We start from the raw sequence: 72089 nt of genomic DNA on the forward strand, positions 1-72089 counted from the left end.
CCTTGGGTATATCCTCAATCATAAACCAGACTGTAACACTCTACCTTACTGGGAAAACTACTGGAATGGTATTGAGCCCACTTTTTTACTTCCCCAAATGGATCTGCTATGTTACATTTTCAGTCAGCCCAGCTAAACTTCTAAGTGTTTAGGACAAGCAGTGAGAATTCATCATCCTCTGTTAGCATTCCCCACTCCACATACCATTTAAAATCTTACCATTACAAGATTGAACGTTCAAACCTGTTTTAACTGCTGGTCTGAATAGCTCAGCCAGGAAGAGGACCTTGTGTAAGACAGATATCCATACTTCACTATTTGCTGTTCTGAAGCAGATGAGTACGGTTACAAGTCAGGCTGCGTTTTAGTCAATAGTGTATTATTTTGTTAAATAGAGCACTAAATAATGTTCTTTGGGAAAACTGAAGGATTGGAAGTGTTTTGACTTCTTTTTTTCCCTCGAAAGCCATCAATTTAGTCAAATAGATCAACTTTGCCAAATAAGCCCTTCCCTCTTCTCGCTAGCTATTTCACTGCAAGAAAACTCCAAACCAGATAAATCCTTGAAAGAAGCAGAGAACAGCACGAACTCCTTACTAACCCAATGTTAAGAGTTACATGGCAAAAAATCACCAATGTAGCAAAACTGAATGTTTGACGTTACACTCCTGGGACACACGAGAAGATGCTAGCAAACAGGCTTCATCTCACACAGTCCTCTTCCCTGGGAGATGCAAAGTAATGCTTTTCATCAGGTACAGATGTATTTAAGCTCACACATTTCTTTTTTCCCACGCAGGCCATTTTGAACTATTTCTGTAAGGGAACAAGAATAAATATCAAATCATACTGAACCGTATCAAATTACTTCTCCCCACACTCCAGATTTCATCTCTACAGTTGTCCCTCCAGCCTGTCTTAGTCTCAAAGGCTGGTGATGTATTCCTTAGTGAGTTACTCTCATCAAAACTGATGAGACAGCTCCAGGATTAGGAAAATGGAGGGTACCAAATTCCAGCTTTAAAGGAAAGATGACTTATCATAAGCTTCTTCTTCTGTTAGCAAAACAGTAATATATCTGAAATCCATGCAGAATTGCAATTGCTTGGCATCCTGCTTCAAGGATGACATACAAAATAAAAAAACCCATAGCATAATAAAACAGCATGATGAAAAAAAAAGTTAAGTAATGCTAGTCAGTTGAGGAATGGCTGTCAATCTTTTCCCTGTTTCTCTGAAGCAAGCAGAGAGTTGAGACAGCAGATATTCTAAATCTTCACAGCCTCCTCCCTCATGAGCTTGTGTTGCACTGCCAAACTTGTTTGCCTAATTTCATGGCTGTGAGTAGTTGATAATAAACACTTTTCAGCTTTCTTTTAAACTCTATCCAAGCAGGAGTAAAAGATTAAACAGGAAAGCCAAGTCACACTTTTCAGCTGTCAAGTTAGAACAGAGAAGCACCCCTGTTCTCATGCCTCCTGCTCTCAGGAAAGGAAAAGCTAAGTTATTTTAGAACAGGCTTTTTTAGATCTTAATACTGAACAGAATTCCCCCCAAATGACTGATCACTTCAGCAAACAGATCAACACAAGAAGCCCAAGCATTTGCTAGCAGCCAATAGTAACACAGACAATTCAATTATTGAGTTTTTAGTAAGGCATTATTTTTGTAAAAAAAACCCCAAACAATTAAAAAACCTAAAACAAATTCCCAGTTATCCAGACTTAAGGAAAAGCAGCTTCTTGGCCAAATCATAAACAAAGACCTACGGATTAAACACAGTCTTTAAGTATACAGCTTCCTATAGCTGTAGACATCAGTTCCCACTGCCAGCTATGGTGCTAGAGACAGACGAGACAAGCTGTACAGTTTTGCCAGAAGAGGGACTAGTTTGCCCCTCTGCATGAGGGCAGACACATGAAAAGGGTATGTTGGGAGGGAAGGACATCTCTGACCAGAAAGCAACACTCACCGCCAGGGAAACAGTTTCTGTCTAAAATGTCTGGACTTGGACTCCACCATACCAAGAGTTTTAAATCACAGAGCAAAAGGCCAGTTTCTGCCTGTCACCACTTAAAAGGTTAACTGGCTTCAGGTGTGGAAAGATAATAATTGTGGGTTTGTAGGATTCTGTAATACACAAGGACATAAAAGCTTTGTCCTCTAAATTTCTCTACTTTATTACAGATTACCACAAATATCACAAAAATTGCCATTAGGAAACATACCTATGATTAATAAAATGAATATGAATGAATACATATCGAGCTATTACAAATTACTATCAGCGATCAATGGTATCAAGCAATAGTATGGTATCAATCAATAATAGCATCAGTCAGTACTATAGTACAACCAATGACAGCAGCAGCCAAGTACCTACATACTATTTCAGATTGCTACAGCTTATCATGAATGAAGCAAACTTATCAATGATATAACAGCAGATATATTTATGAGTACTTATATGAATATTAATGCTATTGATATTGAAGTGAATTAGGCAGATGTCAGAAGGAGCCAAAGGATCCCAAAAGGGGGGAACAACTTGATGCCAGAGAGGAATGAACCCACTCCAAAAGAGGTGAGGACAGGTCAAGCCTATAAGACAGCTGACAGAGTCCCATTTCCAAAATGATCCACATCACAGAATCCTTTTATAGCCAGGTGTCCCTGGGGAGAGTTCAAGAGCTTTTAGAAAGTTTGCGTGGGATTCAACCAAGAACTTCTCAGACAGAGGCTCATTTTTGGATAAACATTAGGTCCTTTTTATATCACAGACTCATAAGAGGGAGTAGGACATGGAGCAGCCAATAGATCCTGTTTACATTTAATTACATTTAATTAAACATTAATCTACATTTAATAAATTTATGTTTTTCACCTGTACCAGCCAATTGGGGCTGGTCTTTTCTGTTTCTTCAGAGCAATTTTATTTTTTTGGACTGTTTTCCACCTTCAGATGACAAACTGACATTACAGTCTCCTTGTTTGGTGTTTATCGGTGGTATCTGTGGACGTTTCTGGTTTCTAGGTACCTCAGCTGCACTTCAAAGAGACCAGCTGCACTTCTCAAGGATGTTTTTCAATAGTTCACAGGGCTAGTCCCCAGGCTCACATTTCCAGGCTGGCAGCCCTTTCTCTGTCAGTTTTTTTGAGTAGACAATATCTTTTGTTCAGTAATTTTCTTTCCTAGCCAGGCTGTCTTTATGGCTCCTCACATCACTGCCTAAATAGGCTATTTTTAATGAACAGTAACGGCATGTTTAATGAACAGATCAACAGCATATTCAGTAGGGAAGTGGCTAAAAGGCTAAAATCTGAGATTAAAATATCCACGTAAGAAAGATGAAATCAAGAAGATGATATGGAGAAACATCTGATAAGCAGGAGTAGGCAAAAATATTTTCTTTCAGAAATGCCAGAGTTCCACAAAATTACTCTGAAATGTTCTGACCAATTCCACCACTAAGCACTGTGCAGTGGCTACAATTTTCCATCCTGCAGTAATTAAGCATGTGCAGAGTCTCCAAGAACTTGGTGATGCCTGTACTTTATTTGATATTTTAAAGCTAAACTTATGTATTAATTACTGCAAAATCAAGACCACATGTGCAAATGAAGGTAATCAGGAGCAGGGAATCTGAGTTAATGAACATTCTTATGTTGAGATCCCACTTAACCCACAGAGCATTCAGGACAGCAGCTGTAGTGAAGTGCACAGTGCTGTTTCATGACCCAGTCTGTTGAGCAAAAAAATGTAGATTCCCCCAGTGTCATCCTCAGTGTTTGATACTCAGTGATGTCTCAGTTTCCGTTAAATGTTATTTTGTTTGCCACAGTTTAAAAAACAGCACTGTTGATAACACAGCAAGGGGAAAAGTCACTGACACTGGAAAAAAAAGGAGCAATTCATATTGGTTAAAATTACAAAAGAAGAAGATGTTGAAATGTATGACTTGCATCAAATACGCACCCAGAGCTCTCAGAAAATGAACAACTTACATTTGTTACTATCCTTTTCACAACAGTGCCCCCAGTGTGTCTTACCCAGCAGAGCTGCCTGGCGCAGGTAAGCTCTCTGTAGAAGCCTCCAAAATTGATGACACTTTCTCCTGTGTCTCTATTGACCACATGAATAAAAAAATAAAAAGCCTTGACAGCACATACGACTGCCATATCGCCAAATTTACTGCCTCATTACATGTAAATGCCTATAACAGAAGGAGTGCAGGCCCTTTCCTCAGCTGCTACTTCAAGAAGTAACCATTTTACACAGCATGTGAATTTGAATTTACATGGAACCATTCACTTTGCACCCAGATCTGGGTTTCCACTGTCAGTTTAGTTGCGTGGCCATGTTTCATCTTATACTTACCTGTTTCCAGATGCTGATTCCTTCCTCAAAAAACTTAATAATCGCAATGGGCTTTCAAGATGAAAATTGCTTTGTATCACCTCCCACTCCACAGAGGAAGAAAACAGCCACCCTAGTCTAAAACGCTGCTAAAGAAATAGAGGCCATCAAATCCCACTGTCCTCTGAGGAAAACAGCATTTCTCTAAATAAGAGAGCCTTTATATATCATCCCTTTCAAGCAACTGCTGCATCTCCCTGAGTTGTTTTGGTACTTGCAGTCACGTTCAACTTCTCATTTCCTCATAAGGCATTCTGTTTCTGGCAGTGAGATAAAGGCAGTTGTGCTCCAGCTGTCTCAAGTCCCCAAGACCCAGGGCTGAAGGTGAATTCTGTTTCTTTTCCAGTTCCATTCAATGTCAACATATATTCCCAGCAAAAGTTTTTGTTAGGATAAACCACATGCAAATCCTGTTTAGCAAACTCAAGAGCATCAGAAAAAGGACAAACACAGCGTAAGACTTGTGTTAACCATCATTTTCTTCAGCAGCGTGGAATAAAGAATGTCTTGACAGTGATGAGATGGTGATTCCAATTCTATGAGATCATCCATGATCAGGGTATTTGCTTGAAATATGAGAAACCAGTGTCTGAAACTCAGTTTTGTAAGAACTCTTTTGCATGATTCTAGCTAAGACACTTCACTTGCCTGTGTCTCAGTTCCTCTACTGTTCCCACCTGCACTGTAGGAGGAACATCCCATCTCACTTTCCTCAGGTGTGATGAATCGTACTACAGCAGCTGAGGTCATATATGTATCTAGGCAGGTTGTACCAAGCATATTTCACTCATGACGACAGAAAGGATGTTCAGCATCTTGTAACTAATAACCAGGTGATGCACAGGCTCCAATCTTAGGCTGACTAAAGATAATGGTTTATTCTTAAAGAAGCTTAAAATAACTGAGCATGTGCTTGCTAGATTGCTAAGTGATTAAAAAAAAAAAAAGTAGATGTTTCTGTGAGGAACGATTGTGAAGGCAGATTAAAGGAGGAAAAGGCATGATATCATTAAGTCACAGGTTTTGTGGGTGTTCTAAGCTGAGTGCTTAGAGGGTTTTGACATATTCACAGTGTCAGTGAAACACTAGACTTGAATAGCGAAAAAGGAATTGCTCGTTCTATGGTCTAGGGCACTGACTGCCTGAAACAGCACCAGCAGACCTTCTAAAGCACTGCTGCAAAACAGTGGTGTATGGAAGTTACATCCGGTACAAGAAGGGAGCAACAAGAACAGAGGGTGACCCCTTGCATGTGCTTACTTGGCAGTACTTGTAGAATAGCATCCCAGGACACAGCACTTACCTTGGTGTGTCTGCAGCAGTGTAATGTAGTAGGCTTTACCCATAGAGGCTTTACCCTCTTAGCCTGCTTGATTGCAGTGCATGTCTCACAATTGTGGATAACCTGGGAGATAATGTCCATGGTTATATCCATCCCTCCCTCATCCGTAGGTGGCATCTCTGCTCTGATGACCTGAAGCATTGAGGTAGAACAACTCTCCCTCGTGCTGCCAGTCTAGATCTACGTGTGACAGCTTGACTTGGGCAGCTCAGTCTGCCTGTCCGTTGTTACGATGTTCCTTGTTAGCTCAACTCTTAGGCACGTGTGTGTCTACACAGCAGACTCTCACTATCAGCTTCTTTACCCGGGTGGTCATGTCTTCCCACATTTTGGAAGCCCAGATGGGTTTTCCTTTGTGTTGCCACTTTGCCTTCTTTCACCTGTCTAGCCATCCCCACAGAGCATTGGCTACCATCCATGAGTCAGTGTAGAGGTAGAACCTTGCCCTCCTGCCCCCCCATGGTGTCTGAGACAGGGCAGCCCAGTGAGCTGGGAAGGCAAATACCGCTGACAGTCACTGGCTCTCAGTACCCCTTTTTTTAAATTATTATTATTTCCTAAGAGCTGATCAAGATTCACTCTTAGAAATGAGAGCAAAACAATGCTTGGGACTCCTCAGCTAATATGAAGGGGCTCTGTTAGAAACCAGTCAGGGTGAGCTGCCCAGAACCACCAAAGAGTAGAAGCAGCACTTGGCATTAGCCTTGCTCCATTTCCACTGTGCACAAGGGAACAGATGCTCCTCGGTTCCGCTGCATTTCTACCTTCTTTTCAAAATATGACAGAGAGGAGATCATATGATATTGCTATGCCACACCCCTCACCCTCCTTCCCTCTGCCCAGGGATGAAGCGCAGCACCTCAGCTGCTTGCCTCCATCCTTCTGTCTCTCTCTCCCCCTTTTTCTCCCCTACGCTAAGGGAAAGGCAGGGAAGCTGTTGATGTTTCTCCAGCTAACACTGTCAGTAGGAAAAACTGCGGAGAGAAAATAATCTGGTCCTTGAGCAAATGCTAAAGCCTACAGCTGTGGGTGAAGTTCTGCAGCAGGTTCTGCTCCCAACTCTCAACAATTTCCTAACAGTCTCTCACAGCTGACAACTAGTTAGCCAGGATTCTTGATCAGAACCCAGGTTTTACACTCAAGGCTGTTACATCAAAAATAGATACAACCATCCTATTCCCATATACAGACTCTTCCCACCCTGTCTTGGAAGGGAGTCTGCCAGAGATGCGCATTGGGGTGGGGTGGGCTCCGAGCCCCACAATGACTGCCAGCCTCCTGCAGTGCCTGGAAGGTCAGTGGCTGGTTTGTTTCTGCACTGTGATCAGACTGAAGCAGGAGCAAGATGTGGGGCTATGAAGGGACCTGCACTTCTTGGCATTTGAATACAGTCCACATATCTACTGCCCAAGACAATAGCTACTGGATGTATCACAATTTGGACTTCAGCAGATATCCACCCAGACCTGCTTATGGTGCCTAAATCCATTATTCAAATCTAGTCCTAAATTCCTTATCCAGGTGCGAGAATTTGCGTCTCCTATTTGCAGTCTACTGCTTAGTTTATGTGAGCGCTGATGTGGTTTCAACTGAACGTGACTGTGTAGCTCTAAGTGAAGTCTTGCTTGTTGGGGGTAAGCTGGCACAAATACAAACATCCACAGCATCTTCAGGGAAAACTTAAAAACTGAGAAGTTTATTGGATTGAATAGATGAAAATAAATAACCAAAGTGGGGGCTCATTAAGTTCAGTTGTTTATATTCATTTATACTCATTCCAGCTGTGGATAAAGTGTTTTAGAATAAACAGTATTGTAGATGACTACGTGGGTAAGATAGCATTCTGCCTTTTGTCTGCCCATCAGCAAACTCTAGGAGACTATCTTTAAGCAAAAAAACCCAACCAACCAAAAAACCCAAAACAAACACCAGCCAAAAAAACCCCAAACAACAAAATCCCCACACCAAGAAAAAACTCTCCAAACCTTTCCAAGGCTACTTTACCTTCCATAAGGTTCTTTTCATAATGCTTTACGCTCCAGCAGGAATGTACTTTATCTAAACAGTAGGATCCTACACGTGTTTATGTTTGGCAGCTTACTCAAAAACAGAATGAAAATATTCTTAAAATACTACAGCTTGAAACAATGCATGACAGAAACAGTCTGTGGGCCTAGCATGCAGAATGGGAATCACAAGGTTCTGATGGACAATAGGGAAGACTACAGATTGCCAGATACTACATGATTGTTCTCATTAAAAATAGTAAAACATTAATTACATTACAGGAAATACTAAAAATAACGGCAAACTTTGCAGTTTGTAGGTGCTGTAAGAAGAATGATTTTAGTGCTGTATTGGTTATTATTGAAACTCACACAGTACCAGCCCCTTAAACTACAGTGGCACTGTATGTACACGCCAGGATCTGCAGTTTGAATAGTACCGGTCATGGAGACAGGTAACATTCAATGAGGATGAGACAAGGCGTGAGCTGTCACAAGAATAAATGTATAACATTCCCTGAAAAATTGTACAGAAGTGAACAGCAACTGCTAATACCAGATAAAGCAAGAGAGAGGATATGTGCTTGCCTTACAGCATGGCAGTGACCACCAGCTGAGAAGTCTACGTTGAACTTGCTCTCACAAGAATCCCAAGTCTGTCTGTCTGTCCATCACAGGGGTTAGTTTTAAGCCCAGACAGAATTGTTCTACCCAATTCCTGCCAAGGACCTCTGAAACAGGCTAGAAAATGTCTCCCTTTTAACATCAAAAATGCACTATGAACTCAGAATCTTGTATGAAAGTACATTAAAACAATTTACAGAGGATAAAAAAGACCTCATGAAGGTTTTACTCCCCTCCCTTTCCCCTCAATATGAAGGCTACTCTGCTTTTGTCCCCCTCCCACCTTCTCCCCTCCCCACCCTAAATAAGCAGATGCAATCAAGGAGAAGTTTATTTTGAACCAATTCTGCAAAACAGTTCAACAATGCCATACTTTATAAAAATACTTAGTTACATAATTAAACTTATTACTATTTATATAAAAAGTGTGAATGTGAATTTTAAACTCTGTTAGGGTAAGAACCACATCAAGGTCTTCAGGTGAAACAAATAAATTTTCATAAACATACAAACTCTTTTGGAGAAGTTTTATAATACACAACCATTTACAAGAACACGTTCATTAAGTTAGTGTTTTATTCCTTTACTATACAAGTGTTATTACAATGAACTGTTCCATTCAGTAATCAAAAATCCATACAATGCCAGTGTCATTTTTGGCATTTCTTGTTATGACTGTAGTAATACATAAACTCATGATTGTGTTATTAATTTTAAAATATTTAGAAAAATTAAAATTTCATCATATTTTTGGGGTTTTTTGATTTTTTTTGTGTGTGTTTTTTTTATTTTTGTTTTTCTTACATAAAGCCCTTTTAAAATTTGATAACCACAGATGTACAGTTGATGAGCGATGATGAGGGAAAATGAAAAATGATGGCACTGTTCTTACACAGATCTGTTTGGTAGCTGGATTCAATGTAGTGTAAACCCATGAAGAATGCTTAGTACCAGAACTGTATTACCAGCTTTTCTGAAATTCATTTGTTGGATAGCTTTACAATGATAATATGAATTCCAACCTGGTAGCTAAGTAAGAGTTTAGCATTTCAAAATTAAGCTTGATCAGAAATTCAAGAACCTCATGCAACTTGCTGAGTAAAAGACATGACGTTATTGCTTGATATGTCAGTAGCCAAGGAAAGTAAATCTAGATGTAGTGTCAGCTGGGCTGAATGCCAGCAAATTTCATTATTTGGATAGTATTAAATATATTTTATACCTTTAGTTTTTAAACTTTCACATTTTCTTTTGCTTTTTTTTAGTTAAATAATTCTGTAGGAAGGGCAGAAGTAGGAAGAGCAACTGTGTGTGTCTTAATAGTCAAGAAAAGCAAAAGTGCAATCAAATCCCTGAACTAGTGACAGATAACATTTGTGGCACCCACCCTTGTTAACACAAAAAAGCCACATACAACAGTACCAAACTTGTCTCTCAAAAAGGACTAAAGAGTGGTCATTTACCAGCTTCAGTCTTGCTTTCCTGGTGAGCTTTGTTCAGGTAGTCTTCCCATACAAAAGCTTGCTGTTGGATTGGAGCTTAGAAGATTAAAGGCCTTCCCCCCCTGATTGTATTACATAGCTTCAAGTTCAAATATCATCATACTTTATCAACACAGTTTTATAAAATATTACCTCATTTTCTAGTTACCTTCATTATTCTTAATTAGTTATGCAGAAAGAAAAAAGAAAAACCTCTCATGCTACTTTCCAGTTATATTAATACAGGTATTAACACAGTGCATTATGCTCTCTAATTTCACTATTGAGGCCTACCTTTTAGATCACATTTCTCATTCACTGTTCCAATTTCTCTTTTAACCTGCCTACCCTAATTAAGTCCATGCAAGAGGAAGCTTAAATATCAAGACTATATATCAAATACAGTTGTACCATCTCTTTTTTGAGGTGGGGGTGGGGGGCACACACATGTATTTTTAAACACAGGGAGTTTTACAGAACTGGAATAGAATTGCTTGGTCCCACAAAGTTCTTCTGCTTTAAAAATGCCTTATCCCAAGGTGACTAATTCCAGACAATTCCCTCTTTAGTAGAATGATTAGCAAATGTTGGGAAAATAAAGGATTTGAAACATTGGTTTTTCTGCTATTGTTCACACCAACACTCATTTTTCTGCCCCTTGTTTTCATTAAGCTTCCTTTGGACCCTGAAAATAAGTTGGGAAAGAGGAAAAAATAAAAACATGTCATTGGTAAATTAGAGTATAACACTTCAAAAGTGGTTTTGTGCAACTGCATTATGAAATTCCAGTTTGCCATAAAGAGCATGCAAAGTAGCGAAGATTTTCTTTCCTGTGATTCCTTAGAGACTTCAGGAATCCTTTGCAAGTCTTTTACATTTGGCAGATTTGTGCATGTTATATAGACTGTTGGCTTATAAATTGTCTCCAGGCTGGTACTGTGGTTCTGTAGCAGTAAAGTAGTCCTCCAAGAAAGACTGTATATATTCAAATGTTGGTCTCTCATCAGGGTCTTTCTTCCAACACAGTTTCATTAACTCATGGAGAGACTCTGGGCAGCCTTGTGGACAAGGCATCCTATATCCACGTTCCACTTGTTCCAGAACCTCTCGATTCACCATCCCTAAAAGGAAAGCATTTTAACTCTGAATGACACTATGCAAAGAACAGTTTCCCAAAGTTTTAAAAGTGTCTCTCCAGCTGCCATACATGTGGATCTACCAGAACAGAACTTTTAATGAACACACTTTATAATGAATGAATTTTTTACATTGTGCATTAAATACATTTTCTGAAAATTATTTCAGTACACTGTTAATTCCTCAACACCTGATCCTTCTTCCATATGTATGCTTTCTCACTTTCCTACTGCCTTGAACCTATCCTTTCAAAAAGGAGACTCAAGCACAAATACCTTCTGTCTGTCTTAGGTTCCATTCAAAGACCACTTAATTTGAAATCAGGCTATATACCTAACAGAACTGCCTTACAAATTGCAGTCACAGCAAAATATCTATTGAAATATATTTAGTTTCAAAAACTGGTTTAGTGGGTTCAGTTTACTGATGCTCACTGTAGCCTGGGAAAATGTCAAAAGTAGAAATATCATGAACACACAGATAGGAAAACATAAGGATATACCCACTAATTTGAAACAAACTATCAGTCACATATACAAATGCTATTATCTTAAAGCACTTTAAAAGATATGTGATAGTTAATCTGCATGTAAAACAAAGTAGCTTTGTGAACAAAGGAACCAGTGAGGTGTGACTAAGTTTTTGTGTCTGCTTCTGAACTGTGGACTCTGAATGAAGGCAAAAAGGTAACTTCGGAAGCATACAATACAACAAAGGAAAGAAAAATCTATTAAACTTTTCCTTTTACCTGGATATGGCACTCTCCCCTTTGTCACCAGCTCTGTCAGTAAAATTCCAAATGACCACACATCCGACTTGATTGTAAACCGACCATACAATGCTGCTTCTGGAGCAGTCCATTTAATTGGAAATTTAGCTCCTACAAACATTGGAAAGACAGATACTCAATTTTTCCCTTGCTAATGGGTAATTTGCTTACACTGCAAAATATTTAAAAAAGAACACTGAACTCAAAACATTTTTACATTTGCTTTATTGAGAAAAACTGAGGTGGTTTAGTATTTTAGTATTTCTCAAACTAGGGCAGCAACTACTGGCTACAATTTCTGGAAACACTGAAGACATCTGAGATTCTTAATTAAATAGGTTTCAAAAAGTGAACCTGATGAGCAATCTCTCTGGAATCTCATCTCTCTTCTGTAGCATGTTTTATCCCCCCAAAATAATTAAAAACACTTTTTGAGAACATAAACAAATTGCCAAGTAATTTTGAATAATAAAAAGTTTACTAGGATTGTACTTAGGTGAGGGGGTCACCTAAACACAGCTGTGAAAATCCACTTAAATGCAGAATCTTTATTCATGAAGACAGAATATACAGACATGTTCTGCTAAATGTAATAGTTCTCTGCCATTTGAAGGTAACAGGTCTTATTTATTCAGTAAATAAATCGGCCTTACCTTGTCTTGCAGTGTACTCATTGTCCTCTATTAACCTTGCTAAACCAAAGTCTGCTATTTTACACACAAGATTGTCTCCTACAAGAATGTTAGCTGCCCGGAGATCCCTGTGGATGTAGTTCATCCTTTCAATGTAAGCCATGCCATCAGCAATCTTAAAAGGAAAGTGTTATTAAAGGTTATTTTTCATGATGTTATGCATTTCTCCCAAGAATTAAGCTGTACCCCCTTATTTTAGCTTCATTCTCACTGTATAAGCATAGGAAATATAGCTTAGTAAGAGCTTGTGCCAGCACTGATTAGAGTGTGTCCAGCTATACAGTATCTGCTAATTGTGAACTAGACTGTTTCTTTTTTGACACATTACAAACCTACAACAGAAGGTGTAAGACAGAGCAGCATAAAATAGCCAGAGCATTCAATATTTATGTTTAGTTGATATCTCTTCTCTAAGCACAACATAGAGTTTTCTTAGTACCTGAGCAGCCATGTCGACCAGCTGTGGGAGTTTTAAGTATTTCCCTTCCCCTTCTTTAAGGAAGTCTAGCAAGCTGCCTGTAACAGATGACACATGGGGGGGGGAAGGAAAAAACCAAAAAATTAACTTGACCTGAAAACACAAATGAGATTTATTTCCTAGACATTATGATTGACACATTCATCTCATGAAATCTGTATTTGAAAATCCATCATTTACCAGAATACATAACTCAACGACCGTGCCTGAAGTTACCTTTGCGCTGATAACTAGTTAGAGCAGTTTTATCCAAGTATTTTGGAATCCACTTCAATAATTCAGCTAACTAATAAAACAGGCTGCTGCTTGATGATTATACAGAAATACATTAGAATTTTTCCAGTGTTGCTGGTATCAATGCTCTTCCTAGCTGGACTTCCTTCCACAGTGAGATTTACAATTACAGAACAAAAAACCTCTATCCCTTAAATTTTTCTGCCAGTCCCAATTATATACTAGAGAAACTATCCTGAAATTGTTGCTTTTATTCTGTTGCTTTTCTTCCTTACGGAGGAAAACAAAACTATCTTTAATTCTTTATAGTATATTATTTTCTCCCATTTATATAATGCAATTGTACCCAGAACATTACAACATAAGCAGTATCTGAAATCAGTTCCAAGGACCTGTGCTTCTTTGTAGACAGCAATCTTTATGTGTGCAGTATAGCTCTGTCTCTGACACAACAGCTTTCTCTACAGGTGCTATTATGCCATAAGATATAGGAACATGACCTTTTTCTAAGAAACTGGTGAAGACTGATAACCAATCAGTCTTGTCACAGTCAAAATTACAACAACAAAATTACAAGTGTGGTGATGGTGGGGAAAGAAACCACTCAATTGTGTATCCTGCAGTGGATTCATAGCAGTAACCATGAATTAAGATTCCTCCAACATGACTTTAGTGATTTGCTGTATTTTTGTATTGAAAGCAAAAATGTGGCAGGGCAGACCCACACTGCTGCTGCTGTTTGCTGTGTGTGTTTTTATTGGTTAATGAGCTCAAAGGACCAAAAAGGGACAAAGATTTCACACTGATCTCTAGTAACCTGTCCACACTGAAAAAAAAAATAGGGTACTCTGCAGTCCTTATCCACCTCTTTTCCTTGTAAAAGGATAAATATAAATATAAAAAAATTGTTCTACTAGCTTTCAAGTATGAACCACCAAAAAAGCTTTATGGGTTTTTTGTAAAATGTGAGAAGTTTGTCAAATGAAAACAGTGAACAGAAACTTCCAATGGCATTTTGAATCCATAATTTAGACAAATGTACAAGTATTTTTCCAATTCATTAATAAATACTGCTTTTGCAAGGTAACCAGTTCTGGTATTAAACCTTGCTTTTCCTTAGACAGACAGTTATAAATATTTGTTTTCCTGATTGCCTTTTTAAAACCTGATTTTTGAACAATGAAAGCAGATTTTGCATGGCAGCTTTAGATCTGACAGAGATACTGTCTAGTGTTATTTGGGAATAACAACAATGCAGAAGGAATTTTTTAGATTTTCTATTCCCATCTACCTTTTCAAACGTACAGCCCTTTAAAAACCCCATCAAAACAGGAAAAAACGAAAAACACATATGTATGGCACAGTACTGAACACAACTAGCCACTCTCTTGGACTTAAACATCGCTTTTGTATCTTACGAGGATAGCAAAATTTCTCCGTGAGTTGAACAGAAGTCTGCATTTTATAAAAAATGGAAAAATTGACTTGAAAATCTGCTGCTTCTTAACACTAATATCCTTATGATGTTTATTTCTACATTTGGCCTAAATCTCTAAATCTGTGTTTCAGCTGCAGGGGGAGGGGGAAATGATATAGAGCAAGGGAAGAAGGATGAAAGACTGAACACAAGGAGATAAAGGAGGGAGTCTGGGAAAAAAACCCTCAACCTTTTTAAAATTTACTATTACACTGCTGGAAAAGAAACACTAAAAAAATCCGAAAGCCCAGTGTACTCTGTTGTGAGCATAACTTGTCTGCAGGCATAATGATATGATGATATAATTACATTCCCAGCTATACCATCCAATTTAAATGTGACAGGCAGTATACACAAAAATGAGGAGAAAAAACCCCCCAATCTTGTACTTGGAAGATTACCAAGGGTGACACAGATGTGCAGAAAAAATCATGCAACCACCCACGATCTAAATCAGAACTGCTTCAAGTAGGTCAAGCGTTACTCATTTTAATTTAATCAAAATTAACACTTATACTCCAGTCAGCTTAAACCTAACATTAATTAAACATTTAATTTACTGCTGAGGTCTTAAATAATCTTTTAAACATGGTACCTCTAACTATTCTGTCACACACCTTTTGTCATGAATTCAGTGACGATGTAGATTGGTTCCTCAGAAACAACTGCATACAGTGGAACAAGTTTGTCGTGTCGTAATTTCTTCATGATCTGAGCCTCCTGCAGGAAAGCTTCTGGCATCATTGTACCAGGTTTTAGTGTCTTGATTGCTACTTTTGTGGTTCCATTCCATGTTCCTAAAGTAACAAATCAGGTTTTATTCTCCACTATAACACTGAACAGATTTTCTGCTTCTGTTTTCTTAGCTAACAGAATAATTATAAATGAAACTATACTGAATATTAATTTTAGTGTTATATGCCTGATCATAACTGGTACTTTTTCCCTTCATTTCATTATGATATTACCTTTTCAGATCTTGATACTGATTTACCTAAAATACTATTAAAACATTCACAGGAAAAACTGAAAGGTGTCACATTAAGCTCTTACCCATCCATACTTCACCAAAACATCCTTGGCCCAACTTAACTTCCAGCCTCAAGGATTCTCTAGGAATCTCCCAGGCATCTTTTGCTAGTCCCTGTGTTTGTGGTTTCACAGTGGGACACACAGTCGTTAGCTTATGACACAGCCCATCGGCATGTTCTGGAAAACAGAAAAAATAAGCTTCATAGTTAAGCAGGGGGTAAGACTGTAACGGAAGAAACATCTTAATGTTGATAAAAAGAACCAGTCCATTTACTGTTTGTTGAAATCAAAAAGAAAATTTTATAGTTTTGGTTTTAAATATAAGCTACATATGCAGTCCTTCTTCCTCACAATAGGCACAAGGCAGCATCGGAACACTGTAACTTGGGCTTACCTCTGTAGTGTTTCACCAACTTCTGTAGAGATTCAAATTGTGCTCTGGTTGTGATATAGTATCCACCATTGTCAAGTTTTCTGATTTTGTAGTGTTTCACATTATCACCTCTGACCTCATCCCAGTCACGTATGGAAAGGGAATAAGCACCTAGGAAACAAGTTACACCTGGTTCTTCACCAAAATTTAAAAACATATTTAACTTATCCACACAAGTGTCATTATACACACACATGTCCACAAACATACATGACATGTGACAGGCATAAAAATGTTCATTATGCCCACCTTGGTGGGGGGGAGGAGGGAATGGGAGAGAGAAATGATACACAGACATATACATACCTTTAGTGGTTTCACTCTCTCTGACTAAGAAAATACCACGCTGGTTCCCAGGATTTAAAAGTAGCCTTTCTGCATCCTTCCTGCCCATCTTACCAAAATACCACCTAGAAAATTTTAAAGGAAACTTATAAGTAAAAGCTTCCTATTCTTTGGTACTCATATAACAAAAGGTTTGGAAATCTCAAGCATTGACTGGACCACTAATACCCCAAAGCAGATACAGATCAACAGAAGTAACGACATCCATATGATCACAAGATTAAGATGACCTATTTCTATATGACTCTCATTTCTGTTGTTTGCAAAATACATGTAAAGAGGACTGTATCTGCAAATACTATGGTTTTCTGGTGGTTTGACAATGGACATCAACTGTACTTACATTGAAAGTAACACCCTCTTCTGGCTAAGTTTATAGGTCAGGCTGAATCAGACGACCCTCTTTGGCAGAACTCTCAAAACACTGCAACAGCTGAAACCACCTTCTCTAAGAACATAAAGCCTCTTCTCCCTAAGAGGCTTAATGTTAGAAAACAGTATTTAATGCAAAGTGGGTGTGCGTAAATATCACTGGATCACAGGTGCATTCTGGTTGGAAGGGGCTCTTGGGAGGTCTCTGGTCCAGTCTCTTGCTGCAAGCAGGGTCAGCAGTGAAATCAGAGCTGGTTGCTCAGGATGTTATCCACTTCAGGTTTGAAAACCTCGAAGGACGAACTGCCAACCTGGGCAACCTGTACTCCTTCCTGGCTGTTCTCAGGATTAAAAGGTTTCTTATATCCAATTGGAAACACTTCTGTTTCAATTTCTGTTGCCTCCTGTCCTTCATTACCTCAGTATATGATTCTACTGATCATTTAGAAACACACCTATTATAGGTATCATTTACTTCTCTATGAGTAACACTCCATTTTGCTGAATCATCCTGATACTAAAAATTATGTAGATATCTTAAAAGACCTGCATTTTTTCTTGCCTTAAGTTCTTTCACAAAAGGAATTTCTTATATGCTCCCACAGTGTGCTCATCATGATGAATACATCGTGATGCACTGTCCTCAACCAGTGATAATTTTAAGGTCCGTCTTCATATGAACACCCAGACATTGAAAAAACACTTATTTCTAACTACATTTTATTTTGATTATGTGCCTCAGAAGACACAAAGTGATGCAAAGTGTAAATTTCAGACATTTCTATTTGTCCCCATCTTAGCATCAAGCAAATCTGGCTTCACGAGTGATGGGAAATAGTATTGGAGACTGCTGAAAAACAATGACTTTGTGGGTGAAATATCACTTTGCTGGCCTGTGAACAGAATGGCCTGTGCAATCTCTGGGGAATTTGAAACTTATTCTTACATTTTGTTGTATTTGCAGTTTGACTGTTTAAGCAGATGTGCAAAGCTAGAAATGGATAGGAGGGTGTGCATGCTTGAGACAATTTGGATGTAACCTATAATCTTACTGAGCCCTAGTTAGTGATTTCACATGAAAATGCCTCTTCCCCAGGCTACTACAACAATTTATAAACTATATTGTGAAGTGCTTTTTATTTTTAATTACCTATGAAATAATGGCAGGGTTTCATTGTTGTTTTTATTGCCATTAAACATTTCTATTATGGTGTAATTCAAAAGACACATGAATAAGATGGATCCTGTCACAAGTAGGATTTCTGATATAAATGGAATATATATCCTTCGGTCTTAGAAAGGGCTGCTTAAAGAAAATCCTAGCATCTTGGGGCTCTATATTACTTTTGCACTTGTAACTCCAATTGCAGTCACAAGATAAAACCTGTAAACACGATCAAAGCACAGGGCTAACCAACTCTAAAGCAAATGAACAGTATTCCAAATGCTGTGGTGATCTTTATTAAAATTAACACTGGTTCTTTAAAACAGTCAGTTTTAAAAAGCTTCCTTCCTTATTAATCACCCTTCACTCTCACCTCTAGTCATCACAAACCTATGACAAATCTCACCACTCTGTTCTGCCAATCTTTAGGAGCCACGGTTTCTTTGCAAAAGGCTATAATTTCCATTTTACCACCACCACTGTTGTGATGACACTATACTTTTATTGCATAATTAAAAAAAACCCCTCAACGTCTAAAAAAAAAAAAATTAAGAAAAAGATAGTAATTTTAAACCCAGATGAAACTCAAGAGTGTAGAATAACACTGCAGCTTTGATGCAATCACTTTTTAATAGCAAAGAGCCAAGTGACAGCAGCAGCAACATGCTAAAATCTCAGCTTGAGATTCAGGAAACATCTTGAAAATCAGGCACTTTTCCCAGAAGTGCAGTAGCAAGCAGAGAAGTGCACAGATCACGTATCAGGGAACTGCTTATTGGCAGTACCATGCCTGTATATTGAAGCAAGAGCTGCAGAACTTTATATTTCTAGTACAACAAATACAATCCCTTGGAACAAGCATAACCTGAAACGGTACTCCAACTCACAGTTCCCACAGTCACTTTATGTGATTCTGTAAGCTCTCTGGGATCTTTGTTTGCAAATAAATGTAGAAAGTACTGGCACACAAAGCAATATAATCTTCCAAATTCATCTTAGGGTACCAAACAATTTTGTCACCAAAAAGTTATTATAGATTAATAGATTAGGAATAACTGTGAAACAAATGTTATTTTAGAATGTAAGATTAGGTGATACCAAGGATATAGGTGATGTTGAATCAGGGTTTGGCAAGCAAAAATAAGGATAAAAATGTAGAGTTGATGGTGTGTGAACTGTTCAACTAAATCCCATTCATTTTTGCTTTATGTGGTATGCAATGCATGTACTCCAATTCTTACCTCTGCTGCATTCTCCTATCATTTTTCCTTTAGCCCCAAGTACAGCAAACAGGCATAAAACATCTGCATGAGTGTCCACCTCACACTTACTAATAATTATACCTTTGACATAATCCAAGTAGCATTGCTATTCTTTAATTAGTAGTATTCTCCTACTTTATCCTAAAATGTTACATATACTGAATTAAAGGAATAGTATCACAGGGTACAAAGTGCAGAATGAATAATAAGAACGGATTGACAGGATACAAGTCTTACTCTTCTGCTTGAATGGAGTCTGCAGGAGCTACATAATTGCTTGGGATGTAGCCTGTTTTTCCTGTAGCAATGGATCTTGCTTCCCACCAGTCTCCTTCCCTGTAATAAAACATCAGTTACCTCTTCCACATATAAACAATGCATAATTCCCTGGCACCTGTAGTCACATACAAAAGGCAGGTAAATTTAGGTAACATGTTATTTTAATTATGAAGGCATCTAAACCATTTTGTACTGCAGTTACGTGCATGCTCTTATGTTCTAAGCAACATTAGTGCCTCTTAGCAGAATTTCATATTTTAAAGATTTGGGGCTTTTTTTTTGGTTAGGTTGTTTTGGTTTTTTTTAAATGTAAAACCAAAATGTTTTATGGCAGAGATGTGTAAATGAACTTCCCAGTTCTCTAGTCTTCATCTGCCTCTCCAGGTCGTTCTGCCTGTATGCTGACAGCAGTAAAGGACAGGAAGCCAGCTAATAAAATTAAGAGAACTGAACAAATGAAAACTGCTACATGTATGAATTAGAATTATTACAGCACCAAAAAGTTGTGTGTAAGGAAACCTCCAAAGCAGACAAATTACTTTCTCTTCACTAGACTTCTAGAAATCAGACTGTAATGCAGTAATCCTGTTGCAACTGAACATCAATCTACTCATAAACTATCTGCACATGAGTTTACTGTGGAGGCCAGCTAGATGCAATTCCATGTTGAGATGTCCCTGGTACAGGACACTCGCCTCTGGAATTTGCAGTGCGGAGGTGCCAACTGTGCCCACCTCCCATGAAATCTGGAATCCTGTCAGAGGGTATCTGCATGGTGCAGAGTCTGGGATGGAACAGTGCACATCTCCACCTTTTCTGCCCTGAAGGGGGTGGCTGTGCCTTCCTGGGGCAGAGAGTGGGAGGGAGTCACCCAATCACCAGAGGACAGGCCTGGGGCTGCGCCAGTCGCTACAGTTCTACATCTGCACCCAAATCTTGATCTCAGCGCAATTATTGTCTTAGCTGTATAAATATTTTAACCCCATGCAAGTTGAATATTGCATGCCTTCAAGAAAAGAAGAACAAAATCAATCTACTCTTCACTGAAATAGGATACATAGATTTCAAGAAGAGTTGAGGATCTAATTATTCCCAACAACCATGTGAAGAGTGTGAATGAGAACACTTACGTGTTATTTATTATTTGGAACCGTTCACCTTTCTTAAATGAAAGGTCATCTGTAGTTCTAGCTTCATAGTCATATAAGGCCACAAATACAGTAACACCACCTTAGGAAAAATAAAAAAAATACCATATGATATAGCATTAATGTTGCAACACTTGATTTAAGGACTTAAGAAACAACTCATCAATTTAGATTTGAAAGCAACTAAACACTCTGGGTTGTATCTCATCTTGGAAGACGGATTAATAATCTGCTAATTTTTTAAAATGGAGCAATGCCTATAAACAGACATCCTAAAAACATGCTTCCACACCAAAAAAGGCCACTAGATACATCGCTGAAACTACACTAATAATTACAGCACTTATATACAGAAACCTGCATGACATATCAGCGGTAAAAAAATCCCCTAGTTTCTTTATTAGGCTTGTTTCTTGTTAAGAAATGCAATTTCCACGACACCACAATGGTGAACCATCGGCCAATAATTTTTACAGAAGTAGTTTCCTGATGAACTTAGCTATAAATAACTGATGTGTTCCCAACTTTCTGAGGTTACACATTAAAATCTACTCAAGGAACTGAACCAGAAAAAAAATTATTCTTGTAGGGTACAAAGACATTTCTCTGCTTTAGGACTAACTATTTTTTTAATTCCCCAGCCGTGAAACAGACTCTTGCTGAGGACGATACATCAGTGCATTACTCTAGAGAACAAGGACCAAGACAGGTCACAGGAGGAACAGCTGTGCTCCACCAACCCTGTGGGATTTGCTTCCCCATCCCACTTCTGGTATAGGGCACGTTGTTGAACGTGTCCCACAAACCGGACAGATGTGAGAGAGATGGATGGTAGGAAGAATCCTACATTGACTGGTAGGAAAATTTTTTCTACACTTCAAAGAACTAATCTACAAAACTGGGCTAAAAGAAGAAGAGGGAAAGGAGACCAGGCTACTTGAGATGCACAAGCTACTGTAACTAGGAGAAAGTTAAATAGAAAACTGCAAATGGACAATTCAAAAAGACTTTTTAAGCTCCTGAAATGCTATTTAACAGTCTAATGGACATTTAAGAAGCCTGATGATAGTCCAAGCAATAACTTATTTTTAAATGTATAATACTATATCTCTAATATGCACCAGGACATATACGGAAGTCCACCAACAGAAACATGTTGCACCTAATTTTAGATCTTACAATTAACATGATCTGAAAGGAAGAATACATAATGCAACAGGGATAGTCTATATCTAATATTCTTTTGCAATGTAGACTTTTTGATGCAAGAGCTCCTAATCCCTTAAATATTTTCATTTGATTTGGAGTCTTCCTGTGATTACAGTCTCTCAGCAGGCCTCAGCTGGAAATGAATTTACAGTTCCTCTAGGAGAAACAGAACAAAATCCCCACAGGAGGTTAGAGTAATTGAGGTGTTTTTTTTTAAGTGTGATTTATGAACTGAGAATGAATGAAAATATTCCCTAGAAGTTAACAGCTCCTAACTTAGGTTAAAAATCAACATAGCTCTACCAATTTTCACCTGTATTACTACATTATTACATTATTTTGATGACACAAACTTCTACCTGGAGCAAGAAAATTGTGGGGACACATACCACATTCAAACAAACAGAAAGCAAACGTTATGGAAATAAACCATCCCCAGGGACATCTTCAGCAGATGAAAAAAAAATCAATACCCTCAAGCCACAATATCACAAAAGTTTTTAACTGCATATAAAGAAATTGGGAGACTCCATGAACCTCAAAACACTTCAGCTACCTTAAAACCTCTTTTTGTTCTTACTCGCAAGTGTTATTTATTTCATGACAACGAATAATAAAATACTTAAGGAGAGCAGCGTCAGCACAGAATGTTTTAAGCAAAGATACTGTCAAATTATTTTAAGTCTCCTGCAGCTGTTTTCTTTGTGAATCACTGTGAGGTGATCTAGTTTAGCTGTTTAAGTTATCTGTGACCACAAGACTTCCCTTAAAGGTTTTCCTTTCTTTAGGTCAGTATTCCCACCCTCTAAACTATGACTGGTTTTGGGGAGAAGACTTTACCTTCTTGTTTAGCATGAGGATTTCAGAGCACTAGTACTTACATAGCTTCATGGAAGGCAAGAACAGCAGTCCATTTTTCTGTTTTGATTTTCAGTAATATTGTATAAATTCAAAGTATCTGATGACTGAGAATGTGTAATACAGAAGCAGTGTGACTAACTCAGATTTCTTCTCCTTTTCTGCTCTAGAGGAATAAAAGATGGCTCAACTCTTTTAAGCCTCACTACAGTCCACGATGACAACCATATCATCCTATTGTCACACATCACTGATCAACTGGATAAGTACTACTGACACTTACATCCTGTTTGACAAGCCCATCTATTCTCCTCTCTTGCGAAGCGAAGGGCAACAGAATGTTGCCAGTGTTTTATTCATCACAAATACAAAAAGCTTACAGCCAGATGAAGGTTGTCATCTCATTCAACTCACAAAACCACCCAATTTTGGTGTTCGGTACATTCAGTATTGAAAATCAGTACTGAATGTACCAAATAATTGTTACTACAATTTTATTTATTTAAAAAGTGTGTTTGTTTGAGGATAGGCTAGTTTTACAGAACAAGGAGGAATAATTTCATATGCAATATCATTTTACCTAATTGAAAAACAGTGGGAGCGTTCACACAAATCAGCCTGCCTGCTGATATTGAATTTCACACTGATGAGATGTTAGACTCTCTTTTCATGAGAAATTTCTCTTGTTGAGTCTGCTTAAAGATATAACATGCTTAACTACCAGCAGGAACAGGAACAGGCAAGGGAACACCCCTTCTGGTCTGTGCAGCAAAGGCTTTGTGCTACGTGGGAGGGGCTTTTATATACCTGATGTCTGGTAAAGCCCAAAAGTGCCTACACACACTGCTGGAGGTTCCCACATGAACTAAGAACCAGATCTAGTAAAAAAGAATACACTTAGGTTCTTGGAGGAGATGAGTACAATAAACTTCCCTCAGTAGAGCTAATAAATATAAAGAAGTGCTGCCCTTATTTAATTTCTTTATATGTTCATCCAAAATGGAGATTCAGAGCTGACTCATAAATTTTGAGACAGGCTAGATGCTCATTTTAATTATTTGGTTTTTAATGAATTCCAAAGAAAAGGAATATGAGGTCACCATTACCTGACAATTCATATTTGGTTTCTGAATTGCTTAATGTCAAGGTCAGAGTGGGTTTTCATGGATCTCAAATTTCTTGTGTTTAAAAGACTTTAAATGCCACCGTAACAAAGGAAACATTTAAGCACTGTAATTGTGCCAACATTAGAGGTTTGTGGGAAAACTAGAAATAGTCTAATAAGAAATTATTTACTCTGTTTTGTGAAGTCTGTTCAAAGCTTCTAGAATAAATTAGTGTTTCTTTCTTGTCTCTCTCTCAAAAAAAGAATAAATCACAGCTTCCTCTCAAAAATATCCATCAAAACTATGAAATTAGCCATGTGCACAAAATCAATATTTTTTGTAATAAAGTTTTAAGATTTTGATGTAAAGGTGGGTTTATAACATCAAGATGTGCATGCTGCTTTAAAATGTTGTATCTTCTATATCTCAGTCAAGAAGGTCTCTGTGCCTTGCAAATTCTATTTTTACATTTTCAATTTTGGTTTTCATATGACCACCAACAATGAGATTTCTGCTCTTTTGTTTCACACATGTTGTTTATATAGTAGAATATACTGCATATCCTGCTTAGCTTTATAAATAAACAGATTCAATGTTGTATTAATATAACTCACAGCTAATCAAGCCTGAAACCCAGTTTAAAATATCAATTTCCTGAATCTGAAGTGTTTTTTATTTTGTACCTCTCTCCAAGTTTAAAGCCATTATCCCATCTCCTACATTCAACAGCTTAGAACTTCTAACACAATTTCATCAATTCCCATTATTGTCTTTAATAAGTCTCAAATTTCTCTGTGCTGCCATCCTAATTACCACCACAAAAAATAAAAAGCCTAAATACCAAAGCCTCAAGCCCCAGGCACCCAGACTGAATTATTATCTAGCAATAAAGATATTGAAAATCAGAAATCTGTAAAAGGTAATTTATTGCAATTTATCTCCATGTGTCATAGTATTTTTTGACTATGACTCTCAAGCTGCTATAATAACAAATAATAATGATAGCATTATTTTATGTAACACTCACCTGTTAAAGTACTAGGATATGGACTTGGCACAGCTGAAAATGAAGATGATGCTCCTCCAAAGGGTGTCATTCCTGAAGGCCCTCCAAAAGGAGTCATGGAATGACTATTAAAATTAACTGCTGATCCCTTTATTGACGGTGACTGTGTTGCTTGGCTGGAGTCTGATCCATAATGACTGACATGGGAAATGACAGGTTCTGGAGCATTTTCAGTTCTATATTTCATGGCTGGACCTTTACCTTCTTTGCTTTTAATGCACCCCATGGTTGCTTCTGTGAGAAGAAGACATAAAAAAAAAAAAAAAGAGTTCATGTTGTGTCTTTTGATAGCTAACACAGGAGATCCCAAAAAGTTACCCTGAATGCTAGTTTATTCCTGTTAAACTACATGCAGAGTGTAAACTCTGATGAAAAGTGTTCTGGAATAAAATCTAAGCCATTACCAGACTAGAGAAGCCCTAATTATTTTCCCTTACAACGTCACATATTAACAGCACATTTGAATCATTCTTCATTCCAGTTTCTTGGTGGACTGCAAATGGTAACAAATTAAAAAAAGGGGGAAAAACAAAAATGAGGGAATCAGGGAACAGACGAGGAAAAGACACGGAAGGCTTCTCTTGCATGGTGGAGGGTGAAACAGATATGACAAATCCAGTTATACAAAGCAAATCCAAAGCAATCATACAAAGAAAACAAGTGAGGCATTCCTGCTTTCTTTTTTAAGTACAAATAACATCTTTAAAGATAGAGAGAACCTTTCATCCATTGCCAGCCCCCCAAATACAGCTCACAAACAAATCTGGAATATCCACTGCCAAAGGACAGGGTTAAGCTTTAGAGTGTAACTAGAAGTATAAAACAAATTAGAAGAGTAATTACAACATCCACAAGGGTTTAGAAATAGAACTGTGCCCAGACAGGTGACAATTTATCGCCCCGTTTGCCCAGGATTGCCACCAGCTCCCACTACAGGCAGACTGTGCCAGAGCTGTTTACTATGGGGACACCTATAACCTGCTGATGGAGAGAATCAGAGAGGAGACCTGTCGCCAGCAATTAACATGACTCAGCCTTAAGAAGTCACCACCTGCCATTTATCAGGTGGTGAAAACTGGTAGCAGGCATTTTCCGGCTTACCCCAGCTGGGAAACAAATCAGCAAGAAAACAGGAGTGTCTATTAGATGCAGAACTAGTGTGGCATTAGAATTCCTGTATTCTTCATGGTGGGAGTTAAAAATCTCCTTTAACTTCAAAAGTAGAAACCTCCACAAAGAGGAAATCAACTGCTCCACATTCTCTAATGAATCAATTAAAAAAAATAAACAGTAGGAGTTCAAAACCACGAAATCCACATCTTTTGATAACTACAATAACAATTTCATGGATTCTAACTAACAATTAAGGAAACACAATGTTTCTCGTTGTATGTCTAATTATTCTTTTCCTTTTCAATTTCTCTTACCTTGTTAACTATTAGACACAGAAATACGGAACAAAGTAAATCTTACTTAAACAAATACTGCCTTAATATAGTCAAACTGAGAGAAATCAATAGCCTCCATATAACTAACCATTACAATATTAAAGATACTGTAATTTCTGCAAGAACCATGAATCAGTGTTCCTGGAAAGAACAAGGTCCATAGCCAGTGAAACACCATATGAAATTTACTGCTCAAAAAGATTAAGTATTTCATTTAGGGGCTGTCATTTCAGCCCCTAACACTGCAACATAACTGATGCAGAAACAAGCAGCAATTTTACAACTTGTATTTGAGAGTTTTCCACAGAATACTGAATCATCACAAAAGCACACCTTTTCAATTTTTTCTTTACTTATACTATTATTGCCAACTTATTAACTGTGAACAAACATCAGTAGAGCACGGCTCAAATACATGTATAAGAAATATAATGCGTCTAAATACCCTACAAAAAATGCCTTACCATCTGCAGTAGAAAAGCTAGTTATTAATTCACAATAGAAGTCAAACACCCAGAATCATATCCGTTTAACATCCCTACCACTGCAAAAGACATCGTAATCCAAACCACTTTCTTTTGGCCGTGTAGCTGCCTATTGTGAATTTTTGCCTTCCTCTGAGGCCTATTTCTTTGATTCTTTATAAAAAACTGCAGTCAATGTTTTCTGCTAGCATTGAATAAAAACCCACTCACCTTTGCAAAAATGTCTTTGCTAATAGCACTGATTCCTTGCTTTCGGGTGGAAGTTAAGCACACAATTTAAAAGTGCAGCACACTACTTACGTTAATCAAGTAGATTAAAAGGGAAATATATACACATTTGTACGACAAACTGTCCACCACAAATATTTTTCCTCCCTTAATTCTGGCATTTGGTTAACTTGCAACAGGCGGATAAGACCTCAAGTTTAAAAAAACAAAACAAACAAACAAAGAAAAAAAGATAGTAATTTACCAAGTCCGGTAAAATTGTTGGATGTTGCCCAAGGAATTGCTGATTTGAGCAAATGGCTGGCGACAAGACTAGGCTGTACTGCAGTTATAACTATTATCACCCACATGTGCTCACCCACTTAAGCCGTGGTTAGCAGCAAGAAGTTACTACTGGAATACTTGAGTGTCACAGAGAAAAGCCCTTAAGTTGAAGACCTGAATTCATTCTAGAAAAACAGCATCTCCTCTGCCTCTCCCCTCCCCAGCCACTTCACTGTTAAGGTAATCTTCTTTAAGGGGTTAAAGAGATTAACAACAGAGATTCACAACAGAGATTCAATCAGCACTTCAAAGAGAAAGACTTTCAGAAATAAGCAGACAAAAATGTAAATGTTCTACTTTTATAACTGCATACCTATGAAACAAAATTAAGCAAGCAAACTCCTCAGCTTCTGAAAGTGATAAACATAGACACGAACTGCTGTAAAATACTGTGCATGCATTTGTGAGGAGGAATTAAAGGCATGAGGGGAGAGAAGAAGGCATAAACCAAGAGTGAGTAGTAAAGAAAAAATGATTGCCCACTCTATGGGGGGAAAAACCCAACGACTTAGTACTGTTTAGTCTTGTAATAAATTACTGGATAAAGAACAAAAAATCCCTAAGCAGCTGGTGTGCAACATTGGATTTGATTATTCTGGTACTTCATTTGTTATCAACAATGCATACAACTGAAATAACTTCACTAGTATATTTATCAATCTTTGCCTGACCAGTAACAAAATATTAAGGAATACAATTCTATCATAAAATTCATGGCTCTCTTTCTGAAGCATTGAACTCTGTTTAGAAATAGATTCAGATCAGAATGTTTGCTCTGTAGAGGTACATATATTCAAAGAAACACTGGCCCAAGGTATGTTATTCACAAGCCACCAATTTCCCGTTAGTTAAATCATTATTTTAGAGGAGACTGGTGTCTGAAGCAATCTACTTGAGTAACTTCAGTAGCTTGTTTTTTCTTTGGAAGAAATATTCACCTATTGGCCTGATCACTATACCCACACGTTTTGGGCGAGGGAAGGGTGGAGGTCTATCAGGAAACTATGTTCAAAAAGGCATGAACTACAAGCCCAGCTGTCTTATCTGCTCTCTAGATGAAAACAAACCTATGCTAGAATGTTTGCAAGAAATAAGAGAAGCTAAAACGATTATTGTAGGGACAGTGAAGGTGTGGTAGTTTGGTCTGGGCCTTCCTTGGTGACCGGTTTGTAACCAAGGAAAGGCCCAGATTTACCCAGTATTCCCTACAATTTTTACATAAGCCAGACTATAAGAAGAAAGGAGGGAAGGCCTTCGTTCTCTTTCCTTCCGGCGGCTTGGAGGTGCAGGTTCCCTGCTGTTGAGTCTGCCGTGTTGGGGAGCGAGGCCTGGTGAGGCCTTGTCGACCTTGGGAGGCGGAGGTTGCCAGCGATCGTTCCAGAGCAACTCTCGGTTGTCCCAAGGAGAGTAGTGAGATATTTCTTTGCTAAATCTTTTAGTGGATAGATATTGGGCTACTAATTGGGATATATATATATATATATTTTATTTTGGTTTTGTTCCTTTTCCCTTCCCCCTTCCCTTTCCCTTGTGAAATTGTATATATTTAAATTGTATATAACTGTAACATAAGTGTAAATATATTTATATATATCACTTTAGCTGTCTCTCTCTCGTTTTGGGTTTTTCTTAGTTGTTTTTCTCCCTCTTCTCCCTGGGGTTTGGGGGGGGGGGAGCGGGGACTTCTTATGGTAAGGTTTGGAGACTTGGCAGGGAGCCAGCTTCAAACCATATCAGAAGGTTAGCGGGATGCCCACAAAAATCAACAGAAGAATAAGAGTACTCCAGGAAGCAATCATCAAATGAGATTTTACTAACATTTTCGGACTTGCACTTTTTGGAGAAGTCATATAAAAGGCATAAGTTCATTGTCGTTCAGTACTCTACAAACGCTTCAGACAATGACACAGGACCCTTAATAAACCCCCTGCCAAACAAGAAAGCTGCAAAAAAGTCAATGCTGCCCTCTTATCTTCCCAGCTCCTTTTTATAGCAGTGTGCCAGATCACGAAGAAAGCTTTGTTCAACAACTCAAAGTGTGGCCAGTAAAGTCTTTGTGTTGTTGGGGTTTTTTTCTGCTTTCATTTAAGTATGAGCTACCAGCCTAAGAAAAACAAGTTTTTTACAAGAGCCATCATATTCTAGGATACTGACAAATTCTCAGAGGGTGTCTGCAGCCTTGTCCATCCAGCCCAGAGAGTGTTACAAGGAAACCACTTGTTCATCCAGTGTGTCTGCTCTTTCCACTTGGTACTTACAGAAGTTACTCCTTGGTTCCTTGGTACTTACAGAAGTTACTCCTTGGTTCCTTGGGACACAAGATTGTCAGGAGTGCTTCAAGAAAGGTCTTCTACAGTGGTGAAGGAAGATGACAGACTTTTCTTTGAAAGAGGTGCCTTTAACTCGGGTGGATAAACTGAGTCTATTACAGCCAGGTGCCTCAGAGCAATGCAGTCTGCAAATGCCTCTAAACAGCATATTCACCTTCCCCCCCATACTCCACCCATCAGCATGAAGATTTTGAAGGCTAGGTGTTAGCCTCTGAAACCCTAAAGACCAAGGGCTGGGGGAGCCTCAAGTTTGTTTCATTTGCTGTAGTGGATTTGATAACAAAACCCATTCACTAGAAAAAAACCCCGAAGAAAAATGGGGAGTTTCTTCTTAGGGCCAACTGGAAGTACTCTTCTGATCTTGCACTTCTGTTACAATGCAGCGTTTCCCCAGATGCCTTCTGGAGACCTCATCACAAGTTGAGGCCAGCAATGTCAGTCACATGTAGCTGTTTCAACGTGCCACAAAGGGAAAGATGCTCTAGGGAGTTGCTCCCTCTTCAACCTCTGGTGTAAACTGGGTACTAAAACTGTACAACAACTAAATGCAAGAGGTAGGGCAAAGAAAAATCACTAAGGGAAGGGCAGGTTAGGTTGCAACATATCGTTTTCATTCCTTTTGATTACTAAAATTGGTCATACAGCTAAAAAAGAGCACTTGAGTAATTTTTCACTATGAAGAAAAAGTCAAAAGAACAAGCAAGTCAAATCTCCCTCCAGAAGGATGAAGCAAGACTGCAAATATAGTCCCACTTAAAAACCACCAAAAAAATTTTCCAACTAAAAAATAACTACTCATGCTATATAACATAGAAAAATAATTTCATTTGAGGTTCACAAATTGCTAATAGAAAGATGAAAAAAACATTGAAGATTTCTACTGCTACTTTACCTTCACTTCTTAGTGTTAGCATAAAAAAATAAATTGTTTCTGTCAAGAAAAGATGTGCTCTCACTTCTGTGAAACAAATGTCTTACAAAAAGGTCTTCTTAACTTTCAACTAAAATAATGATTTAAAGTTATTAAAATTTCATGCAGTGATAAAGACAGGATATTCTGTGGGAAGTTTGCTAATGGATCCATTAGCTGGCAGCTGTCTATTTGCTTAAACAAGTGTAGAGCTGATTCCATATGTTGCCAGAGACACAAAACCTATACTGGCTTTTTGTACACTGGGCAAACAATGTAGAGCATCTGCCAAACAGCTGGTTTCAGCTGGTGGCATCGAAAAATCATTTATTTGATGTGACATAGACTGAAAAAAATGAAGACCGCCAAAAAGAGCCTAAAAACCTCTTTGGCTAGTACCATCCAGCTAATTCAGTCCATCTTTAACAGATCACTGCTTTGGTATGAAAGCAGGAGTGGACCTTCTTGTCTACCAAACAATCTGCTATGTTTGTAAAGGGAAGTAAACTAAAGAGAATTGCTCTGTGTTCTTCACAGAATACAGGCAATTTTTTTAAAATTATGCAGTTTTTATCATGAGATATAATTTATGTTTTATGAGCTGTCATAAATTGCAAGGTTTGCTTATTTTACCATGAACAATCCATGGCATTTCAAAGAATGATATTCTACTGGATTCAGTTTTATAATTAGCAGTAACATTAGTGTAATGAGACCTTAGAGTCTGTATCATTATGCATTTAAAGTGTAACTGACACGACCTTGTAATTAATGATCTAATAACGAGCACAAAGGAAGATAAAGGAAGAAACATTAAAAACCCCCAATGAAGCAAGGATTTAGGTTACTTGAATTTCAAAGTTTACTACACATCCTTGTGCAATTTTACCCACCAAAATAACCATAAACCAGCACTATTAGCCCTCAGCTTGCCCAAACACTAAAATGTATATTTTAAACCATCCTCTTTATCACTGACTAATGCAAGCTGAACTTTTGAATCCTAATGGTTCTACAGACCAAGTCCTCTTCAATCACGACTATACAAACATATTAAAGGAAAAATTCTGGGGCTGCTGTGGTCACTCTTGATTTCACAGCAGCAGAATAAACTCCGAGTTGTGTGCTAATAAAGCTACAGCTAGCAAACTCAGCATAGCAAATGGAGGATTCTGTACAAAGAGAGAAAAAACAATGAGTATAAAAATGCTTTTTTAGGTGGACATTTTGTATTTCAGAGTTAAAAGCTGTTGAAAATATATAATATTTCTGTTCTAGTTCATGTTTTTTACAGGACTTAGAATATTAAATTTGCTTTAAATTAATGATTAAGACTGATCCTTCTACTAGAGCTAGTTACTTAGCTTATAAGATCACAACTGTGCTCTGATAGAATACCAGATCTCAAAACACTACCTGAAAAATTAGGATTAGCAGGAATTCCATAAAAAAGAATAAGGTCCTTCAATCCTTCATGTCCTCCCATTTCTTGACTTTTTTTGGAATTGAAGACAAGAAGTTTGACAGAAGTATACTTCCTCTGAGCTTTGAATGGCTTAGACATGGGACATTTTCTCAGATGTATCAGACTTTAAACATCGTATTTATGAAGGAGTCTGAGGACTTACAGTCCTCCAGTTTGCATCGTCCCAGACAAAGGCTTCTCTCCTGAAGAAACACCTACTGTCCTTGTTGGAACTAATAGGTAGGCAGTATAACTGACCCAGCAGGCAGTACAAGCCTTGTACCAATGCACAGCAAGCCCTACTATCCAACTGTAAGGTCCCACTGGATGTCAGGTTACAGAGTTGGAGGAAAAATTAACCATGACAACAAAAAGTTCTAACAACAAAATTGGAATTAAGGATTATCAGTGAGGTAAAGCAAGGAGAGATGCGAACACACTCTTAGTTTTCCCTCTCAATTACATTCTTTCTTTTATCTGGGCCAAACAGGTAGCATTTCCTCCCACTCACTCTGTACTTGGACAGGTGAATCTGTAGAGGTGGTCTTTCATTTTTAAGACAGGCAAAGGCTGCAGCAGCATACTGGAGACAATGATCATGTCATGGATGATATGTGGCTGCACACTCAGAAATTTGTGTTTATTTATAATCAGAGTTTCACCCACACTATTTGAGATTGTGTAGGTGTCCTTTGACCAGATGTTGTATGCAAGCATAGCAAGAAAAGGTGTCTTTTACAATCAAACTAGTAAATGGTCAGACTAGAGGTAGAAGCAAGCAAGCCTACTGCAATTTTAAAGGCTTTTCTAATCAAAGACCACTTAGTTCAGTACCCTGTCTTCAACAGCAGCCTTTGCCTCTAACCAAGAGTTCTACCTTCACCATGGGCCTAGACTCTGAAAATGAATAAGGTTGTCTCTTTGTATGAGGCAGGAGATGCCTTGGAAGATGAGAAAAGCAGGATGAGTGCAGACTGCTCCAGCCTCCACCTATCTGCAGCTCAGAAAGTCCACAGATGAAGGTTAAGGACTCAGTTATATGAAAAAAAGTCCAACAGTATGGCCTGGCTTATGAATTTAAACTAATGTACTTATGTTGATGCAACATCTGCACAGGATTTCAACCCTCATATGTCTTTACTGGAATTGTTTTATGCTTACTGGTTCAAGTCAGAATAATCTTATCCAAGAAAATAAAAGTAGTTATGACTATAATGATATAGATTTAAACATCACAAACATTCTGTTCTAGACAAGGCTTAGGAAAACCCACAGGGGATGAATGTCACAGCCGAGACCTGGACTAAGATCTTCCAAGTGCAACTGTAGCAGCCTGACACACCTAAGCAAGGCTTCCTCATCCAAACTGTTCAAGCATCTGAAAAAGTACACTCCCATCATCAACCTCATCTTCCATTTGCTCACATAAGCAATTTTCACTTCAGCTGGAAGCTGCCTACCTTGTGTGCAAGACAATGGAAAGCACAAAAGAAAGATGTTTGGTGGAAAAAAACCCAACCAAACGTAAAAATAGCTAACACCCCAAACTCAGCTGCTGTAGGCACAGAGCCTAGCTGGGGGTACCTGACTGAGAGCCTGAGGGAGCTGCTTCTAACTTCCAAAGCAGAGCAGAGAAAATATGTCAAATTAAAATAATTAAACTTAATTTTTAAAACCTCTACCAATTGCTAAATAGAGCTTCTATATTAAGAAAGTTTGTTTTCAGGATGTATTCTGAATTTTGAGTGAAGTCAACATATTGTTCACATCCAGAAAGAGTGAAAAATAATTTGTGCTTCTGTACAAACAACAAAAAAATCTGCTGACAAACCTAAGTGTTGTGCAAAATACACAACACCGATGGACACAGAACAGTGATGGGTTTTCTTTTCCAGCAGTCAAGATCACAAAGGAGAAACTAAAATATCAGAATTGCAAAAGCAATTTTATGTGATGAGATATATAATACATATACACGAGACCATTTTTCAAATTTAAAGTTACAATACAATTTCAAGCCCTTACAACACAAAACCATTTTCTCTGACAACAAATGATACCACAGACAAAACAACCAACATATTGTCTAGACAGTATTACTGCTGCTCCATTGTCTTGAACATTTAAGTACACAGTCAATACATAAATGCAGAGAAGGACAATTCTGTTTTTTTGTTTTTTTGGTTTTTTTTTAGTGTAACAGCTACTTTTATTAATTTGTAAATAATTACTATTATCCTAAAAACTTAAAGTCTGATATATTTAAGAAGTCTGGCCAAAAGACTGTTTCAGATTCTAAGGCATGTCATATACCTTGTCAAAGCTATCTAGTATATTTCAGATTTAGGAACCAATTTATAAATAGAAATATTTTGTTTTCATTGAATCCTACTTGGAAAAAAACCAAAAATATGCCTGCTATTGTAGACCATTTTCACCCATTCAGTTTTCAACCATTCTATTCAAGTATATTATTTTTTAAAAAGTATCTAAAAGTTATTTAAAAAGTGACTTTTAAGTTCCCTTTACTACAATAAACTAACATTCTGTTTTCCTGGTCTCACAGCAGGAAGCATGCAAAACACCTTCCCAAGGGACATCTGCCTTGTAGAAAAAACAAAACTTCCAAGGTAGAAGAACAAAATGCAGCATTTTTGTTCCGAAAGAAATAATTTAAGAAGCAATTTCTTTCAATGCTCAACTATGAAGTACATATGAAAAATGGACTACGACATCTGCAAGCTCTCAGAAACTCGGTGATACTGAAATTCATATGAATAATTTTCATTTTCTCAGCTGGAGTGGCAATTATACAAGAATCCACTTGCAACTTCATTAGTCAACTTAGAAATATAAAGGAAAGGAACAGTTAAAGGAACTTAAAGAGATGAATCAACAAAAGATCCTATAATAAATGACTGTTATACCCTCCCAAATTATAGCACAGGATCACTGCTAGGGAATCTTATGGAATTTGAGAAGTTATTTATTTGGTGTGTTTGATACACTGTTACTTGACATTTGAACATTCCTGCTTTGCAGACAACAATTTTGCCAAATGTCACCCTAAGTTGAAAGTAAATTCTCTTTTATTCTCAATGCTATTTTATTCTAATATAATTGACATGATTACCATGTTAAGAAAAATCAGTCATTAAAGTAAATAAATCCAATGACTGACAAAACATTGCAGCTCATTTATTCACAGGCCATATACCCAGACCTCCTTCAACAATTAGCTCTTTGCTGAACAACAGGAATTTCAAGAAGCCAGCTTGAAAATACCAACCTTTTGACTAAAACAAAAAATGAAACTATCTATAAACAATTACAAACACACGTGTACATTCTTCTTCATGAATCAATAGCTTGTGTTTTTCCTTTGCACATAAAAAAAAAGTGAAAAGTACAATTGTAAATAAATTCAAAATTAAACAAAAGAAAGATGACACTTGCTAAATAACAACTTTACTAAAAAGGAAGAGCTGGGTGATGGTTTAACTAAACAAGAATTACTATCCTAATAGCTATCATTACTGCTGTTCTACTGTTTATATATTTATATCTACTATTATATCTACAGATAGAATAGTGTTCATAGGCAAGAAGACCAGGAGAAATTATCTTAATTAGCTTGTCAGGCATCTTGCACAACAGAGGCCATAGGGCTGCCCTGAATTAATTTTTCCTTTTACGGTCTTGAATGTACACACACACACTCAAATTCATTCTAAGTGACTGTTATGGAAAGCTCACCTACACTCTGGACAAGTCCTAAATTTTGAATACAGTAACTGCTAACAGTACACATCTCATATCCCATCTGAATTTAATGCCAACATCCAGAAAACACCTTTGCCTTGGAGACCTACCACTATCTCGTTTCTGTTTCCTGTGTAAGTAAAAAGATCATGCCTCTCTTAAACCTTCCCCTTGACAAGAATGATGCAGTCCCACTACACTCCAGTCTACCAAGTGACTTTCTAGTCACTCAACCATCTCATTTTCTCCAAGATCCCTCAGTTTTTTCAGCACCTCCCACTAACAGTGATCACTAGGAACATGGGATTCAAGGTAAGAGATATTCCTTAGTCCTTCTTTCATATAATCACAGAATGTTTTGTATTGGAAAGGACCTTTAAAGATCATCTAGAGTTCCAGCCCCCATAACCATAAGCAGGGACATCTTTCACTGATCAAGTTGGTCAGGGCCTCATGCAATCAGGCCTTGAACACTTTCAGGGATGGGGCATCCACAATATCTCTGGGCAACCTCTTCAAGGGTCTCATTACCCTCACTGTAAAATATTTCTTACTTATACCTAGTGTAAAGCTACCATCTTTCAGCTTAAAACTGCTACCCCCTTGACCTGTCATTGCAGGCCCTGGTAAAAAGTCCCTTTCCATGTTTCTTATAAGCTCCATTTATATACTGAAAGGCTACACTAACTCTTCCTGGAGCCATTTCTTCTCCAGGCTGAACAACCCCAATTCTCTCAGCCTGCCCTCACAGGAGAAGTATCCCAGCCCCCTGATCATCTTTGCGGCCTCCTCTGGACACATTCCAATAGTTCCACATTGTTCTTATGTTTGGGGCATCAGAGCTGGATGCAGAACTCGAGGTGGGGTCTCACCGGAGTGGAACAGAAGGGCAGAATCACCCCCCTCGGCCTCCTCGTCACACTTCTTCCGATGCTCCCCAGGATATGATTTCTGGGCTGCAAGCAGACATGGTCGGCTTATGTCCAATTTTTCATCCACCAATATCTTTATGTTCTTCCTTGAAGGGCTGCTCTCAATTCATTCCTCCTGGGGATTTTCCTCACCCAGGTGCCAGACCTTGCACTTGACCTTTTGAAATTCATGATGTTCCCTGGGCCCGTCTGAGATCTCTAGTATTTATTTTGACAGCAGCCACTGTCCCTTATGATTCTCACATCTTTTTCAGTACTGCTCTGGAACAGAAATTTCCACATCCTGAAAGCATGGCCCATATCCTTCTTGCTAAAAGTATAATAATTTTTCTGTATTAAACAGGCATGACTCTCAGTTAACCCAGACTAACTGTGGAGCTGTGAGACAAATTTGGGAAAAAAAAATTAAAGTCTATCACTCATCTGAAAATGGAAACAACAGGACATAAGAGTCTCACCATTGTCCTGCCCAGGGTTTCTTATGATTATCTCCAATATTTCATTGCCCTGTTCATCATTCTGTGATCTGCCCTGAAAGCACTCAGCACTATGTTTTGCAATGTGCGTGGATCTCAGCCAGGCAGTAGCTCTACCTTCCAAGTTTATCTACTTCTGCAGGACAAAGACATTTCTGCTGCCCCTCAGCAAGTACACTGCAGAAGGAAAGCACTCACATCCTTGTCTTGGGAAGCAGAACTACCTTATTTGTAGGTTATAGCCACTTGTTCTAGAACAGGGTTGACTCCTGCAAAGTAGGTATATCCTCTGTCTTCAACTGAAAAGTTTTGTTCCAAATGTGGGCATTTCAGCAGCAATTTCATGAACTTGCTACTGAAAAATCTTAATTCTTTGCTTTCAAAAACAAGGATACTACTTTACCTCACATTCATGTTGTTTCATTTGCTTAGGGAATCAAAACACTCAGTCCTTTCCAGCTCCACACCAGCAATTAGAGTGACTTGTAGCGGGTGTACCAAGCCTGCAATGATGGCATGTAACATAAAACCACAAAGCATTTGCTTCCCATTCCTTGTTCGCTTTCGTTTAGACTCATCTGCTGATTTTTTTCTACCACTTAAAATCATTGAAAGGGCTTTAAACACAATTCATAAAAGCATTTGCAAAAACGACGTCAAAGACAAATTTTTCCTGAGGGTGGTCTTATTTGATGGAGTGAAACAAAGGAAAACCATCTTAGTATTTCATGTGACGGGGAGCTTTATCAAAATACAGCTCAAAAAAATTGTTGAAGTCTTCAGACATCTTCTAAGGACATGTTAAATATTACATCAGTTTTCTGTTTCTCTTTTTAAAAGGCTTTCCACAGTTGTCAATAGGCCTTCCCTCTAATTCAGCATTTTCCAAACATGAACTAGCCAGCAACCTGTAAAACACATCATTGGTCACTACCCCCGCAGATGTGCAAAGTGAACACAACTGATAACTTTCCTAAGTTTTAGCCACGGTACAGAATACCAAATAAAACAGAAATAGATGAGAGGAGGGTGTGAAAAGGTACCTTATTTACAAGAGTACAGGGTATATGTTTAAAGATTCTCTGTAGGCTAAATAACTACTGTTTAGTAACAAATTTGCTGTAACAAATATCGCTTTCAGCAATATTCTTTGACTCCAAAAGTACTGCCAGAAGGAAGGACATTTCCATTTCAATTAAATGTTAAATTGAAGGGTGGAGGGAAAGTATTAGGGATCCAGCAGAAGCATGTACATCAAACAACTTACTCCTCAGAAACCTCCACAAGTTATTTAAACTTTGGTCATAGGTCAGAAGGATTTCAGTCATGAGTAATAATGAAGGAAACAACAAACTAACAACATTCAAAAAGAACTAATGTTGCATAATAGAAATCTTTCAATAACAGAATTGCTTATCTTAAAAAATAAGCAGCATGGTTAAAAGACCTTAAATATATACACCTTGCTGCAGATTTGACAAACCGACTGAAACTTTCGAAAACAAATCAAAAAATACAAACATTTAAAATAATTCTATTTTATCATGTCTCCATAAAACAACAGAAAGAAAAGAGAATCTCATTCCGTATCTCCCCTGGAAGGTGGGGAAGAGGTATTTTAAGTCCTTTTATGTGGTTTTCTTACTCATTTCAGTGTTCTGGTTCTTCTTAACTGACAGTTTACAGATACGTAAGAACTTGTATTTCTCACTTGTCATGGGTTCAAATAGGAAGCTGTATCGGAGAGAAAGTTACATGTCATCCCTCACCAGCAGAAATGGGATTTCTCTGCTAAGCCCAAATCTTCTAAACTACCAAAATTCCTTAAGTCTCATCAGTTTTATAAACTTAATACTTCTAAATGTCATCTTTCAAGCAGGAAGCAATGCAATACTATCATCCCACAGGTTAGCCTAAAGAATCAATTTTGCATATTTTTTAACAGTCTTCCAGACTAAACACAAAATGAATCTGCTGAAAAACAGGTTCTGCTGTTCGGAGCAATTTGTGAACTGCTTGCTGCTCGAATCCACTGCTATTCATGAAGAGTAATACTAGGAGTGATAATTTTGAGACTGAGCAAAATTAGATGTAAATACCCGTACCTGCAGCCAACAGAAGAGTGGCATAGTTCACTGGTGACTGGTTGAAAGGCAGGTAAGATCTGCACAATACAGCACTAAACTCCAAATACACAGTAAAAAGAAAGGAGAAATATACAGAAGGGAGTGTAACAACTTTGGAACAGTCTACAGGAAAGCAGTAGGTAGCACTTCGTATTTCTACTAAATGGTTGTAACTCAACACAAAGAAGGGATATTGTCCCCAAGCAAAGTCCTACTCGATATCAAGTGGAGAGCTCAGCAATTGCTCCTTATCACACAAACTGAAAGGTTTGCATTTTATGTTCCTACAACACCCAGCATTAAACTGCCAGACTAGGAACGGGGAAAATTATCCAGCCCCTCCCAACTGACAGAGACTAATGGGGTTTTTTACCTCCCCTCTCACAGGGAAGGTGTTTTTTCCTAAGAGAGCCTAGCAATTTCTATTTGACAAATTTTTTGCTAGTGCTAAGGGGCTGGCGACGTGTTTTATCAGTCCTCACATCTTTCCTCAGCATGTCATAGCTATTACTTCTAACTTCTGCTATTTTTGTTAGAGAGCTGAGAACTGCTTTACATCCTTGTCGGTACGAGTAAGGAGCCCACACAATATCTGAACAACATGCAGTTCTCCCAGTTAGGAACCCCAATAATCCTTTAGTTCCAAGTTTCCAACCAGTGATTTACCCTAAGCTCCTCGTGAGGAACTCCTCTTCCCACTATGCTTGTATCTGGTGAAGTAAAATGTTAAAAGGATACAGTTTTCTATAATATACATAACCTGAAATGTTTTGAGTTATTTTGTAATCCAAACCCACTTTTCTAGCATGTTCAGGCTGATGTAGGAACTAAAAAAAATACTCATTTCAGTGTAAAAAGACCCCAACAAACTTGACAGAACTTCACCAGCCTTGATACATAACTGAACATAAGTATAATAAATAGTAGAAAAACAGAACTGGTACAACAGCAATAGGATTGTAATAGTTTCTTACTTTTGACTGGGGTATAAGGATAGAGTCTGACGGCAGGACTTGATAAGTGTGATCAAGAGGAAAAGTTTTCCACAAGTCATGACATAAAAAAGCAGAGTTTCAAGAAGGAAAGACAGAAAAAAAGAAGATTTCCACTGACAAGAATCAAGATCTATAAACAGGAAAAAAGAAGGGGTGAGGGCTTTTATGTGTGAGCATGGCATAGCATAAAAAATATTTTAAAAGGATACCAGCCATTCCAAGTGCCTGCTCCAGACAAACAGAAACAAAAATTAAGGAACATATCTGCACTGCCTACCTTTTGGACCTCAAAATTTGAAGGCTGGATCACCTCAAACAGACTTGCTGAAAAACCAGTGGAGAGACACAGGCTCCAGTAGAGAAGCAATGATTTTAAGGACACCTAATTTTATTTTTTTTTAATTCCTAAAATTTAACAGATAGTTTAGAGCAGAAAGACAATTGTGTTATATGCCCTGCTCTTCTCATTATGCTAGTCCCTGTTGTCATCCTCTCACCCCAAAAATCAAACCAGTTGGCAAGACAGCTAGTCAGATAGCCTTAGATAGTACTTAGAAATTAGGCAATGTGAATATATCCTACTTGTTAAGTTTCAAACCTGCTGTAAAAGCAGAGCAGTTTCAAACAACACAAAATGTGAAACAGGCTACATACTGCTGATTTTAAACCTCTGAAACCCAATTCATGGAAAAAACCAGAAGACTTCCACTCGGTGTGCCAGTCAAGCCAGTGTCCTTTTAAAATAATTCTCTAGTTTAAACTAATGACAGTTATATTCGGTAATGGACTTCAGGTGGAATTCATCTTCCAAATTTAGACATCCATCTGGGGGTGAGATGAATCATGCAGTGAAAGTGCTTATTTCTCTCCACTGACTATAAAGGGAGCCTACAGAACTAGCTCACTACAGAACTAGTTGCCTCACGTATAGGCAACCAAAGCTGGCATTCACCAATCTGTCTCCTGACAGCTAATTGCACAGGTTTAAGTGGGATAGCATGTCTAATGGTCATCTTCCACTACCAAATCAAAAAATCAGGCTAGACAAGTTGTCTAGCAGGGTGAGAAGCAGCACTGACTCAAATTAACAACTGGAATTATCTTAAGAGGTATGTAAACATTAGCACTCACTATTTTCCCGTTGCACAACAGATAGAGGTCTGTTTACAGAAAAATAAGCACACCTTTCAAATAAAACCTCACATGCTTCTGATATCTTTGTACAAATCTTAGCACCCACTGAATATCAAAGAACTATTTTAAAATAATGCAACCACATAAAGAAAGCTATTGAGAAGCCTATATCTTCACAAAATGATGTGTAACATGATGAAAATACATTATAAAGCCTACTAATTCTTAAACTCAGCCTAAACTTAAAGAATGTTTCTACAGAAAGCAGTGACTAAGGATTCAAGAATCATTGGCACAACAAAGTACACTACTAAATCACAATAATCTATTAAGATTGAACCAAAGAGTTAAACTCTCTGATTTGCAAAGCTGTCACCTTCACAAAAGGATCAGGGCTGCTATATTAAATAGCAGCCTCTTGTTTCAAATAATGTAAATCTTCTGAAACGAAATATTTCTGTCCAGCACAATATTACTTCTTGATTTACAAGTAGAGAGGTCCCTTGATTATTCCAATAGTCATTAGAGACACAAAGTAGTACATTTTTATCAATAAGCATGTCTGGGGGAGGGAAGTGAAATACAAAATCACCGCAAAGGAGTCTGAAGGGAGAGCAGAAATAATCTGCCTACAGTCAGCCCAGGCTGTGCATTTGTTCGACCTATGCAAACTCAAAACCACCTCTTCCTTAGAACAGCCATTACATGACCAAAATGTACTATGCATCCATAAGAGGATAAAGTCTTATGAAATTAAGCCACTGACTGACACGTACTTGCAATCCTATCCCTGCTCTGAACACAATCAGATTTTACATTTTGAAGATTTTATATTTTGGTGGCACGCACAAGGTCTCACAAAAAAAAAAAACCATAACCAGTGGCCCTAAAACACCCCTTAAATATCTTAGCACCCCAGTGTGGGCCAAAGTTTTAGTGCTACAACTAGAAAGGAGTCTGGAAAACGAGTAACAGAAATAAAAATTATAAAGGGGCAGGCTTTACAACAAAGTAATGGCTGTAATAAGCAAGATCCAAAGGTCCATATCCATTCAAATATCCTCTCCCTAACAGCAGCCAATAATAGATACTGAGTGAAGCATGTAAGAATACAATAAGTACATAGCAATGCTTCCCCAGAAAGTTCCCTGATCCCCCAACAGTTTGCAGAAGCAGGATTTCCTGAACAAGAATAGGTAGGTATTTGATGATTCTTCCACGGCAGTTTCCCTCTACACTGATGTAATGTTTAGACTCCTTAAATTCCTGAGGCAAGAAATTCTATAGCTTAATTACACGTTCTGTTGAGAACCACCTCCTTTTGTCTGTTTTCAATTCATCAGCTGCTATTTTCATTAGATACCTCTTAGTGTGTGTGCACTAAAAAAAGACAGTGAATAAACACTCCCTATTTTGGTCCTGTTGGCTGCTGAACATTTTACAGGATTCTGTCACACCACTTTTTGGTCACCTTCTCTACTGTAACAAATTCATGCTGTTCCTCTTACAGATATTGTTCCATGTTTCCGATTTTGTCTTCCTTAAAACTTCAACTACATTCTTTTTGAGGTGATGACAGGGATAGGGGTAAACAGGGCAGAACTGTGTAAGATGATGAAGTTTTTTCAAATTCCTTTTTTAAAACAGTATAATTGTTATTTTCCCTTTTTCCCCTAACCATTTCTAGAGGCAATAGTCAGCTTTGAGCTCATCTTTTTAGATGAGAAGACAAGCTTCTTCCTCCCCACCTCCAAATACAACACATGAAGCAATTTATGGGAAATTTCATCTGCCATTTTAACATCTGGTTGCTGAGCAATGTCAAGTCTTTGCGCAATTCTAGGGTCTGCCCTTGTATCTAAAATCCATCAGTACAGTCTGTGAGCTCACTCTTCTTCTATATACTTTATGAACTTGAACATGCTCTGTTAACATAACTCTGCAGAATTGTTACATGGGCCCCCGCTCTATTTACTCCAACTCTTCCTTTTTTATATTTTAGTCATTAATTTAACCACATCAAGTCCTTTTTCCCTATCCTATGGCTGCTGTTTCTTCAAAATTCTTAGGTGGGGGCCCTTGTCAAATGCTTCTGGACATCCAAGTAAGCCACTTCTGTCAAATCTTACTTATTCATGTGCTTGCCTTTAAAAAAATTCAAGTGAGTTTGCGAAACATGACATCCCTTCACAGCAGACTCTTAACTCTTCTTCAATACGTCATGTTTATCTACGCTATTTTTGTTATTATCATTATTTCAACTGATTTACTTGGAACAGATGTCAGGCTTAGTGATCTGTAGTTCCCCAGATCTCTCATGAAGCTTTTTCTTTTAAATAAAATATAATCTGTGTAACAGATTAAGACATGAGAGATCACACATAAATGAATTTATATCTTAGCCAGATGTTGTATTTGCTGCTTACTGTCCACAGTACAATGATCCTTGCTTGCTTGCTGTTTGGAAAGCTGTACTTCTAAGTGCAAAAGCAAGTCTGTCTAAAGAGATGAAAGTGGTTTTCACTTTTTACTTAGAAGGTTTAAGCACTGTCTTTGGGAAGGTCAGTACATGCTAAAGATTTACTGTAACAGTAACACTACAAACATTTAATTGTATGAAAAGAACTCTCTTATCTTTCCAGTCTGAAAATAATAGTCCCATAAATATATGCTCCTGTGCAGCAGTAGCCATTCAACTATGTAATAGCTGTCCTAATTACCAGGAAACACAAATGAGCTTGTGAAGACACAGTTATTCATTTGCAAATGAGATAGCATTCGAAGAGAAGTAAAACTTATAACATCTTTCTGGAATTGACAACCTCTGCAGAAATTACAACCACCAAGCAGACAACTAAACCAATATACACAAGTATTTTTAGCCTCATCAATTGTGGGAAGTGGCAGTTTTACATCCCAAGGTTTCTAAGGGCCATCTAAATTTCAGGTCTAAGTTTACCCAATTTTTTGTCAGCATGGTGTCAACTTTTTTTTTTTTTTTTACTCGCAAATCAAAGATAAAGAGTTGAAAATGAGTCAAATCTTACAAACTTACAAACTTTCTGTGGCACAAGCTCAAATGCTAGGTTTCACTGTGACCATGTTTTTACTGGTAGGATGTTAAGGTTAAACATAACAGTGTGTTTAAATCCATATGCAACTGTTTCAGCTCCTTTTTCACCTCTACATGTAGTTCTAGTACGTTTAAGTCAAATGTAGGGAGAAAAACAAAACAAAACATTACCAAGACTAGTAATTGCTCCAAGTCATTGGAGCAAGCATAGTGTTCACATTTTAAGTTTTTAACAGCATTAAGGATAAAAATTTACCCTATTACAGATGTTGAAAAAACACCTTTCCAAATATGAGATGAAAACACTTCCTTGACTTAAAAGCCTCTTGTGCTGTTCAGTCTTCCGGGCACCAGAGAAGTTAACAGTATCCTCACTGCTGCTGCTGCAGGAGTAGGGAGGGGACACAGCAGACAACAAAGTCATACACAGTCTTGATATTAATAGCAGAAAGCTAAGAAACCCAAGAGAACAATGAAGTTGCAAAGAGTTCTTTCCGCTCTTCCTCAGCTGTCATAAGAAAGCTGGTAGAAACAAACAAACAAAAAAATTGGCTGCCAAAACAAAAAAAAAAAAAACAAAACCCAAACCAAAAAATATTCTGCCTTTCAACACCTGTATTTTGTTTCATTTCAACTACGACACTTAATGTTTGGGGCCTCTTAAATCCTTTAATGAAAATCACAGAACAGCTGAGACTGGAAGGGACATCTGGAGGATGCCTGCTCCAACCCCCCCTGCTCAAAGTATGTCAATGACAGTAAGTTGCTCAGGGCTGTGTACAGCTGGGTTTTGAGTTATTGCCAAGGATGGAGACTCCACAACATTTTTGGACCACCTGTTCCAGTGATCCATCACCCTTACCATAAAAAAATCCCCATTTTTTTCTGATGTTTAAATGGAACCTCCTGTATTACAATTTGTGCCCAATCACCTTGTCCTGTCAGTGGATATTACCAAGTCGAGCCTGGCACTGTCCTCATAATTCCACCCCATCAGATTACTTACACACATAAGGTGCCCCTGAGCATTCTCTTCTCCAAGCTGAGTAATCCCAGCTCTCTCAGCTTGCCCTCACAGGAGAAATTCTCCAGACCCTCAGTCATCTCAGTGGCCCTTTATTGGACTCTCTACATTATGTCCATGTCTCTCCTGTACTGGGGAGCCCAGAAACAGATACAGCAATCCAGGTCTGGCCTTACCAGTGCTGGGAAAGGATCCCTTCCTTGATCTGCTGGGAACTCTTTTCCTAATGCATCCAGAACACTTCTGGCCTTCTTCGTTGAAAGTGCACATGGATGGCTCACGTACATCTTTCCCACCAGGACCCCCAGCTCTCTTTCTGCACAGCTGCTTTTCAGTTGTTTAGACCCCACCATGTACCAAAGCCTGGGGTTGTTCCTCCACAGGAGCTTGATTTGGCATTTCCCTTTACTGAACTTCATGAGGTTCCCATCAGACAATTCCTCCAATCTGTCAAGGTCCCTCTGGATGTCAGCACAGCCTTCTTTGGTCTATCAAGCATTCCTCCTGCAAACTTGCTTAGGGTGCACCTCTGTATGACCACTTAGGTCAGTAACAAAGGTGTTAAACGGGACTGGCACTGCTACTGGGCCCTGGGGTACACTGCTAATGACTGGCCACCAGCTTTTGGGCCACTTCTGACTTTGTGCCACTGATGCCAACCCTTTGAGCCTGTCAGGTCAGACAGTTTCCGGTTGCTTTCACTGTTCACTCACTTGGTGTGTATTTCATCAGTTTGTTTAGGAGACAAGCTGAAAGCCTTACTAAAGTCAAGATAAACAATGTTTCCTGCTCTGCTCTCATCTACCCAGCCAGTCATCTCACCACACAAGGTGGTTAAGCATGATTTCCTCTCCGTGCTATGCTGACAGCTTCAAATCAATTTCTTGTCTTTCATATTTGTAAGTTATTCTACCTCCTCTTCTTCATCTTCTCCAATCTAAGCTTTTGCTTTTTGCTTTTTTTTTTCTTTTGATGTCTACAGTACACTTATTAATAGTTGCACATCTACTAATGTCCCTAAAACAACTAACAATCTCACAGCACTGCTTAACAAACTACTTATTCCAGCCAGGCACTGAAATAACAATGCTTCTTTTTTTCTCCACAAATGTATGTAAGCTAGTAGCAACGTTGTTGCAGCTGTAATGGTCTAATGATCTCAGAGAAGCAAGGAAAACACCCTACTCCCCGCCCCCAAATATACTCACTACTTACCACTATGCCTCTAAGAAATTTTCTTTCCTTTAAACTGAGTATTTTGTTAATAGTATCCTTTCTACACATCTAGGATAATACCCATATTTTGTCAGGCTCTTGACAGAAATATCTCCTTTTCTCAGATTTCCTGGCTTCCCTGAAACAGAAACATCAGGAATTTTAGGGAGTATCTTCTCCACGTTTTTTCCTTGAAGTCTTTCACCTTCTCTCTTCCCTTCAGAAGTGCAGTGAAGAAACATCAGACTCTCAGCTATGCTAAGTAAAGACCCATGCTTTCACTATCAGGGATGAAAGAAAGGACAGCACTAAACCCTCTGCACTCAAGCAATGGTGTGCCTAGAAGGTAAGCATCCTTTCGACCTCCACTAGAACTAAAAATGCATAAAAAAAAATTAGCTAGCAAAGAAGGGATGCAATTTTCATAAATTCTGTCCATTTTCAAACATTTCCAGGTAGTGGATAATCCCGTAGCTGGTTTGGCTAAATGGTAGCTCAGCTCTGTAAGTCTTACAGTAATGGCAGGCTACAGTTGTGGTTTTACACTGTATTATACATCTGACCAAGTCTTTCATACACACGCTGTGGCATTAAATGGAACTGGAAGAGCAGATTACAACATGAATCCTGTATTCTTTCACCAATTTAGTGATGTACTGCCAAAAAGGAGTCCATTTTAAAAGCCATGTTGTACATTTGGCCAGGACACGTCTGCTATAGTTCCGACACACCATGGACAATTGTCTGACAACCATTTCTGGGGTACTAATGCTCTCTGCAGCCCAGTGATTGACTAAAATATTTTAAACAAATTCTGACATACTCCCAATCAGATTATAACAATTTTCAAGCAGCTGATGCCCTGGGTCAATGCTAGTTGACAGCAGCCATTTAAGAACTCTTTCACACGCGTGCAAAGTTAAATCAACTTGGCACTCTCTCTGGTAGGCAATTGTCTCCTTAAAGTATGAGCACTATTCATCCAAGTGAATCGCTGCATTAAGGGGACAGTTGGCTGGCATGGGGAGGACCGGACTGATTGACAATGCGCCTTAGTCACAAAGAAGTTGCAGCAAGAGTTTCTAAAAACCAAAAAGCAGTTAAGACTGTGAATAGATGAAGCTGGATGAAGAAACAAAAGTACAGGATGTTTCCAGGAAGATGTCTGTGGTTCAATAAGCTTCCTAACTATGACTAATCTTAAAACAGTTCTTGTGTCTTATTTTGTAAATTTAGCACCTCAAGTATTTCAGAGAATTTCAGTTTGCTACTTAACCCCTTAACACCAGCTAAATATTGCAGCAACAGTTACTTGTGGAGGGTTTTTTTTGCAGAGCTATGTATGCTAAACAGCTAAGAGCTCTGTGCAGTTTCCCAGGGAGGGAATTTTATTTCACATGTGAAATGTTAATAAAGAAATGCAAGCAGCATTTAAGGACTCATTCTCAAATTATTCTAAGGAGATTACAATGTTCCCATCCCCCCTCCCTTTGTGAAACTTCAAAGAGAAAGTACAAGAAAGCTTTACAGTGCTTAGGTCAAAATAATCATACAGACAGTCAAAAAATGAGAAAAATTCAATATGCAGGAGTGCAAATGATACATTTTACAGGAAGTGTAGCAGAGTATTACATTAATAATCACTGCATTTGAGTTAATTTTTCAAGTATTATTCCTTCATCATTTGTGTACACAATACAGATACCATTGTGTAAAGCATTAATAAAAGATGCCAAAGGCTCTGCTGTGGAAGTCAATGGGATTACTCCAGATACCACCAGCAAACACATGGAATAACACGCAGTCAAACTTCTGGTGTAAAAGCAAGACTACAGGGAGCCACTCAGGATGTCAGCCTGAGGCTGAAAATACAAATAAGGGTCCCCAAGCCCCACACAATCTGTCATATAAAGCCTATTAGATTTAAACAGCAACTTAAAGAGAGTCCTTTCAGCTACTTAAGGATAAACTGCTCAGAAGTTTGCTAACAGTTTACAAAGTGTTTGAGTTTTCTCATGATAATTCTTATACCACATATATACCTCATAAACAGATTCTAGCTTCTGTAAAACATTTGTAGTCAGACATAAGCGACATCTCATTCACTGCTCAATGTAGTGAACTAATATAACCATACTATCTAATAGAAAGAAGGAAAAAATCTTTGATTCAACTAAGTTAACCTAGTTGTTTGAGCTAACAGATCCAATTTCATTGCCTGTAAAGGCAGGCAACACTTTGTCTTAATTTCATACTCTAATGAAGTCTACTTCAATAGAGCCACCTCCACTTATCCCAGCAGTTAATTTAGTCCTTTTGTGTAAAGCTAATCCAGCTCTCCCTAAGTCAAGGGGAATTTTGCACTTGACTTCAGAGTGAAAAAGGATCATGTCCTAGAATAGGAATGCTAAAATATCTGTGAGTAAAAATAGGTTCAGATTTTCCAGTTCCGAATTAGCCAAAACCCCCCCAAACCAATGAACTACCAAACCTCCCCTCCAAAAAAACCTTTAAAAATGGAAAAAAGGCTAATTTCCATTTCAGTTTAAAGCACACCAGAAGTTCTTTTGCATGGCAATGTTTTTAAAGAGAATAATCCCATTCAGATATTCTAACTGTAAAACTCCACTATCTCCATCTGCTTTGGCTTTTCAGTTTCAGAGGAACTCAGGGGAAAAGTAACAATCCCTCAAATCCAGGAAATACTCTGAGATGTAACAGTTTAATGGCATGGTTTCCAAGCTGTAGAAATCCTGCAGCAGTAACACTTTTCAGTTCTCTATCAGAGTTGTTAGGGTTTAATGAAGAACATCTAAGACTGTGATCAGTCCACTGGCTTGGAAGTTTTTGCATGTTACTCAGTTGGCCTAAATGTGATTTGATTTCATCACATAAATTACCCAGTTACCTGGCTATACTGTAGTACATGTAATGCAATAAACAATGTTTACTTCTAACTATTTGTATAACAATGAAAATAAAATACAACAGACCTATGCAGCCAAATTAAGTCATATGTTGACTGACCCTGTGGTAAATTACCCTTCTGATGGCATTTTTTTAATATTTAAAGTGAGAAAGAAATTTTTTTTTAGCTGCAATTTATATTAAGACATGGATTTACTGCTAGGATAACCTATTTTGAATTTAAGAAATATTCAAACTACGTTGTTAGTCACCAAAATTTTAAACAAATTCAAATCACCAAACTGGCAGAGCTCATTTGTAACCACCTGAAATTGGAATCTGAACATCCAAATATATGAAGTAACATGTTACAAGTGTAAAGGATATTCTCCACTTAATGTTATTTAGACACTGGTTCACTAGAATCTCAGAAACACTTAGGGAAGATAAGGGACAGAGAGGAGATTTGTTTGTATTTTCAAAAAACCCACAAACTTGCAAGTATGAGATCTATTCATTCTAACGCCTTCGAGGTTTTGGTGACCAAAAATTATTCACAAACTAAAGCTAACATTCCCTTTTGTAAATAAATCTATCAGATTTAAAACAAAATGCGGTTTGCATTTAGAATTATTGCCTTCTATATTCTTATCTAAAAAGCAGCATATTATTAACTTGTACTAAAAAGGTAACTGATTATTTATATGAATTTCAATCAGAATTTCCATTCAAATGCCACTGAACACAAATTAGGAAGAGAAAAAATGTCTTGCATAGAAATTGCACTTTCATTGCTTAAAGAATTATATATATAGCTTAAGAGAATTATTAAGACACTTTATTATTACATTAAATATACATGCAGAAAATCCATGCCCTTGGTAAAAAGCTAACAAGATTAATGCAAACCTAATATATAGTTAGAGTCAATATATTTTACTGACTAATAAGACAACCTCTTTCTTTGGGAACAGAACGAAGAAGCACAAGTGTAAATCTAAGTTAAGATAATAATTTCAAATAACCATATAAAATCAAGGTGTCATGCTTGTTAATGTTAAGTCACATGGTATTAATTTGGCTATGATTTCACTATGTATGCACCAAATTTAAATAGCATTCTGAAGGTATGTCAGACCTAAACTAAAGGGAAGGGGAGGTAATCAAAGAGCCCTAGATGTATAATCAATGCAAATTAATTCCAGAATATTTAAATACATCTACTATGCATGAACAAGTTAAATGGTTTCCAGGGAAATAATTTTTCATCTATAAACCAATACTTGTTTCACTTTACGTACCTCATGATAGCCTGAATCAATCAGTTCTACAGGTTTCCACAGCATACAAGCTAAGAAATATTTCCCAAAATGAAAAACAAGATTGATATCTTTAGCAAATGACATTTTGCTAAAGATTTTGCATATTTGTTTTGCTAAAACAAATATGCAATTATTCAGCAAGATATTTTGAAAGCTTATCGCTTTAAATAACCTCAATCACTATGATTTATAAATTGTGGTTTTATAACTTAAAATACAGTACAGAACTATACTTGAAAGTAAAAAAAAAGTACCCATATTACTATTGCATCTTAGCCTTTAAAGCCATATGCAGCCAGCACTTGATTTTTCTGTCTTCTGAAGCTGAGACTTTTGTATTTGCATTTTGCTCACTCATTTAAAACCACAGAACAACAACAACAAAACTCTAAAAAAACACCAAACAAAAACACATAACCCTTTTTTCCACCAACTACAGAATGTTACTACAATACTTCCTTTTCAGGTTTGAGAAAACAAATGTTACTCAGGAAAATTTCCCCAAGTGACTGGTAGTAACAGCTCAGGAATTATCTTTGTTTTCCCTTCTCTTTCCTTCATGGATAATTGTTTTCAAAAGGAATAGTATTTTGCTTTATGCTGGAAGTGTTCTTCAGTAGAATATTTAACTTCACTATGAAAACAGAATTAAACATGGTTGTCCACAGTGAAACTAGTATACTCTTCTCTCCAGTGCATGTTTTTCAGTCACGTACAGATGAGCTGATCTGGCCAATACTATTATAACCTTTAATAATCCTTTAAACAAATATTTAACATTGGTATCAGTTAAACAAACCTATCCCTCTCTCCGCTTTCAGGACTTTGTCATTCTATTCATGCATCTTCTATCCTAGAATATATGGGAGGGGGAATCCCAAAAAAACAAAACCAAAGAACATACTTTGGCAAAAATCCCATATATCACATGTCTCAGAAAACTAAGAGGACACTATATTTTAAGATATTACTGCTGGAAGAAGACCTGAATACTTTTTATTTAGAAAAGGCAGAATCAGAAGTGCCATCTATTGCTCAAACCACTCAATTCTGAAAATTTCCCTCTAACTAAACTTCCAAAAACTTTTACTTGAGACATTAAGACTATCTCCTGAATGGAGTGGATTAAGAAAAAAAAAAAAAAAAGAAAAACCCAAACTAAACAAACAAAAAAAACCCTCATAAGAATGATACACAAGACCTGGGCTAGTCATCATACAAACTAGAGAACTGTCTTTGCCCTATAGAGTTTATTTAAGCATTGCATGAATTTGCATTAGTAAAACGGAAAAAAACCACCATATTTTCAGGTTCACTTGTCACTGAAGTATTGCAAGATTTTCTATCAAGAGAAATTACCTATAAGTTCATAAGATGTATTATTACACATGCTTGCAGCTTCATCAGAGCATCGCTGTAAGTTCACAGCTCTAAGGAAATGTGTAGTATTTCAACTGAACTACTGCAATCAGAGGTAGTCACAAATATTAAATACTATGGATCAACAAAACACCGGAAGTCATAAAATGTTCTGCTGGCATGTTCTGTTTTCAGTTTAAGAAGTTATGGGAAAAGGGACACAAAACACTTGTTTTCATCACCATAAGCTTTCCTCTCATTTCATCTCATCTTTGCTTAGTCTTCACATGAATATCAATGCTACATTTTTATAGATCGTTAAAATGTGAATTTTACAGGTCGGTTTGGTGCAGATTTTTAATTTTTAAGATGTTCAGAGACCACTGTTTTATACAAACTTCAGACCTAAATGTCACACTTAATTCTCTGTTTCTCACAGACTAACCTTGTTAAACTTCTAACCAAAACACTACACATTTTTTCCGTTAATATGCCTCTTAAGATGTCAGTGTGGAAATCAGTAAGGTAAGGTTTTAATTTCCAATTGTAGACCTCCAGAAAAACAGAGTCAAAATCAAGGCAAAGAAAGGAAATACAAGAGAACTAACAAGATGTACGACTAAACTTATTGATTTGTTCTAAACGCTTTACAACGAAATACAGAACATTTGTATTTATTTTCAAATTTCCTTCCTCAATCTCAGCTTTGATAATGTTTTCTTTCCTACAGTTTGGCAAATGAATGTTAGTTTCAGATAAATGTGTACTTTGAAAACAAGTATTTTCTAGATGTTAATTCTATATTCATTTTTCAGTGGAGCGTACTTTAAACAAAACCTTAAAAGCGTTGTTCATCTTTGAGGTACCTGTTAAGTCTACGGAAAGACCAGCTGTTATGAACCAGACCAGAAGTCCACAAAGCCCAAACACCTCTGAGTTAGACCAGAGGTTCACCACTGGTTCCCACCATCTGAGATGCTGGGCAATACTGGATGCTCAGGAAGGGAGCCAAAGAATCAGGAAAGCCTGTGGCTGTGCTACCCTTGGTTCAGTCTTTTAGCTTCTGGACTCTGGGGTATACTATTACTGAGAAAATAGTATTTCTGTTGAACACACTAAGCTGGTAGAGATCAAACTGAAACAGTTAGAGTACGTAAAGGAAGAGAAGGACTTTGGATAGTTTTTCTTTTAGTCTTCTGTGGTTACAAGTGCCAGTCATGATTTGAGTTTTCAGTAAAATGTTCTTGAAAAGCAAGAAGATACACTTAACGAATGAGGCCTGCTTTTCCTTTGTCACATTTTAAGCATAAACATTAATTTTGTTATCTAACCATACTTAAAATAACTTATTAAAACTGGATTGTTCACTATTAATTTGCTTCAAGTCTTCCTTTCCTGGCTGACTGCCAAAACAGTTATAATGCTATACAATTGCAATACACAAGAGACCCATAGCACCCTCTAATTACTCTTTAAATACCTCACACAAGCACTGCCTTTCCTTAAAACTGTGAGGGCATTAAGCAGGGCCGAAAATTCCAAAACCTTTAGTCCAGATACTGTATTTTATTCCTGAAGCTGAAGTTTATATGCACCATGAAAACGCTTGCCTGAACTACGGGCAAACATTTGGAACACAAACAGAGTCCTCCAGTCTGACCTTTCTTTTGCTACAGGGCTGTCAGTCCTGGTAAGCATAAATGAGACCTGACTGCATTTATTCCATTATTATTCCATCATTCACATTAGGAATAAAATACTATTACTGTCTCTGTTTTGCAAGATTACAAAGTGCTTTGGGCATGTGGAAACAAAGGAAGTTTACCCCACTAAATCACAGTCTTCCAATACGAAGACTGACTTTAAATGTCTGATTAATGCCACAAAATTCTCCTGAAAGTTTGTCCAAAACGAAGTTAAAGGCCCTGATCTACAAAGATTTACTTACGTGGGTGTGTTTACTCAACTTCACTGTCAGTGGAAGTAAATAAAGTTATTCAGATCCTGTTATTAGGATCAGTTTAGCTGATCCTAAAACCTGAACTGAGAAGGTGGTTCAACAGTTCCAAAGAATCATTTTCCCAGACTTCTCTAGACCTCTTGTGGGAAGAAAGCCACAGAAACATTAAGAGAAACATCTTAAGACACAGAAGTTTTTCATACCCCTGAAGCAACAACTTGAAAGACAAATTATTTGATGTTCAGTAGCACCATTAGAATTCAAAATTTATGTAAACATTTAAGATATAGGTGCAGTCAATACTGATATTTATTAGTCTCATATAACACTATTATAAAAGCACTTGCCTTCCAAAAATACAAAGATAAAATACAGTCAGGTTAGCAAAAAAAGTTATCTATTTTCCTATGCAACAACTAAGAGTACTCAAGAAGCTGATACAGAAATGATTCCAGTCTGAGGTTTTACTTCCTCAGCACTCTCCAACCATATCCTGTAACATTACCTAACATTACAGTCAAGAAAAATCGAAGCAAAACCCCAGTCTTGGCCACAACAGTCAACACAGCCTTAGATGCACTTAGTGATGATCCCTACAGCAGTATTCCACTGGGCTGTGGGGCTCGGATACAAGCCAGGGCTAGCAGTCCTTGCAGGAGATCCTCAGCTCGAGGGTTTCATTTCAGCTGAGCATGACTTTGATCCACTGACTTACAGGACACGTCATGAAACCTGGCGCTCTATATGGTGCCCATCCGAAGTGGCAAAAAAGTATTTCCCATCCTATTTCCAGTTATCCTTTGCCTTTTCAAAAAATATGTGTTTAAATCTAAAGGGAACAAAACTCATGAATAAGTAATAGTGTTTACTTACTCAATTTTTAGCATTAACATTACTATCATCTCTGATCCTGCAATCAGTTGGGCATGTTAACTTTACCTAAGGGTGCAGTCTCACCCATTTCAATAACTTACTTTGGTGCCAGTTTCTGTTTTGATGCACTGGCACCATCAAGGATAAATCCCCAGAAGTGCAAAAGGCAGTAAGAACGACCTCTTAAAACCTAAAATTAGTTGACAGTATCTTTTCAAAATGACTTTTTCCCTATTAAATTCGGCCTACACTCAGAAAGTTTTCCACGTTTGCCTTCACAACCTGGCAATTGATAACACAATCTGGAACCCTACAGTCATTGGTGTGAATGCAGCCAGGGACTGTAGTGATTGCAAGAAGTTCCCATATGGTAACCGTAACGCAGTTTGTATTAAAAAAAAAATAAATAAAAAGTTAGTGGTTCCCACATAATAAAATTCATCACTATAAAACAGCCTCCTACTGGCACTCTCAAGGAGAACAAAAATGAAGCATATCCTGAGACTTTTTTATCTACTTGTATATGGAGTGGTTCCTCCAGGATAAAAACTAACCCATTCTGTTACAGTAGTTAGAGAAAGCTACAGTTCTCCCTCACTGATCAATCTGTTCCATCAGCAAGCATGGGACTTCCAGTAACAGAAGCCTGAAACCTTTTACGAGGACTTCACAGAAACCACAGGCTGTGTATGTACACATGGAAGGTGTCCTATCTGAAAAAGGCTGCTTGATGTGACACAGCAGAATAAGGACACGTTCCTAAAGTAGTCTTTGTGTTCTTACTGACACCAATTTTTACATTAACATCAAGGCATCTTACTCAAATTGTGATCAAAGTACGCAGCAAAAGAGTTGGATGCAAAGAGGGAATATGGATGAAAGAACATTGTTTCTTTTAACTAACCTTTTGAACACAAGGAATTATCTATTGAATATACACAGCTTTTGTCCAAAGGCAGCACAGGTAAGAAAAGTAAAAACATGCAGTTAGTTTCTTCATAAAGTAAACTTTGACCATATAAACTGACATGTGCCACACTGCAGACTTTCACATTATGGTCACATGACAGCCATCATTTATCAGACCAAACAGAGCAATGATTTCATTCTTCAGAAGCTGTAGAAGTATAAAAAGCTCAAAATAAAGAGCATTCCCCTAGTGCAGAAGCATAGTTCTGATATGATGCATGAATATTGATAAAAAACCCTAAACGATGAAGTTTTGCACTAATTATTACACAGTATGCAGCACACCAAAGATTTATTATTTTTCTAGCTATTTCAAATAATCAGCAATTTAAATATATTTTCAATTTTGTTAATCTATTTTGTAGCCAAAGAACTGTTGTCGGGTAACAAATATTTCCCTGAAAATCTACCTTTATAATATGAAATACAGATTAAAGCTACCTTTGGCTCACTACTGTCATTCCAAAGTTATGGTACTGGGGTCCAGATATTAAATTATTATTGAAAACTGTACCAGTAGCTCTGCAACCAGCAAAACCAGGGAGGCCCCATTTTCTGCATCAGTGTCCAGCCTCAGGTAAGTATTGACGTGAACTCTCTGGTGTGCAGGTTAAGTTCTTCTACTTGGTTTCCCTACTTTCACAAATTCTGTAGAAATTGCTCACCTGGGAGACCTCTGCTGTCAAATTTGTTTGAAGTCAGGTAAAGGCCAGAAAAGTTATTAGAAGGACTGAAGGTACACAGATCTTACAGCTACATTTGAGCTGCATCTGCTAAGAAAATAAAGCTAACGATGCATGTGGAATAATTAATTACTGGCAATTGCTACTACCAACTACTGTCACCCTTTCACAGGACTGGTATCACTGGATCTTTTTCTTTGAAATTCAGCACAGTGTCAGTGCTGCTGTCCTTCTGTTTCCATCACAGATGCTACCTTGTCCCAAAATTACCCGCAACACCCCAGCTGTGCAATACACACACAGTCTCCACCCTATGCCTATGCTCAATAGGAACCTCCTATAACTAAACTTACAGATACGCATCAGAAACACGAGTAGGAAGGGTAAGGTTTTGTTGTTTGGAAAGGAACAGTTCTTATATCTGTGAAGCAGAAACATAGTTATGGCAAAACTGTACTACCTACCAACAGAGATACTGCAAGTGTAACTGATAAAGCTATTTTATTAGATATCCCTCTTCAAGGTCTTACTTTCCAAAGAGGAAAGCAAAAGACTCTGAAGTAAACTTTTGTATCTTGCTTCCCTGACTAAAGGTCAATTTCATTTGTAAAATTTGCCTGGAATTTCATTCACCTGTCTATGAATTAATAAAACAATACTTCTTCCTTGTCAACAGTCCCAATTTTTAAACTGGTTTTGGAACATTCTGCCAGTTTAAGCAAACCCACACACCTAATTTTTAATTAATGACCAGTCTCTGCTCAGAGGTAAATCCAGCAGGTACACCCAAATGCACCTTCTCAAAAACATGAGGTTCGGAAATACTTCTGTCCTAGTTTTCCCAGCACACAGTGGACCATACCCACATGCACACCAGACACCTGGAACAATAAACCCCATAATACTTGTAATATAGTATAATGGAGAAGAAGACAGGCTAGCCCTGGGCCTGAGGGTTGAGCATACAACTTTATGCACGTCAAGCCTGTGGATCCACACAGTGCAGAAAGTTATACGCAGCCTCCGCAGGAACCGGGGCCTGTGTGTGTCCAACACATTTTTTTTTAAACTGTAAGGAAGACGAGGAGGCTTGATGAAATGTAGTGATTGAACACTTAAATTAATGACTCAGAAATGTAAAGCAGTCATGTCCCAGGCTCGATGCAGGGAGAGGGAACAGGGAGGGACGAGGGGAGAAATTAACAGAAAAGACATCCACGCAGGCCAAGCTGTAGGCGACTCGCAAACCAGTTTCCTGAATTTCGCCCTTTTACATCCTCCGGCCGAGAGCCGGGAGCTGAGCCGGGACCGGCTCACGCCGAGCACCAGCCCGGGCAGTGAACGCCGCCGCCGCCGCCGGGGGACGAGCGGCCGCCCTGGAGCGCCCGCGACGACGGCAACCCCGCGGGAAGGGCCGCAGGGGAACCGGGAGGAGGAGGGGGACTCGGGGGCCTCCCCCCACAAACTTACCGCCCGCAGCCCGCCTCCCGCAGCCCGCCCAGCCCAGCTCGGCGCCCGCCCGCCCGACCCCTCGGCCCCGCGGGCGGGGGCTCGGGCCCGGGAGAAAGTTGCCGAGAAAGTTTCTGCGGAGGAGAAGGGTCCAAGGGCGCCGGACGCCCCCCGCCCCCGGGGTGCGGCGGCGGGGCGAGGCCGGGGGCGGGCGGCCGGGGCCTAGTGCCTCCATCGCCGCCGCCATCGCGGCCGCCGCTCCCGCGGGGCGGCGGAGCGGGGACGCGGCCGGGGCCTCACCTGCCTCTCCTCGGCGTGGCGGGTGGGAGAAGGAGGGGGGGAGGGAGGGAAGGAAGCGGGGCCCCCCCCGCTCCTCCCGGAGCCGCGGCGACCCGGGGAGGGAAGCGGGGAGGAGGGGAAGGGAGGAGGGACGAGGAGCGGGAGGAGGGAGCGGAGCGCTCCGGTGCGTGCGGGGAGCCGGAGCCTCGCTGCGGGAGGAGGAGGAGGCGGTGGTGGAGGAGGAGGAGACTCCCCGCCCCTACGGCCGTGCTCTCCGGCGGGCAGCGCGGCCCCTCCTCCGTGCCGAGCTTCCCCCCATGCGGCCCGGGCCGGGCTCGCCGCGCCTCCCGGCCGGGGCAGCAGCTCCACGCCCGAGCCGGAGGCCGCGGGGAGGAGCCGGGCGGCCCCCGCGGAGCCGGGCTGGCGGCAGCGGCGGTGCCTCCTCCGCGCCGCTGCGCACCGAGACAACATGGTGGAGGCGTGCGAGGCCGTGCGGGGGCGGCGGGCGGAGAGCCGGGGCTCGCCCTGCTCCGCCGTTCGGCCAAGGGCGGCCGCCCGCTCCCAGCCTTTTCTGCCGGGGCTGGGTCGCGGGGACCCCCGTCGGGGTAGATGCGGGGGAAGCTGCTCCTCCCGCTGTGCCAGGCGGGTCAGCTCGAGGAGCCTCTGGGCAGAGAAGCTGAACCTGAGAGATTTCGGCAGCGGACCCTTTCGGCGTGGTGCGTGAAAGCTGAACAAAAATAACTTTTAAAACTCCTCTCCCAGACGTCTCCGGGTGGGACATGCCTTAGGCTCGGTACATTTAATTTCTTTCGGGTCAAACAGATGCAAAACGTCCCTTCGGCAGTGCGGGTGCTGCAGGGGGAGCGAGGCGCTGCAGCGGCCGGCGGGGAGCGGTGCCCGGGGCTCGAGAGTGCCCGGGGCTGCACCGCAGAACAGACCTGTCGCCCTAATACCGAGCAAGCAGGGAACGAGCCCGTAAATTACGCGGCAGTAACTCCGGGGTATTTTATGTTACGGGTCTCCCACTCACCGCAGTTCCAGATGTCGGCGTTTCACATTTAAAGAAGTAAAAAATGGGATTTGTGTGAAGTTGGGCTTCTTTGATGGTTCATATGCATCTACCCTTAGATCTGCAGACTCCAGGAAGAAGCGACAGAAAATAAATTAAAAAACAACCTAAAGAACCAAAGTCATCGAAGTTTATATGGGAATATCGGCAATTCTCATTCAACATTATCGTTTATTGTTTTCAGCTCTCAGTCAAATTTGCATTTACATCTCTTGCCACTATTTGCTTTAAAGGCTGATTATAAACCAGTAATTGTATTGATCACTAATGATAACCTAATATAGTTTAGTTTAAAGAAAAAAAGGGAGACAGGATGTCCAATTTATTTTGCAGGCAATGCTGCAGAGTAAAGCCATTTGTATTTTTAAATTTCAGATAAAGCAAATATAATACATGTATTTGCTTTTAGAGGGCAATAAATACACTAAGCAGTTAACAAAAAGGCAAAACTGTTCTAGATTTGGAGACTCAGTACCATAAATTGTTGTCCTGTAATCCTGTTAGAGTGGTGGAGTTTATAATTTCCTGTTCAGTCAGGAGTCTAACATTACACGAATTGATTTTTAATTTAGAAAGCAACAGTGAGTTTTAGAAATTGACCTGGGCAATGAATTACTTAACTGAGCAGGAATGTTTACAGACTGGTTGGAGCTGTGGGTCTGCCAGGGCTTCTTCACTTGTCCAACTGGGCTTATGGGAGTCTTGAGTGAGAGCAAGGTTTGACTTCCAGTATCATATGTGGGGTTTTGTATACACAGGCAAGCATTGCTGCGTGGTTAATTTTACAGCACAATGGTAAAACTTCCATATATGAAAAACACGATGAGCCCTTATTGTGTCATCATCTTCATTATGTTTCAGAATTACTCATTTAAGAAATTTTTTCAGTACTGGTCTAAAGCTTTGTAGTTAGAGACATACTGGCCCTTGCCAGCTGTCACTGTAATTTGACTTTGGGTTTCAGGTTTGGGGTTGATGGATGGGATTACATAGCAGTCCTTTCTCATAGCACCTGGCTATGCCTGTGTGACACCGAGAGGTTTGTTGGGATTCTCAGTCTATCACCCCTCTCTGTTGCTTTCTCTCCTTAAGACCAATAAAAGTAATGATTGGATGGGTTTCTGAAAGGCTGAGCTGTTAACTGTGCCTTCCACGTATTGGCTTATATGTATGTGTGCTATCAGCTGCCACAGATAGTACTGGGGTTGCACCAAAGACTGACTTTGGTTGGTAGTGGAGAGACCGTCACGCTTAGTTTCAAACACAGTGTGATTAAAATAGCAGAGCAGCTGGGGAGAAGATGAGCTGACCAGTCCCATAATTGACAGCAAGCTCAGACTCACACCATATGGGTGTGAAAGAATAGATGAGGGTTTGAGTCGGGAGTCTTGCAGGCTAGACATTCTTTCATTGCAGTGGAAAAATTGGCTGCTTCTTAAATTGTCATGCACTTGTCCCTGATAGTCTGAGTGTTCCTCATTTTCATAAGGAAATGTTGAACAGGTGACTTAAACACATCAAACTGCTGGTAGTTCAGTCTGTTTAATCCTGCACAGGACAGGACTCAGGGTGACTTGCTACCTTTTGCCTGCCAGCCTGCAACCTGTCTGCCACATGTTACCTGGGTAAAGCTCCCTTACTGCTGCTGCACTGCTTTTCCTGAGTGGCTCTCGAGTCTGTTGCAGTGCTGTGGGTGCTATGAGCCGTGCAGGTGGACTGACACCACTTGGTATTCACTCAGGAGACATCAGCTGAAACTGGCACCAGTCTCAGCTGCAAGTCAGCCAAGGCCAGTGCCTTCTTTTAGGAATTTCCCCTCCCATTTATTTCTTTTGGCTTAAATTAGTATTTTTGACCTTGCCCAGGAAGGAGGAAGCGTGCTCTTGCATGCTTTAGCATAGCTGGAATATGGTGTGAGAAGCTACCAGGGCAGGGGTTCATTGCTGCCATTTGCGGGATGTAGTTTCCCAAATATCCCTTCAGACAGGCTCAGCATTCACTAACTCTTCATCTGTGTTGCATTGTTAGTTGGCATTAACTTAATGTTGAAGATTTGTGCAAATAGTACATGAAGAATGCCTTCCTAAATATAGGCTATCTTTGAAATTTCTCATATATTTGAGTTACTTTCTAAAGAAAGTGATCATTTATACTTGTACAATTCTTAATGTGTTTGTGGAATTTGAACAAAACCAAAAACGTATGGTAGGATCAAGTATATATTAAGCCAAATAAAGTATTTTTAGGGTTATATGGGAGAATACAGGTGTAAGAGCATAAAGAAAGAAGGAGGAACAGAGGAATAGAGATGGAGGAAGGAAGACCAAGATATTTCAAGCATTGATGTGCGTTCAGTGATTTGTAATTGGGGAATACAGGACTTGTATCCTGAGATTTTGAAGGAGATGGGCAGATTGATTTTCTGAAGATCTTTAACAGTACATACCAAAGGTTAATAGTAACCAGGAAACACTGAAACGTTCTTGAAAACACCTGGTGGGATTGTTTTCCAACAATTAGATTAAAAAGAAAAATACTGTAGGGGTTCAGCGTCTCCTGCAAAGAATTTTTTCTTTTAAAAGAAAAAAAAAGTTTTGATAGACTTAAATTAATTCCTTCATTTTGAGAAATAAGTCTGGTAGTCAAGGTCTCACCCTAGCTATCATTCTTTAAGACCATGGAAAAAAAATGGTATTTTATAGTAGCACCTCCTAAAATTCATGGGCCAAGTTCCCATTGCTTATTGTACTGCATGATCATATTATGAAAAGCAGTTTGTCTTGGAATTAGAATTAGTCATTTGCTTACTTTTGAGCATTGGCATCAATATTTTGAGGTTGGGGAGTTTAGCAAAACATAAGTGTTTCTCTTTAATCTGAAATATATTTCTTTTGAATCTGAATATTCTAAGTGTTAGTCGAATAAGTGGGTAGCTTTTGTCATGTTAATTTCTATTTAATATTCTTAAAGCTATTAATAAAATCATTGATGTTTAAAAGTGAAACATCTTCCTTGGATATAGTGTAAATTACATACGAGTATAGTAGTGCAGTAAGGAAATGGAGTGCTGTGTCACCGCATGATGGATCTGTCATTGTTTCCTATTCTGAAGCAAGTATTCTATTTAAGCTTTATGTTAAAGTTCAGATTTTTTTTTGTAACAGAATACCCATTTTGCCTTCAAATGCATCTGCATCTCCAAATGGCCAGCATCTTTGTGTTTGGTACCTGCATCTATTTGCAAGATTAAATATTGTGTTCTTTCCCAAATAGCATTTCTGTTTGATCTTGCATAACATGACTAATTACTTATGCATATTTTACTTTTAGCGAGAATGTGGTAGGTTCTTTTTTAAAAGCCTTGTTTCAAAGAATGTTGTTGAACTTACTAAAAAGTTATTTTTTGAAAGCATGCTAAACTTGGAAAACCCTGTACTTCCAGACCTGTTGCTATTTACATTTGTGTCACATCCAGTTACATCAGACACGCTGGATTACATTGTATAATGAAAGCCGTATTGCTGTACTCTAATCTTTATCTCTTTATATCCAATCTCCTTTGAATTGCACATGAGTATTGCTTATGGTTACTTAAAATAACTACTGCTTTTGTTTCAAGGGCAGTGCTATGTATGATGAACATTTAACATTCAACCCTGCTTTGGCAGCAGCTACATATCCTGTATCTTTGGGGTTTGCATGGTTTGATTTGGAAGCTTGCACAGGCACGTTCATTTTTTATTTTTCATTTAAATTTCATATTTGAAAAATCTGAAACCTGTGAAATCATACATGCTCAGAAAAAAATATATATTTACTTGGGCCACTGTGCTCTGAGAGATTTGGAACGTGTTGCTTTCCTCCTCACAAAGCAGGTCACATACTCTTAGTCAGAATGGAAAGGGACAAATGGTAGTAGCAAAAGAAGTAGGTGCAGTAAAGCTGATCTGAACTGACGTTGGTTTGGACATCATTGCTTGAGTCATTTGTAGCCTTTAAGAGACTTCTGACCTCATCTGGTAGCCAGTATAAAGGAGCAATTTCTGCTTGCTTTGGGAGGCTTGCACGTATATGTACTGGTTATATTTATTTGTGCTAATTACCTAAGATATGACAGTGGGAGTAATGCTTAGTTATGTTACTAGCTGCAGAATCCAAGTTAATATGGCATTTAGGGAGCACTGCTATGGGATTCTGCATCGAAAATCTCCTCTTTTCCAGTGCATCCTGAATTATTGCTGTTGAATACACATGGTGTTGCAGTGCTTTTATACATGATTTCATAAAACAAAGCCAAGTGAAACTGAATTAAAAAAAAAAGAAATTTTATTCTCTTCAGTAGTTAAGCCTTGTTTGAGACACTGTATGGTCCTTTCCTCTGAGCTACTACCCTGATTAAAGATGAACAAATTCCTCAGGCCTATGTGAGTGCTCTTTATTATATTTTAATGTTTAACAGTTCTTCTGAATTTTATGTGCCAGGTTATTATTCCTGCCCTAAGAGAGATCCCTGAGGATAATTGTTGGTGACAGCCTTGATGACCAGAAAACTTTACTTCTTAATTTAGAGATGAATGTGATGAAGTTTATTACCTTGGGAATAGTTCCAGGGACAAAATTTTTCCCTCAGTCTGAAATGCCAAACAAATCCTTAGAGTGGAGCTTTGATCAGGATGAGGCTATTGGCTCTCGCGGTGTTCACCATTGCAGGTGGACATAAATGTTGTGCACTGTTTAATGATCTCAGAAAACTGGGCATCTGTCAGATGTGTAGTTTTTTTACTCAGCATCCCATATATTTCCATTGTTTTTTTCACGTCTTTAATTTTCTTGTCACGATTCCTTCAGGTGTAGATTACAGTCCCCTCATGTCTTCTGGCATAACTATAACTATAGTTTTCCCCCCGTAGTTTTGCAGTTCTGCCAACATGATCTCAGTTTAAGTCTCCTAACAGTTTTCTAAAAACCAAGAATATGTTGATGCACTTTTGCTAGGTGGTGACATATATTCTGTTGTGCTCACTGACATCAGGAAAGAGGTAATAACAGAGGGAGACCATTGGCTTCTTATCCTACCTCAGCTACAGCCAGAACAGCCTGAAATTTCTGAAATTTCAGAATTTAGGAAAATCCAATGTAATTGCATTAATAGATGAGGAAAGAGCTAGATGGCTCTGTTTTCCTGAAATTTAACACTTGGCTCTACATGCGTGTTTCTCAGTTCCCACCCACGCCAGATAAATACCCTTTGGTTTCCTTATCACTATCTGCTTTGTTCCTGTCAAGCAGCCGCAGTCTCTTCCATTCTTCCCTGAGAATCTGCGTCGGGGTGAATGAGAGTCGTGAATGAGGTAGCCGAGATAACAACTGTTCGAGAGGCAGCACTTATAGAAATAATGGTTCTTAAAATCCGAAAAATACATGAAGATGTGGAAGAAACCTGGGTTTATTAAAAGCAGAACTTGTAGCCTTTTCCGTGGCTAGTGTTTGTTAGTACTGTTTGTAAGAGTTTTCAGTACCTATAACCACTCAAATTCTGCTTCTGAGGCAAAGATTGTTCTTGGCAATTGCCTGCCTCACTACTCTGACACTTGCAATGTGAAAATCTGCTGCTTTCTCAAGTTAGAAGGAGGCAACTTTGCCAGCTAAGTTGTAGAGAAACACCTCTACTTCCAGAGTGGATGCAGTCGTTTCCAATGTCGTAAGTCTCACATATAGATGTCAGGGATACATTTTTTGCAATAGGTGTTAATAATACACCCACATCTGACCTGACAGTAAATAAGCCTCTGCACAGGCTCACTGCATGTGTAGGAGCTTAGTTGATCTAAGGTGAGTTTTCCAGAAACTCTATATGCATATTCTCTCACAAGCCAAGGAGACTGGAGATGCTCCACTCCAAGGCTTCAAAGACTAAGCCAGCATTTCTTTGCAATTAAGTAGGAACGCAGAGCTGGAACAGACCTCCCACCATACAACAACTGTTATGGGAAAATAGTAGTGGCTCTTCCCTCCTTCACCCCTTGCTTAGAAAGAAAAACTACATGGGAATGAATAGAGAAGGAAAACTATTTTTGAATTGTTCCCGTCTTTGTTCTGCAGACTCCTGATTTGCCCTGATGTTTTGTCACTGTGCTTCTCTGGCATCTGGCTTTAAGGAGAGAAAAGCAGCAGAACAGAACCGAACCTGAGGCCCCTTCACGAGTGCTGAAGCAGGTGATGGTACATCATGGCTGCTCAGAACCTTTTTGTTCATGTTCTTCAAAAGGAAAAAAATCCACTGCTATAAAGTTTCAGGAGAATTAAGTACATTCCATGAATTCAGAACTGAAAGCTATGAAAAGGACAAATTTATTTATTTGTGTGTTTGTTTGTTTGTTTGTTTATTAAGGTCAGTTTTTACCAACATGCATTTATATCAGTTTTGAATTATCCTAAGAAAGGCAGCTGGTAAATAGTCCTTTCTCCACCCCCCACCCTCTCCCCTCTCTGAATATGCAAGTGATTGATCCTGCTGTTTCAGGCAACTGTAAAACTTTAGAGGGGATGTAAAAATCTTGGATTCTTTTTTTAAGCAACATCATATTTCAGTATTTTCTTATGTTTCATACATTTCATTAAATAGTTTGTGGAAGCCAGATACCTTTGCATGTCTGGTATTTCATTTCTTATGGAATAAATTGTAAATGATATGATAAAAAGATAGATTTATAATTCTCATAACGGGCAATGCTAGTTAATAATATGCAGACAAACGTAGCTAAAGAAAAGAAGAACAATACTAACTAAAGAAAAATACACAGCTTTAAGGATTACACTAGTATGGCTCACATGCTGCTTCCTTCTGCTTATTTTTCCTTTCGCTTTTGGTTAAAGTGGGATTTTCCAAAAAACAAGAATTTCTTTCGAAATGGAGCCTATTGAAAATCAAGACTGTATGTCAAAAATTGTCCCACATTTTTGCTTTTTTTTTTCTAATTGGGAAGAAAAATAAAACACGGAAAGTTCCAAAGTGTTTTGGTTTTAAAATGTGGGCTTGGGACATTTTTGATGCATCATCATAACAGCTAGAATGGACACTATTGTTCTTGATGGAAAATGCAATCAACTAAAAAACCCCAGATGATGGGGGAAAATGAGGGACCTAAACCATGACAAACTCATGATGAGTAATAACAAACCATCCTGAGGAAAAACATTTAGATTTGCTTGGACGGTTCAAAACATTTTGGATTCTTTTTTTTTATTTTCCCAAAGGGACATTACATTGTTTTGGCACAACCAACTTTTTCCTGTGGAAAAAATATTACAGAAACCACCTTTCTATTAAAAACCATGAACAAAATTCTGGACCAGCAATAGAGGGAAGTAGTCAAGCCAAAACCAAGTGCATTTGAAAATGTCCTCTGAGGAGAACCTTTTGACTGCTCCAATCTAGCAATAAGAATTTTATTGAAGGTAAATGTATTTCATACACACCAAACATAAACTGATGAAATCCATGTAGCATAACTTGGTGTGTTTCAACACATTTGAAATATGATGTTTCACAGACGCACTTGAAAACTCTGTTTAAAAATGTGAAAAAGTTCTGTTGAAAGGCTTGGGCCTTTGAGGTAAAAAATCACATCTGAGATTTCACAAGTGCTTTACTACGACTGGGCATTTTTAAGAAACTGAACACTGCTTTTTTGACAAAAAGTTTCATTCTCCCAAGCAAAAGTTTGTATGTTTAGAAACATACTTTTGGCTTTAGACACATATAACAAAATTCATCATTATTTAATATTTAGAGGCATACTGCTAATTTTGATTTTAAAAACCAGACACAAACCTCTTTTTCATAGAGGCAGCAAAGTATTTTGGGGAAAGATATGGGATGCCATACTCTTACTGGATTTTTAGGATACGTTATTTAGGATAACCTGCCAGAGCATTTTACATCCTTGTAAAAGTTGCTGTGAGTCTCTCACTTTCTAGAACTGATGACTGTCTCAATGTGTATATTTTCAAGGCAACTTGTGCTTTAAATGTGACAAATGTGCTGGCTTCTTCTGTATCAGGGCAAGCTTCATCATGTCAAGAGTGGGTAGGAGACACAGCCTGTTATTTCCTATTACCCAAGTTAATCACATGCTTTTCTGAGTACAATAAACAGGTGATTCACTAAGTTTAAGAGCAGAAGTGACCAATCGACCAGCCAGCATCAAGCACTCTAAATATCTATAACCACCTCTGAGGTTTCACCCACATTTGAACCCTATCTCTGGCGCCAGGCTGAAGTGTCCCTTATGGATAGAAGGCGCTAAGAGATTGGGATTGCAGATCTTTGGGCAGCACAGGCTTATGGGACCAATGAGCAAGGAGAGCAGAGCAACAAACAAAATACAGAGCTTGATGGGTATTTGAAGATGACTGTTGGCATCATGCCTGTTGGCACATGGATCATTTGGTCAGCTAAGTTATATGAACTTTCACCTGGTTCTTGCAGGAACATAAAATTTTTTTATGTTCTTTGTGTGTTCAATTTTCACAATGAGATGCTAGGCCTTATGACAAGTCTGTTAGGCGCTTTCATAATAAAAGGTACAGTAATATAAACAACCTTTGCTAGTCCAACATGCAAAATGGCCACTAACACTTCTGAGCTTCATGACACCCCAGGGAATGTGGGGTGAGCTATTGAAGGGCCCAGGATCATTGCAGATTTAACTGGTTAAAATCGAAAATGCTCTATTTGCTGTGTGATGTTTCTGGGAATGCCTGGGAAGTCAAATTAAAATGTGAGAGTGCATTTCATAGCTGAAGGCTTCCCCTTGGAGCACTTGTGGCTCTTCACTAGCTCAAAGAAAACAAATTACAAACGGATCCTGATGAGGTTTGAAAGGATAGGTTTTTAGTGAACATCACTTGACAGTGCTGTTTATTAATACATTCAATGTGTTTCAACATAATTTTCCCATCTTTCACCGCTCTTGATGATTTTTTTCTATAATTGTTTTGTTAGTCATTTCTGTAGGCAGTCTGGCAGCTGTCGCTGCAATCCATTTTTTCATTGCGGTTGGCTCTGGATTTAACAAAATGCAACTGCACCCTCTTGTGGAAGATGTTATGCAGATTGTTTTGGTTTCCTGGTACCACCTGGTTTATTTTTTTCTGATCAAGTCAAAGGAAAACAAATAGCAGAAGTGTCCTGAGGCCACACAGCAACAAAGCTTCCTGGGGAACTTCAAAAGAATAATCTGCAACTTTGGAATGTCTGAACTCGGCCAACTTTTGAAGAAAAACTTCTGTGGGGAAGACCTTCAAAGGCACCCTAGGAAACCTTCCTGCCCTTGGTTTATGTGGGAATCTCTGTCATAATATATTTTTCAAGAGAAACAGAGTTGGTATGGCTATATACATAGAAACGGTACATTTCTAACTAAGCCTAAGGACAATAATTCATTCTAAGTATCCAGCATGGACCTGAAAAATAGTTTATACTCATTTTCTATACTTCCAAATCCATGAACACAGATGTCAGTCTCCCTACATGTGCTAATGGAAATAGTGCATGTTCTTGAAGGCAAATACACTTATGAAGGGAGTAGGTTAGTTTGCACAAAAATGGTTTCACTTTGAACCCTTGTAAATCTCGGCATGTCATCCTGTGGATACTTTTTAAAAGATAAGTACCTTTAAACTTGTGAATTCATTTATACTCTGGTCTATGAACTCTGGGGCATGAACTCCTTCAGCTGCTGAAACAAGTATATTGGCATGTCCTCCTCCCACTCTGCATGATATGGGCTTGCAGAGAGAGGCTCATACAATATTTACTTTTGTTAAAAAAAAAAAAAATTGCAGGAAATGAATTTCCCTGAAAAAAAGCCTGAAACTTTTTTTTTTTCCACCGTTACCACAAGGACTTTCTGGCTAAAATAAAATGAACGAAATGTGATTTAAAAAAAAAATTGTCCTTTGTGGGCAGAAACCCTCACTGATAAAGGGTAAAAATGCCCAAAAAGTAACAAGGTATTTGTGAAAATATCACTTTCCATGAGTAAATTTTAAAGAAATAATGCTGAAAAATTTTATTTCGTTTCTAATACACAAGGTATTCAAATGCATTAAGCTCCTGTGTAAGCAGCAGCTGTCTTTTCATGAGCCACAGGGCTGCTATTTTTTTTCAGAGCAAAGAATTAAACCATAACATGCTCTGAGGTCAATTAAAAAGCTGGAAGAATTTGTCTTCCTCTCTGCAAATGGTTAGTTAGAAACAAAAAAAGGAAAAAAAGTAACTGTCATACAGCACATATGTATGTATCCCCTATGTAGAATTTAATGAGGTGAGTTGATTTGCATTTTTATGTCTGAACATGTTCTTGCACTGCCAGCATGTCTCACTGAGCGGTGAAATATCGACACCTCTGGGTGGGGTAACCAAATTCAAGAGGATGGTCTGAAGTTGCGTTTCAGAAGTCATGGTCCGATACTAACATTGTCTTACCTGTGACAGGGCTTCTGCACTTTCTGAAGTTCCACAGTGTTTAAAATTTGTCCTTCTGCTTGCTTCTCTGCTGCACTTTTGCTCTATTTTTAGAGGACCTTTCACCATCCCCAGATGGTACCTGTTTTTGCTGTTAGTAATTCGGTACTTTACCCCAGATTAGGGTAAAGCCTCATTTTACTCTCTCTGTGGGGTATCTGCACTCGTCCTGTATGCTGTATTTAGTGTATTTCTGGCAGAACAGTGGTAAGCCTGGCACCATGCCAGCTGACTGAGGAGGAGCAGCTATGATTGCAGGTCTCCAGGGGGTGTGGCTTACACGGCCTGTCTGACTTAGGGCTCTGTGTGCAATCAGAAAGAAAAGAAACAAATACTCTCATGACTGTTGACATTATAATTTTGTTACATCTTTCCACAGGGCATGGAAGTACTCATAGCTGGATGAGAAAAAGAGTTACGAGCATCCTCATATGTAGAAAAAGCTGCTTTTTGGACCTCTATGTGCACGCTTTGTGTAGCCAAACTCGGAAGGGATCTTCTTATTATACTTCAACCACAGGAGCTTACTCCTTCTCTAGAGCAAGTATGGATGTGAAGTTTATGCAGCTGCATCCCCCTTTCAAGTTAATTATATCACTTCGAGCACTTCAGCTGTGATCCCACACTGCAGTGCCTTATGCTTGAACCATCCTGCCTGTTTCTCTGGTTGCCTGCCACAGAGGTTACCTCCCTGCTGAAATCCTGGCACTTTACCTAGTGCTCTGTAATCCAAGTTTCTTTCAAGCTCACGTACCCAGAATTCACCACTGTAGCCATGTCTCATGTCTCTACATGACTTCAGCTGATTTCCCACTCTCCCTTGGGGAAAGGAGCATGTCCAGTCTCATTTAAAAAGACACCTATTGCTGAAAACCAAGGATCTACAATCTGCAATACAATCTACTACCTAAAACAGTTCCAGCATGGATAATAAACGAAAAAAAGTAATTTTCAATTCCTAGTGTTTATCCCCCAATTTATAATATTGAGCATCTCTATAAGATATAACTCCACATCCCTGGCACTGGCCCCTCATCCCATACTTCAAATGTTCTGAAAACAGTGATGATAACATAGAGATGTTTTAGTTACTGCTGAGCAGGGCTTACGCAGAGTCAAGACCTTTTCTGCTCCTCACATCAACCTCCCAGCAAGCAGACTGGGGGTGCACAAGAAGTTGAGGGAGGACACAGCTGACCCCAAGTATCCAAAGGAATATTGCATACCATATGGTGTCATGCTCAGCATATAGAGTTGGGGGAAAGAGGAGGAAACAGAGGAATGTTCAGAGAGGTGGTGTTTGACTTCCCAAATCACCATTAGATGTGATGGAGCTGGGGTTTCCTGGAGATGGCTCAACCCATGAGTTTTCTCACTTTTACTCTTTCAGTTCTCCCTCCCATTCCACTGAGGGGAAGTGAGTGAGCAGCTATGTGGAACTTAGTTGCAGCTAGGGTTCAACCACCATATCCAGTTAAGATAACTAGCTGCTCCTGGTATTAGGATTTGCAAATCTCAACAATCAGGAAAATTCCTTCTGAGCTCATTTCCTCTGTAACACTAGCTTGAATATTAACCATCCTCTGCTAGATGTAGCCTACCAAATCTTGCGTGCATCAGTCATCCCTCACAGCAGAAGCTCTTACCTAGCATTGTGCATCTCGCAGGCTCTAAGAAAGTATGTTACTCATTGGTCTCAGCATTGCTGGTGAATTTCAGCTCTAATTGTAATCCTGGCTCCGTCATGGGCCCAAAACTCACCAACTCCTTACAGCTGAACACTGTCCTTTCCTAAAGTAATCCCAGCCTTTCGCCACACAGATGCTGCA

At 38.8% G+C, this 72089-nt stretch overlaps 1 protein-coding gene across 1 annotated transcript; it reads right to left on the minus strand.

The window, feature by feature from the left end:
* Positions 1 to 8702: 8702 nt before the first annotated feature.
* On the minus strand, positions 8703 to 58865 carry YES1 (YES proto-oncogene 1, Src family tyrosine kinase). The gene is made up of 12 exons (XM_032703686.1): positions 58682 to 58865; positions 24894 to 25166; positions 20676 to 20775; positions 19504 to 19602; positions 16429 to 16532; positions 16084 to 16233; positions 15711 to 15866; positions 15275 to 15454; positions 12908 to 12984; positions 12430 to 12583; positions 11756 to 11887; positions 8703 to 10991 (listed from the first exon to the last, which is right to left on the minus strand). Exons 2-12 carry the CDS (start codon positions 25156 to 25158, stop codon positions 10783 to 10785), a joined length of 1626 nt encoding a protein of 541 aa, XP_032559577.1. The 5' UTR covers positions 25159 to 25166; positions 58682 to 58865; the 3' UTR covers positions 8703 to 10782.
* Between the last annotated feature and the right edge of the window lie 13224 nt (positions 58866 to 72089).

This window comes from Chiroxiphia lanceolata, chromosome 1 (genome assembly GCF_009829145.1).
Source record: "Chiroxiphia lanceolata isolate bChiLan1 chromosome 1, bChiLan1.pri, whole genome shotgun sequence".
NCBI classification, from domain to species: Eukaryota; Metazoa; Chordata; class Aves; order Passeriformes; family Pipridae; genus Chiroxiphia; species Chiroxiphia lanceolata.

Excerpts from the sequence above, each read along its gene's own strand:
- YES1 (XM_032703686.1), bottom strand. The coding sequence starts at position 25,158 with ATGGGGTGCATTAAAAGCAAAGAAGGTAAAGGTCCAGCCATGAAATAT. Across the intron at positions 16,234-16,428 it reads AGAGAGTGAAACCACTAAAG|GTGCTTATTCCCTTTCCATA; the intron begins GTATGTATATGT and ends CTTGTTTCCTAG. Across the intron at positions 12,985-15,274 it reads CACTGAATTCATGACAAAAG|GCAGCTTGCTAGACTTCCTT; the intron begins GTGTGTGACAGA and ends CATCTGTTACAG.